General features: G+C 46.8%; 5 protein-coding genes across 8 annotated transcripts; 1 reads left to right on the forward strand and 4 right to left on the reverse strand.

The window, feature by feature from the left end:
- Positions 1 to 13921: 13921 nt before the first annotated feature.
- LOC109781245 (protein phosphatase 2C 51) lies at positions 13922 to 16484 on the reverse strand. Its single transcript, XM_020339847.4, has 3 exons — positions 15523 to 16484; positions 14842 to 14947; positions 13922 to 14491 (listed from the first exon to the last, which is right to left on the reverse strand). Exons 1-3 carry the CDS (start codon positions 16201 to 16203, stop codon positions 14148 to 14150), a joined length of 1131 nt encoding a protein of 376 aa, XP_020195436.1. The 5' UTR covers positions 16204 to 16484; the 3' UTR covers positions 13922 to 14147.
- A 10776-nt stretch (positions 16485 to 27260) lies between these two features.
- Positions 27261 to 29155, forward strand: LOC109781239 (eukaryotic translation initiation factor 2 subunit gamma-like). The gene is made up of 5 exons (XM_020339841.1): positions 27261 to 27274; positions 27570 to 27675; positions 27958 to 28179; positions 28266 to 28484; positions 29141 to 29155. Exons 1-5 carry the CDS (start codon positions 27261 to 27263, stop codon positions 29153 to 29155), a joined length of 576 nt encoding a protein of 191 aa, XP_020195430.1.
- Positions 29156 to 45741: 16586 nt separating this feature from the next.
- On the reverse strand, positions 45742 to 48781 carry LOC109781260 (uncharacterized acetyltransferase At3g50280-like). Its single transcript, XM_040396461.3, has 2 exons — positions 48179 to 48781; positions 45742 to 47418 (listed from the first exon to the last, which is right to left on the reverse strand). The coding sequence occupies exons 1-2, from the start codon at positions 48705 to 48707 to the stop codon at positions 46493 to 46495; spliced, it is 1455 nt and encodes a 484-aa protein (XP_040252395.1). The 5' UTR covers positions 48708 to 48781; the 3' UTR covers positions 45742 to 46492.
- A 2387-nt stretch (positions 48782 to 51168) lies between these two features.
- On the reverse strand, positions 51169 to 54702 carry LOC109781254 (pentatricopeptide repeat-containing protein At5g39680). Of its 3 annotated transcripts, none has more exons than XR_012188005.1 (3): positions 52549 to 54702; positions 51730 to 52008; positions 51169 to 51644 (listed from the first exon to the last, which is right to left on the reverse strand). XR_012188005.1 is itself a non-coding variant. In XM_073502286.1 (1 exon), the coding sequence occupies exon 1, from the start codon at positions 54681 to 54683 to the stop codon at positions 52635 to 52637; it is 2049 nt and encodes a 682-aa protein (XP_073358387.1). In that variant the 5' UTR covers positions 54684 to 54702; the 3' UTR covers positions 52438 to 52634. The 3 variants fall into 3 exon arrangements, 1 of the variants encoding a protein (XP_073358387.1); XR_012188003.1 differs by having other exon boundaries at positions 51171 to 51644; positions 52577 to 54702; XM_073502286.1 differs by lacking the exons at positions 51169 to 51644; positions 51730 to 52008 and having other exon boundaries at positions 52438 to 54702.
- Positions 54703 to 55545: 843 nt separating this feature from the next.
- LOC109781253 (uncharacterized) lies at positions 55546 to 58763 on the reverse strand. Of its 2 annotated transcripts, none has more exons than XM_020339856.4 (4): positions 58436 to 58763; positions 57600 to 57951; positions 56584 to 56711; positions 55546 to 56181 (listed from the first exon to the last, which is right to left on the reverse strand). In XM_020339856.4, exons 1-4 carry the CDS (start codon positions 58754 to 58756, stop codon positions 55747 to 55749), a joined length of 1236 nt encoding a protein of 411 aa, XP_020195445.2. In that variant the 5' UTR covers positions 58757 to 58763; the 3' UTR covers positions 55546 to 55746. The 2 variants fall into 2 exon arrangements, with proteins under 2 accessions (XP_020195445.2, XP_020195444.2); XM_020339855.4 differs by having other exon boundaries at positions 58430 to 58763.
- Between the last annotated feature and the right edge of the window lie 12004 nt (positions 58764 to 70767).

Here is a 70767-nt window from a genome sequence, read left to right on the forward strand (position 1 = left end):
GAGTTATTAAACGGGAGGCGAACATGTTTGCCGACACGACAGGCATGACAGGTGTGATCCTCTATCTTATGACAACTGAAACTGAAACTCTTAAGAATATGACGAAGTGTGACGGGGTTGGGATGACCCAAACGAGCGTCCCAGAGATCGACGCCGGCGAAGAGAGCAACCGGTGCGGTGGTGGAGGTGGACGGTGAATGCACCGGATAGAGCTCGTCGAGACTGTCACATCGGTGAAGTACCATCCTGGTGCGAGCGTCCTTGACACAAAACCCAAGCTCGTCAAATTCAACAGTAATAGGATTTTCACGAGTTAAACAACGAACGGAAACAAGGTTCTTAATAAAATGAGGTGACACAAGTATGTTAGACAAAGTAATAGACACGGAATTAGAAGAAAAAAGAAGTGTGCCCGACATGTGTGATAGGGAGTGTGGAACCGTCGCCGACAATGTGCGGCGGTCGATGGTGACGGGAGTGAAGGAGGCAAGATTACCAGGATGAGCAAACATGTGAGCCGTAGCCCCGGTGTCCATCTACCAATCATCACCTTCAGTGGAGTTGTTCGGCGTAGGAGCGGCGGGCAGCGCGGCGAAGAGCACCGTGTCCCAGGGCGCTGGCGGCAAGGCCGGCGAGGGGGACGGAGACACCATGGTGTAAGCAGGAATGAGACCGGTCCATGGGTGTAGCCGGAGGCCCAAGCTGTGGTTGCTGCTGCTGACGAGGTGCACCGACGTCCTGCTGCTGCGGCTGCTGGCCGCCGTGCCTGCCACCGCGCCGGCCCCCGCGGCGCCTTTCAGCCGGAAGGGCGGGAGGCGGCGCATAAAAAACCGGGGGTGAAGGACCACTCGGCACTACGGACAAAGCCACCTGCTCCGTCGATGCACCGTCGTAGGGCGCTCCGTACGAAGCGGGCGCACCGTAAGGAGACGCAGGCACCGAGGTTGGCGGGTAGGCGTAGGCCAATGGGGCAGCGTGGCCATAGGACTGCTGCAGCGCAGAGGGAGCCGGCTACTGGCTTGCCGGCACGGCGCCGTAGGAGCCGGCCACCGGCGGCTGAGCAGCGGAGTCGCCGAAGACCGGCACGGTGACGCGGCGGAGACCCGGGCAGTGGCTGCCATGGAGGCGCAGGCCAGGGAGAGCAGCGGCGGAGAAGCCAAAAAGACGGGTGTAGTAATTAGAATTAGCGCTAGCGATCCAGCAGCGTGTAGCGATCCAGCAGCGGCAGTATTTAGCGATCAGCAGCGACGCGGCTTGGCGGGCGGCCTACACATGATGGACAGCAGCAGTAGTACCACAGAGGACAAGTGATTGATTGACTTGGTTTTCACGTGGAGATGTAGCAGCGGCAATGGATATCTCGGCGGATATCTCCTCCTGAGCTGCTGCGTCGCTGATCGTCTCGGGACTGCGGCAACTCGCGGATCCGGCTGCAACCGTGATTTGTACGCTTGAACGCGTACATACAGCAGACCGACTCCCTGTCGATCTTGGACACGGGCGGCGACTTTGGCGGAAACTGCGGTTCGACGGATCGCAAGATGGCGGCGGCTGGCGCGGGAGACGCGCGGGCAGCGGCGGCTGGGTGGCGGCGGCGCGGAGGAGGTGCATGGCGGCGGCGGCGGAGTGGCGGCGGCGGCGGCGCGTGGGAGTCACGTGGCGGCGGCGGTGGCGGGGGCGGAAGCTAGGATTAAAACCCGGAAACTGATACCATGTATGTTGTGAGAATTGCACGATGTATTGCTCTTCATGCATAGGCACGTATATATGATGTACAAAAGGTGGGCCACGGACCTCAACTATACAATGAAGTAGGAGGCGGGCGCAATACACTATATGCACATAACACATATACTCAACAGTAGTTGCATGCATCGAGATGCAGAGGCCTCCTTTTCTTAAAAAAATAAAAAATCCAGAAGTAACAGAGAGAGGGTTTGGTGGGCTGTGCGCAAGATGCATCACTCTCATTTGATGCTCGTGACGCTCTCTCGTTGTAATCAACATCCCCAAAGTCGGAGTGATCAGTGAATGGAGCAGCATTGAAACGCAAAAGGCAGCCTCTACAGCAACCGCGAGAGGAGAGTCAAACGAAGGCGAAGGCGATCGGTCACGGGCCACGCACCGGCGTCCATCGGCGATCGGCATCGGTGTCCATCGGCGATCGAAGATGATCCAACGCAGGGCGGATTCTAGAAGCTTGGACACACGGCACCGATCAAGCAGCGATCACACACGAAGCAGCTACGGCAAGGCTCGTACGTACGTCCCACGAGTTCTATGCCGGAGATTAGCAGCAAGAAGAGTAGTGGTAGTTCAAGGCGGTCAAAACCGATTGACAAGGACGCAGCGCGGCGTTGCCGTCGAGACCCGCGTACGTGTCCGTCAGGAGCACCGCCCGCGGCCGCCCCCGCGCTCGCGACGCGAACAGCGAAGCAGTCGTCGCCGTCGGGCCAGCACGGCGCCGGACACGGCCAATAGAACGCTTTTTCCCTTCCCGACAACGAGTCGCCGGTCACCAGCACCCCTTCCTCACATGGCTCCCCTTGGGCCGCATTTACCAGATCGGACGAGACAGACGCGACGAGGCGATGATGGAACCACCGGCGATACAGGTCACAGGTGTCAGCCGCGCGGCCGAGAGGTCGGCTGCCGCCGCTCTGTGGCTCGGCGTACGTCGGTCTCGGAATGGTGTCTTTGGTCAAAACCGGGGGAAAACGCTGGCGCCGATGGACGCCGATGCCGATGCCGATCGCGACCGTGCCGTGCCGCGTCGCCGGGCTGCGCGATCGATCGTCCCGTCAATATGCTCTTCCGTGATTGCTAGCAGCTGTTTGTTGAGAGGAGGCCCGACAATTAAGTCAGCCATTGATGTGCACGCTGCCGCTGCGCGTCGTCTCGGCCGGGACGTACGTGGCGTCCCCGCGGGGAAGAAGTGGGAGCTGCCCGCAAGATTGATGATTGAGCTTTTTTTTTTCCTTTAGCAACTGATGATTGAGCTGTGTGTTGCTGTCTTTTTTTTTTGAGCAACTGATGATTTGAGAGTTTTTTTAAAAGACGTGACGCGAACACACGTAATATGGATATATACAGTGCTACAAGGAAAAGGATGTGCAAAAAAATCTAATGTCTGGAGAAATATCTCTAGAAAAATAGTCTCGTCAATGTTTTTTTTTTTTTGAATTGTTTGAATTGCTTGCCACATGTGTCACATGGTTAGTCAATGTTTTTTAGAAGTATACCGCGACCATTATTCATAAACTAACCAGAGCACATCACACAAACAACAAATATTACATTATAGGTAAACCTAAAACTTATTTCGCAGATCTTCAAAGTTGCCATCTTTAATTTCACCTTTTGCATCCAAATGTTAAAAAAAATGTAAGGCTTTGTTTGGATTATCACTTTCCCTCTAAATACACTTGTAAAAAATACATGTGTCCACCTGTTGTTTTAGTTTCCAGCTTGAAATAGCTCTGGACCGGTAAGTTACACCCATAAGTTAAATATACACATGTATTAAATTACATCTACACCAAGGGCGACTAAAACTGTTCTTTGTTTATTTTTTCCCGGTGATTTGGCACATGTCAAGAACATTTTTGGCACGAGCTTGTGCTGCAAGACTTTGAATTCGGCCGGGAAATAAACGGACCTTGCGAATCAAAAGTATTACCTCTGTATGCTAATACAAATTGTTTACATCACTACTTTGTTTACACAGGGAGTGCTAACGAAAAGCGAGACGGTGAGTGAGTGGGCCTGTGCGTTCTAGAAGCAGGTAGAGCAGTCAAGGAGTGTGTAGGACGATCATACGGACAGACAAGTGTGATTGTGTGAAGTCCAACTCAAAAACGAAGTCCAAGCACGCACGGAAGCATTGATTGAGGTTGAAGAGGCCGTGGGTCATTCCATTGAAAACTACTAAGGTACACGTGCAGTGCAGGCAGAAGTTTAGATGACCAAAATATGAACAAATATAGACATACCACACTATAACACATAAACATGTAGGAATGGAGTCATATATGCACATTGTAGATGTAAATTTAATTCTTGTAGTTCATCCCATTGAAAATCATAGTACAGCTATAAAATATTCAAAGATTGCATGGTATAATACTACATGAATCTCATGTGAAATATATCGAACATATTTGTCTAGGTATCTCGTATTGCAGTGTTTGGTGGCTAGTGTTGCTTCTTCAAAGAAATGAAATTTATGAAGGTGTTGGCGTAGCCTTGAAAAAACATAATATAGTAAAAGTGAATGGTAATTCTTTTTGAAGAATTGTTTTGTGGGAATTAAAGTATAAAAAAGCGTAAAACAAATAAGAAGTTCATGTGACGTGAGGTTTTTGTATAAAAGGAATGGTAATTCACTTACGAAAAAAAATGTTGGATAATTCAAGTAGGAAGATTCTAGAACAAAGGAGAAGTGCTTATATTTTGGTGCTTGTGCATTGTGCTTAAGCTCAAGCTCAAGTGCTCAACCATGGAATCTTCTAGATATGCCTATGTCTCGCTTCAAACAAGACAGTTGGATGTCCCCCTAAAGGCCTGATTGTGCCGGTCAAGCATAGACACAGGCTTTCAGTGCTTTTTTCTTTCATTTTTTCACTTTTTTGCATTCGTTTTTGTTTTATTTTATTACTTTTACTTATATTTCGAAATATTCTGAGTATGTTTTATTATAAAAATAAATATATATACAAAATTTTAAAAATGTTAGTCGTGCATTAAAAAATATTAATTGTGTATAAAAACAATATTTCTGGCGTATCCAAAAAATGTACAATGCGTATGGAAAAAAGTGGAAATATAAAAAACAGTCTTTTTTCTAAAAACGTTGATCATGCACTTAAAAATGTCAATGGTGTATAGAAAACATGTTTCCGATGTATACGAAAAATGTACAATGTGTATGCAAAAAAGTAGGCATAAAGAAATATAAGTGTTCAAAAATGTTAATCATGCAATTGGATGATGTTAAATGTGCATATACAAAATGTTCCCAATGTATACAATAAATTTAGAATGTGTATGGAAAAGGTAGACATAAAAAATATGTGTTTTAAATTATTTTAATAATGAATTGTAAAATGTTAAATGTGTATACCTAAAATGTTGCTGATGTATAAAAAATGTACAATATTTGTGGAAAAATTAGATATAAAAAATAAATGCTTTTTCTAAATCTTAAACATGTATTTTCAAAACGCTAAACTTGTATATAAAAATGTTTCTTGTGTATACCAAAAAATATACAATTTGTATGAAAAAGTAGATATCAAAAAATATAAATTGTCAAACATGTTAATCACGTATTTGAAAAAATTAAACGTGTATATGAAAATTGTTCCTGGTGTATATGAAAATGTTCAAAGAATAAAAAGGAAAACAATAAAAACTGAAAAGGACGGACAATAAAGGAAACCAAGAAAGGAAGGGAAAATACCAATAAAAATTGAAAAATAAAATAATTAAATAAAGTTACAATAAAAACCAACAAAAACTGTGAAATATACAAAGAAAAATGATAAAAAAAACTGAAGAATACCGATGAATAAGAAAAGGAAATTGAAAGAAGAAAAAATAAGTAAAAAAATGAAACCATACATAAAACGAGCGAGCGAGCGAACAGACTAATGAGAGCAAAATGGACTAACGCGCTGGCGCATATGCGCTAGCCCTTCAAGCGAGATATTTCATTTGCAGAGAGCGGCGTGCTTATGGGATATCTTGCCTTCAGCGAGACCTAAGGGACGCTCGCTGAAGGGGAGCGAGATGGACCAGCCCAGGAGCGCGGGAGGCCACATCCTCCTTTTTTATTCTTTAAACTGTTTTAATCTATATATTAGAAAAACGCTATCTAAAAACGTTTGTAAAACGGTAATGTTTATAAATAAAATGTTTATCACATATATATGAAAAGTTTATAAATATTTTGATCATTTATCTAAAAAATCTTAATCAAGCATTTGAAATTTTGTTGAACAAGTATTTCAAAAATGTTGATCAACCATTTGAAAAATGTGATATGTGTATAGTAAAAATGCTGACCATGTAAAAAATATAGACCTAGTATTTGAAAAATCTTACTCAAGCATTCGAAAAAAATGTGCATAGAAGAAAAGTTGACCATATAAAAAAATGTAGATGTGGTGTTTCAAAAAGTAACTCAAGCATTTGAAAAACATATTAAATGCGTATAGGAAAAATGTTGACCATGTATTAAAAAAATATAGATATGGTTTTTGAAAAATGATACTCGAGCATCTGAAAATTGTTAAATGCATATAGAACTATTTGGACCATATATTAAAAATATTGTAGATCTGGTATTTGAAAAAATGTTATTCAAGCATTTGAAAAAATTTAAATGTGTATAAAAAATATAGACCATGCATTAAAAAAAGTTAATCTTGTATTTGAATAATGTTAATCAAGCAATTGAAAAATTCAAAACGTATATCAAAAAAATGTTGATCGTGTATTCAATAAATGTTAATCTTCTATTTGAGAAATATTAAACCTGAATTAGAACAATGTATTAGATATATACCGAAAATGTATATAGAAAAACAATAAAAACCCAAGAGAAAACAAAAGAAAACCAATGTAAATGAGGAAAAACCAAAGAAAAATGAAGAGAAAGAAAAAGGCTAGTGTAAATTGAGAAAAGAAATAAAGATAACCAACGAGAAAGAATGTTAAAGGAAGAAAATAAAAAAAAATGTGAAAATAGAGAAAAAACGTCAAAAAACAAAAGAAAATGCGTAAACAAAAAACCCAGAAAAACCTGTGGTAAGTCGCCTTATTTTGCCTCAAGTACAAGGCGCCTGTATGGTTCATGATGAACTCAAGCCTATCTTAGTGGCTAAGAGCATCTCTAGCAGATCCCGCAAACCGGCAGTTACGGAGGTCGTTTTGCCGACCCGAAAAGATGCCCCAAATTCGGGCTTTCTGAATTTTTCTTTGTGGGATCCCGAATTCGGATGCTCATCTCCTTCATATCTACAGGATTTGAGCTCTTTTTTGCAAGTACCTGAAAACATAGAAATGGTTGGCGGGAGGGATTTACAGCTCCCGCCACGGTCTTCCCCGAGCACGACCTTGGCGAAATGCATCGACGCCGGCGACACCGGACGCTAGCTGTTGCCCCGCGAGCTGTTGCCGATGTTGGAGCTGCCCCACGAGGTGTCGCCGCTGTTCGAGCCGCGAGCTGCGGCCGCAAGAGCGCCCGAGCTGTGGCCACGGGCTACGCGAGCTAGCTACCTGTCGTCCCCGCCGCTAGTTAGCTGATGCTGCTGCTGCCTGCTCCTCACGTCAGGCCCCGCGCTCCTTGTCCTGCTCCATGACGGTGACGTCACCGACAAGACACGCGCTCCTCCTTGCGCTACGGCACCTCCGGCCCAGCCCGTGCTTCGTCTGCGGATGGGGAGACGCGGCGAGGAAGATGTACCCAATTGTAATTTAGCAGACATTTTTGTGGGGGATTGGTGCAGTTTAGTTGGGACCATGAAATATTTTTATGGGATCTGTTCTGTCGGAGCAAAATTCATATCGAAAAAATGTTTTGCGGTATCCTCACTGCCCGGTCGTTTCTATTTTCCTTTATAAGCGTGTGTGAGTGGACCGGCCTGTTACCGTATCCTCGTGCAGCGAGAGTTGATTCCGTCACTTTTTTCCGGAAAGATTCCGTCTCGTTTAATGCAAGATATAGTCGCCGCCCTCCTATAAGGCGCCTCCTGCGCCGTGAAACCAACTAGCACTCACTGCAGCGCTCAGTTCGGCCGGCCCATGAAAAGCAAGTGCGGCAAACTTACAGCGCGTGAAAAGCGCAATTATTTTTAGCTTTGTCCAGGATTCAAACTCGAATGGTTGGATTCCCGTACAAGTTCTACAAACCACTAGAGACACTGAATTGCACTGATTGAAAAGAGCGCCAATAGTATAAGAACTACTATGGTCGCACTATCTATACTGTATCGCTTAGATTTTGATATTGTTAGAAAAATGAATTTAAAAAAGTTCATCGATTTGGAAGAAGGTTCATCATTTTATAAGAAATAAGTTCATTAATTTCTAAAAATAAAAAATTGAAAAAAGTTCAGCGAATTGCAAAAAATGTTCACCGACTTTCAAAAAAAGTTTACCACTTTGAAAAAAGTTTATCAATTTTTTAAATAAGTCATCCCTTTTAAAGTAAAACTTTGACATTTTTAAAACAAGTTCATAGATTTTGACCAAAAAAATCATTCAGATTTGGAACAAAATCATAGATTTTTTAAAAAATATCATTGATTTGAAAAAAGTTCATCCATTTTGAAAAAAAGTTCACCAATTTTGAAAAACATATCATTGTTTTGAAAATATTTTGTTCAATTTTGAAAAAAAAATCATACAATTGAGGAAAAATAAAAACCAACATAACCGTTCCAATAAGAAATTAACAAGAAAAAGAAAAAAGAAGAAACGGAGGGAAAAGATGGAACTTTACACATCAGGTGTGGGTGGTGGGGTGGTTAGGGCAGTTTAAGCAAGAGCAGGAGGCTGCTCGAAACTTACCCGTCGCATAGTATTTTCATGTTAAAAATAGAAAAAGCAAGGGGAGGATGGGCCAGCCCAGCACGGAGGATAGGGTGTGCGCCCGTTTGCGAGCTAGGAAGGAATGTGCGCTTAAGGCGTCGTTTAGGATTTGCCTTCATTCGCAGAGAGCGGCCGCTTCAGGTAGTGAACTTGGCTAGCGTGGGCCGTGACCAATAGCGAGCGAATGGCCTGGGCGGCTTGCTCGCTCGACCGGTTTTTTATAGATAAACAATTGGTACATTCAAAAAATGTTTGCACATTTAAAAAAATTCATGAATTGAAAAGGTGTTTGCTAATCTGAAAACATTTTGCTGTAGGTATTTGGTTAGTCTATCCCCCCCCCCCCCTATTTTGGTTGTTAGTTTCTCCTAGGTAATTCTCCATGCGTTACAATGTGATATAAATATTCTAGTGCGTTAGACAGTGATTTGTGTACCAATTTAATGTGATTTGTTAATAAATATTTATCAAATCAACTCATGAATTACCTACCTAAATAAATTTTAGGATCTACCTAGTAACCCTTGGGTAAGAATTTATTGGCTCACTCAAGGAAAAGTATTTTTTATTTGATAATTCAATAATTTGTTGGATAGTTTATTTGATAATTAAAAGAATACTATGAAAGAAACAAAGATAGGAGAATAGGAGGAAAAAACGTCAAAACAAAGAGAGAACGAGGGAAAATAAGGTTGGACGATTTGCTTTGCCACCCAAGAAAAGGAACATACTCTCTTTTTTATGTAGTAGTATATCTAATTACTCGTAAAAAAATCGGCCATTTCGATGATTTATTGGTCGATTTGTCACTACTCGGGGGTCCGGGGGCGGCAATATTATTATGTCGATTTATCACTACTCGGGGTCACTATTAATCGGTTGGGCCAATTTATCGCTACGACAAACGGTTAATCAAGAATCTAGTGATTAATCGGTTGTACTGCTATTTGCTAACAATTTACTTTGGTTGTGATAACCTCGGATTTTAGTGATATACAAGCATTCAAATTTAAAGAATCGGGGTAATACTTCTATCCAATATTGTTTTGTGATGAATATAGTATATTTTAGTGTTGGGAACTTGGGATCTGCAAAAACAAAGACCGATTAATAGTCGACCGATAGAATCGATTAATCTCCCAATTTCTGATTAATCTCTAAGTTCCAACCGACCGGAACGCTAATGATAACTGATATGCTGAACATTTATATCTACTACTACCTATAAAAGCACGAGTTTGGTGAATCCAAATGATCCGAGACATCCAACCACCTATATCCAACGTTTCATTCTGCTTCAGTGATGTATCCATCCTATCATCAATAATTTAGAGATATATTAATTGCATTGATTCTAATATGCACAACATATTGTATTAAATGCAATTAACCTTGAAATCAACATTAATCTTGAAATCAACATTACTATAAAACGGACGTGCATGCACGTACAAAATTACCAATACCACATTTGTCCTTGTTTACTACTCCCCCTTGTATTTTGAGACATATTTTTGGTCATTGTTCTAACTAATAAAATGTAAGTTATACATTGCAAAAAAAAATTATCATTGGATACTACATTTAAATACAAATTCAACAATATAATTTTTTTTGAGATGCATTAACATTTTACTAGTCAAATATATGGTCAAATTTGATCCAAAATATGATGGGGACTAATAAACATGGGTGGAGGTAGTAGAGATAAAGAAGACACTATGGTTGTGGTTTTTGTTAGAGCAACCACTATGGTTGTGGTATTATTAGTCCCCATCGGACACTAATGTCTTCTTTATCTCTACTACCTTTGAAATTAGAGAAATTATGAAAGAAATCAAGTTGAGATCAGAGAAGCTTTGGGCAAATTATCAAAGAAATCAAGTTGAGATCAGAGAATTTCGGTTGCACCTTTTGTAATGAAGACGAGCTTCTAACTTTGAAGCTCATTCATTAGCCAAGTTCTCTTTAAAGCTTGAGGCCACCATGTATTGGCTCGTGCAACCCCACGATATCTTTTGTACTCCAAACTATGTAACATTTGAGAAATAAAGACTTGGCTTTCCTCAAAATCTAGCTGGTTTCTGGAACTTTTACTAGTTCTTTTCACCGGTTTTCTGATTTTTTTTCTTTTGTTCTTTTCATCGATTTCTTTGCCTGGTCTCTAGATTTTGAGAAGTTTTGTTTTCTTCAAACATTTTGAGCTGGTTTCTAGAATCTTCCATTTGTTTTTTTCACTGGTTTTCTTTGTCTAGTTTTCTGGTTTCTTGATCTTTTTTTATTTTCCTCTTGTATCTTCGCATAGTTGTTTTTTCATAAAATGTTTAGCTTGCATTTTAATATTATGCGTTGTGTATTAGAAAAAAGTTCATCGTGTATTAAAAATGTTCAATCATACATAGTAAATGTATATAAAAGATTGTACATCATATATTTATTTTTTTAGTTCTGTGTGTATTTGATAAAAAGTTCACCACATATTAAATTTTTTGTTCAGTGTGTATTTCAGAAAATATTCACCATATACTGAAAATATGTTGAGTGTGTATTTGAAAAAAAATTCATGGTATATTAAAAAATCGATGTGTATTTTTGGATCGATGTGTATTTTTGGAAAATGTTTCACCATATATTAGAAATATGTATGCACTACAGAAAACAATATAAAAAAATTAAGATTACCAAAGAAAACGGTACCTAGAAGAGAAATTTTAAAATATAAAAAAAGGATAAAACCCAAAAATTATACATATACTCAAGTTTGGAGACACCTCGCGTGCGGAACAAAGCCCATGTTGCCGCTTGCAATATGAGCGACGGGACACTTGTTGCTCGAGTCAAGTGATACATATCATGGCCCGAGGACGTCGCCCACAAGACCTCCTAAATTTTCAAAATAGTCATGAATTAATTCTTTTGTGAATTAAAAATATCTTCATGAATTCAAGATAATATTTGTGAATTTTAAAAAATGTAGAGTGGTGGGGTGGAGACCGAACGCACACCTGTCCCCGCGGAACGCTAAACTGGGACCGTCCAAATAAGATAGCGAGCACTTTGTCTGGTATTTTTTATCACCTTTTACAAAACAATTAATATGGGTTTCCACTCGGTTTGATTTTGATAGGTTTTCTATTATGTACTTTTAAAAAATTATGTCAACTAAAAAAATCATGAGTTCAAAAAAATGTTCACCAATTTACAAAAATGTTCCAAATTTCTCTTTTTATTTCTGATTCCAAAATATGTTTGCTCAAAAAATGGTTGTAAATATTAAAAAAAAATGAATTTGTAGAGCAACTCACAGATTCAAAAAATTTAGAAATTTATAAAATGATCTGAATTTAGAAACAATTCTTAGATTAAAGTTTTTTTGCAAAGGTTAAAAAATATTCTTGAAAACAAAATTGTTTAAGAAAAATGAAAAATGCTTGAATTTTTTTGAAAAATCTTGAGATTCAAAAAATGTTCACAAATTTTAAAAATGATAAAATACATAAAAAGGAAAAACTAAAAATGAAAGGAAACCAATAGTAAACTAGAAAAACCCGATAAAGACCAGGGAGATAAAAGGCAGAAACCCGCAAACGGGCCGGTCCATATTGCACACATAGCGTTCTTAGAGGTGTGCGTATATGTAGTGCGGTACACACGGAATAGGAATCAAGTCGCCAACTCCCTGAGTATCTTGAATCCGAAGCACTCCTACTATACAATTAATGAATCTTTTTTGGGCGAATGTATTATACATATCGTGAATCACATGCCATTGCCCAACTATCGTGAAGCTATCGAGAGCTTTCCTTTGGACAAGTATGGATAAAGTTTATGGTGGCCAATGCAAGATTAATCGGCACCTAGTTTGTAGGTCAACCAACCTTGGGTGGCAGGGAATCCTTGATCTCGACAAATACTCAACGGCACTTTGATTGAGATAGCCATGGCTCAAATGTAGAGACGCAACAAGATCGTGGGTCTTTTTAGAAAATCCATGTGGCGAGGCAGGCATAGACATTTTTCTCTCTGTTGACATCAGTAACCCTTGATGATGGTCAAATTGGCAAATTCTGGCATATTCCATGGCTCGAGAGGTGCAGGCCAAAGGACATCGCCTTGACCATTGTCGTTGTCTCAAAGGCCACCAATGGTAATGTTAAGAAGGCTCTCCCGGAGGATGTTTGGATAAGCAACATAAATACCTTTGATGATATTAGCGTGGCTCAATTGCAAGAATTCTCATCCTTTCGACGATGCTTCAGCATGTGAACCTAAATGAAGATGTAGGCTCTATCTAATGGAAGCCTACTTCTAGTGACAACTACTCGACTTCATTGGCTTACCATGCACAATTTGAAGGCACTACTTTGGTTGTCATGATGCCAGTTATTTGAAAGAACAAGGCTAGTTATAGGATCTACGATCCGGGATGTGGCTACATCTCACAAGACACAAGTTTGACCACTCACACTTGGGCAAACTACAACTCTCTCTTTGAATGGTTGTTTTCTGTGACTCCTTTGGCCGGAGTAAAGTTATGACAACTTTAGTCATGCTGGTCTGGTGGGAGATTTGGAATAAAAAAAAGTGCGGGTATTTTGGAATCACTTTACAGTGCCGCCTATGCTTGTTTCTAAGATTAAAGAAGAAGCCGGAGATTGGTCCACTGACGAGGCCAAACACATGAGTTACATTACTATCCTGCGAGAGTAGGGCCTTGTTCGATTTGGAGGAAATGAAAACGTAGGATTTAGAAATAATACAGAAAGTTGATATGATGACACTTGTCATTTTAAAGAATTGCATTGCCTCGTTCTTATGCATAAAATGACCTTTGAGTGGATGTGTAGATTCCTCAAAAAACATAGAAAATGGATAGTATTCATACGAAATATTCGCACGGCTTTCCTGCAAACCGGATGCATTATAGGAAATTAAATTTTCCTCTGGAATATTTGTTCCTATGCTTTTCCTGTAAAAAATCCTTCAAAACGAATGAGGCCCTAGGCTTTTGCTGTTTCCGCTGCCTTTGGGGTTTGGGCGTTGCTATGTTCATCAGTTCATGTCTAAACTCATTTATTAATAATCAATGAGAAGTGACAAAGCTTTTGCCCCCCAAAAAAAAGTTCTTATAATTGTTATCGTCGCCGTCATCCTCGATTCTGTAGGCGACGGCCGAAAATCTTTTCCCGGCCTCGCAGTCCTGAATAAATGTCGCCGGAGATCCCCTACTGCGCACGTGCATGCCTACAGCTTGCGAGTAGTTTTCAATTTTTGAACTCAAAACCGGGGCCAGTCGCTTCCTCTCCTCTCACCGTGAGAACATCCCTGCTGCTCCCTGAGCATCGACTACAGCTTTGTATAAATAAAACTAGCGAAAAACACTGGACAATTTTCTTTCACACCCACTCATCTTCACCGTCATCGATCCCCGGAGTTGAAGCCCCACGGTGACCGGCCGGAGATCTTTTCCCGGCCCGAATAAATGTCGCCGTAATGTACAGACTACTTACTAGCTAGTGCACGCGCGCGTGCCTACGGAATCTAAATTACTCCTACATCTGCACCTCGCTGCCGATGGCCGCACGACGCCCTACCCTGCTCTTGAGCCGCTTCAGCTCGACCACGACGACGCTGATGTTGTCCTTGCTGCCGCGGGTGATGGCGAGCTCGGCCAGCAGCGCGGCGGCGTCGGCGGCGCTGCGCCCGGACACGGACTCCGGGAAGGCGGCGGCGGCGCGGCCGGTGAGGCAGCTCCGCGCCACACGGCACGCCTCCTGGTTGGACACCACGTCCCACAGGCCGTCGCTGGCCAGCACCAGGAACTCGTCCTTGCCCGTCCTCTCCACCGCCATCACCTCCGGCTCCGCGCTCACGTACGGCTTCAGGTAGTAGTCCCCTGCAAACGAGGAATCCAGATCACAATGTCACTCATTTGATAGAGATGAAAACAGAGGCAATAAATGCTGCTAGCGCTTGAGATGATACTTCTCCCTTCGTTCCTAAATATAAGTCTTTCCGGAGATTCTAACACGAACTACGTATGAATATATATATAGACGCATTTAAGTCTTTCTAGAGATTCTAATAAGCACTACATACCAAGCAAAATGAGTGAATCTACGCTCTAAACTGCGTCTATATATATTCATATGTAGTCCGTGTTAAAATCTCTAGAAAAACTTATATCTAGAAAGACTTATATTTAGCAATGGAGGAAGTATATCGGAGTGGAAATGGAGGAAGTACCTATGGATCTGGAGGTGGATAGAACCCCTAGGACACGGGACCCGTTCCAGTTGATCACCCTGCCGCCAGCCGCTTCCACTCTCTGCAGCTCGTCCGGTCGATCTGGCTGCCATGGCAAAGTAAACTCTCATTAGAACATGATGGTAAATCTTTTGTTGAACATTGGAGTACGCTAGATCACAAACAAAACAAAAATCACTGGAGCGATGCTTGTTAATTTGCTGGGTTCAGAGCTCATAGCCAAAGTGGCACTGTACATTGCTGCAAAAGAAAATAGTATAATTTTGTTGCATTTAGCACACAGTTGCGTGCAAAAACATTTTCTTTATCAAGAAGAATAAAGTTGCATCTTTAGCACAATAAAGAACAACAAAGTTGCATCTTTAGCACTAGTCAGTCACAAAATAATGTTTGCACCCCCAAGGTGCAGCAGGCAGTTCATTTCTGGACACAAGTTTCACTGAACGACACGATCCAGAAGTTAAACGACCACGATTTCTCATGGTGTTTCACCATGATACCAGATCCGAGGACAGATAAGATCATGTGGAGTGTAGCATTTGAACACACGAGGGACACATGGCCACCGATATTATTCTGCATTGGGTAGCTAAACTAGTTTGCGTCCGAGGTAGGGGGGTCCTAGTAAAGAGATTCCGTACGTGTGGACGTGTGGTGTACCTTGTGGTCAGTGGAGAGCGGCACGGCCACGCCACCGCGGGACAGCACGGCGCGCGAGTCGCCGCAGTTGGCCACCACGATGCGGCGGCGCCCCACCACGGCCACCACGGCGGTGGACCCCACGGTGCGGGAGCGCGACTCCTCGCCGTCGTCGGCGCCCGCGCCCGCCACGACCTCGCCGTCCACCCTCGCGAAGCTGGCCTCCAGGGCCTCCTTCCAGCCGCGCGCGCCGGGGCGGCACCGCAGCCGCCCCACCTCCTCGGCCAGCACCACGTGCATCCGCTCCCGGCACGCCTCCGCCACCCGCGCCCCGCCGTGCCCGTCGTACACCGCGAAGAAGTCCTCCTCCCCGCCGCCGCCCTCGTCGCCTCCCTCGCACGAGGACGGCGAGGCCAGGAAGGTGCGCTCGACGGCCACGGCGTCCTCCATCTCCCGGCGCCGGCCGATCACGGACACCGCGCCGTGCGACAGGGACGCCGGCAGCCAGATCCCGCGGCCCACGTCCGCGGAGGACTCGGACTCGGACCCGTCCGTCGCCTTCCTCGCCGGCTCGACCTCGCCCGACGCCACCTTCCTCCCGTGCCGGCGGCGACGGCGCGCGGCCGTCGCCCCGTCGGCGTCCCCAGCCGCCACGACGACCTTCCGCGACAGCTCCTCACCGGCGCCCACCGCCTGCCTCATAGCAGCATGCCCCTGGCTCGCTCGACCGACCGGACCGGAGATGAGTAGCCTAGGCGGCCACGGAGGAGGGCTCGGCGGCTTTAATACGGCGAGGGGTGATGGGAGGTGAAAGCTCGGAGACGCCGGTGGATGGGGAACGGACGGGCGGATGCGCGACAGCGCCGCGCGGGTGGTACCGGGACGTGGACGGGGGAGATCGTCGGTGGCGCGTGGCGTGGAGCCCCGGATGCGCTGCTTCAGATACCGGGGACCGAGGGGGCGCGCCCCTGCGCCCGGTCCATGCACCCGAATGCCATGGCACGGTCGCTTCGGAGACGCGGGCGTTGGTGGGGAGGGTGCAGGGCGGGTTGAAAGGGTTGTTTGGACCGTTCGGTAGGCGTGGGGCCCGGGGGGCGTGGGGCAGGGGGGTTACGTGGAGGGGGCGAGGGGACGGGTGGGGCATGGCCTGCGGTGCCGTGCGATTTGACTGCTCCCGGGCGCACAAACCTTACGTGCAACTGCAAGGAAGCACGTAGTACTACTCCATAGCCAGAGAGAGAGATTGTGGCGAAACTCTACAAGTTGTCCGTGTAATATTTTTCAAGCTATGGTGAGACAGATGTGACACGGCGGCGCGTGCGAGCGTGCGTGATTTTATTCGCGCTCAAAGGTAACCGGGGCGACGCCGCAACCATCTGGTCCATGGAAAAGAGAGAGAGAGATGAATAGAGAATGCCACGCGTAGGTGCCGGTGGTGACCCCCTTCCATGCCCATGTCCATGTCCATGGCCGAGAAAAGATCTCCGTGTGACACACCAGAGTGCGCGCAGAGCGCCGGGGCGGGCTGGCCACCGGGGCATGGGAGCCGGCGGGCGGAGGGGGGCGCGTGGCGCGGCACCAGTAGTCGGCGCTGTCCGAGTGGAAGAGCCGCCTCGGGGCGCGGGCTGGCTCTGCGTCCGGCCACTTCATGGGTCACTGACTGACTGCTCTGCTCTGCCTCTGCGCGGCGTGCGCTACGAACGTCGACGTGGAGCGCTGCGCCGTGATCGCGGAGGCATGTCCCTGTCAAAAACCGAGAGCTAATAGCACTCCAGGTACCCTAACTTGCACACAATGTGATGATTTAGTTTTAAAGTTGCAAAACTTAACTCCACCATATCCCAACTTGTTGCATCTCATGTGATGATTTAGTCCCAGGCCAATCATAGCTCGCCAATTGGCTGGACCAGTCAGCGCACGCAGTTTTGCACAAAACCTCCTGCCGTTTCCTTTTCTAAAACCACACCGCCACTTGAGAAGATACTACCACACCCCTGTCCTCTGCCTCAAATGGATCACGGCGGAGGAGGTCGTGGGATGGCAGGGTACGAGGCGGCTGCGGCGGCGGCTTCCACCAACCAGAGGACCGAAAGCTTCGGAGGCTGATGTGGGGTAGCTGCGCAAGGTTAGGCAGAATTTGTGTTACGGTGGATAATACTGCAACACAAATAGGTTGGAGTTAAGCCGGCGTACACTGAAAGCAAGCGGTTAGCATTCCCTATTGAATGGCCAGCTGATAAGGTTTTCCCTTTCTGGATGTTAGTTACACTACTTTCTCTGTCTCTTTCATCTCGCTTCACTGGAAAGAGATGGCAGTTGACATTTCGTAGCAGATAGCACCTCCAACTTTATTTCTAAGGTGCTGCGTGCATGTAAATAGGCCTATACTAGGTTGGTCATACACAAGGTTACACCGGAGAAAGTCAATTTGGTAACTGGGATTAATCGTTCATGGTCTAGATGACATATTACAACATTGAGAGGTTAACCAAAATATCTTGCGGTATAAGATGTTGGATAGAAATTCATGTAAATATGTAGAGATGTTGAGGTACATGAACCTGGCGCATGTAGCAACCTGAAATTGTATTCGATAGATATATGGATTTATTTTTTTCTTTTCGAAAAGGGGATTGCCCGGTCTCTGCATCATAGGATGCACACAGCCATATACTAGATATGGAGTTGTATGCATGTGAAATTGGCAAGGTGTAGTTCCGATGCCTGCCATTCAGTTTTTCCATATCTCAAACATGCATAAAACTTATTTAGCCAAAAGGTAAATAGCCCAAAACTGGTTGAAAAGCTGGAATATCATAATAATACACCGCAATGCCGGATGCGGCCTTACCTTGATCAGAATTATTGGACATGTTCGGAAATTGGATCATTAAAAGAGACTGAAAAGCTAGTGTGGTGGCTGAACGAAATGAGAAAATCATTTGTCAAGTAGGAAAACTAGTGCATTTAAGTCTGGGCCTCCACCTCACATTGTGAGTTTCATATTGGTTCTGTAAAACTGGTTTCCAGTTTTGCTTGGTAGGAATATTTTTAGAACTCTTAAATAAAGTACCGACCAAAATGGGAGAGTGGGAGTGATGAATCACACTTGTTTTACTTGTAAGTGCTGATAGATACTCTTGCTTCTCACAGATAGAGAATATTTTGTGTTGGCTATTTGATCGGTTAATGCTCTGTTATGTGCAAATAAAATTTAGGTTTGTAATATCTCATACTATAATGCTATTGTTTAGTTCCAGCTCCAACAGCGTGAAGAAAATTTACCCCATTGACAGTCCAATTAAGAAAAAGAAAGTCACAGTATGACCTCAGTGACACAAGGCTGTTATCGCTGAAATACAAGTTTCAGGACCGACGAACTTCACAGGAGGATGAGACTGCAAGAGCAGAAAGCTTAGGAGGTGATGACATTTTCATCAACAAGAACTGTAATGTGGACATGGCCAATGTTTACAAGGAATTGGACTCGTGTGAGAATACTCAAAGCCTTTTAGGTGGTTGCATCGAAGTTGACTCCATAAATGCCAGGTAACGAGAGCGCCTTGGTGGCCTCGCCGGGGTGGCGGAGCACGGACTGCGAGAGGTAGGCCTCGGCGCGCGCGGCCAGGTTGTCCTCGGAGTGCTCCTCCGTCATCTCCAGGTACTCGGCCGCGCACCGCAGCGGGGCGACGTTCCAGGGCGTGAGCTCGACGCGGACGCCGTAGCAGAACTTGGCCGCCGCCTCGAAGGTGCCCGGCCCGCCGGGAAAGTCCGAGAAGGTGATGCGGTACGACTTGCCGTCATGCATCCTAACATGCTGCTGCTCCTCGTCCCCGTCCTCCTCCTCTGCTTCCTCAATCTCTGTTTCCGCCGCAGCATGCTCTTCGACATTGCCTTCAGAACTCCCACGCCGACGCCGCCGCTGGCCCGCTGGACGCTGCTCGTCCTGCTTGGCAAGCATACGGCTGATCTTGCGGCTCTTGGACATGAGCGGGAACTGCGCGCGCAAGCGCCAACTTCTCAGCGGAATTTCGTCGAGCACAGATTTAATTCAAGTGTGCTATACTGCGGGTTGATTCAGGGAAACAACAGGGGGTTTTGTGCAAAACTGCGTGCGCTGACCGGTCCAGCCAATTGGCGAGCTGTGATTGGCCTGTGACTAAATCATCACATGAGATGCAAGTTGAGCTATGATGGAGTCAAGTTTTGCAACTTTGGGACCAAATCATCACATTGTGTGCAAGTTAGGATACCTGGGTGCTATTACCTCAAAACCCCATAGCTCCGGCCCATCCCGTCTCCATCTCTCGCTCGCTCCTAGGACTAGGTGGTCTGCGGTGGCCACGACTGGTCCGCTGTACGCACCCGCGCCGGCGAGACGCGTGCCACCGCGTGTCCCGGCTCTGAACTCCAAGCCGGGGCCGACCTGCCCCGGTCACGGCGGAGCGATCGAGAGGCTCATCCGCTCGCAACACGACGTTGCACATCTTTTACTCTACCGGCGACGGAGGACGTGACTGCATCGTTTCGCACATGTTCTGACTGTGAGCCGCTCGCGTCGAAACACCGGCGACCGCGTGTCCGTCCTCCGGTCCTCCCCGGCGCGCGGCCCGGCTCTGACGTTTCGACCGGGGACCGGGCTGTGTGTGTTGCTGGTGGCTTGCCGCGATTGGTGTGTGTGTCGACTGGTCCACCGAACGTGGTGCAAGTGCAACAACCGGCAGCGTACGTGCATGGGGTGCGTGGCCTGCAGTGCAGCACAGTAGTGAGTAGTTCATTGCCCTGCAGAAGATCGGTCACGGCAGAGGGACGGACTGACCCACTGAACTTGGTGCGTGGCAAGTGTTGCCCCCCTCCATTCCGGGAACGGACCCCCTGCCACGGGGGAGAGAAGTTACGTAAGCTACAGTGCAACCTAGTGCAAAACAGAGAAGGAAATTCAGAGTTACTGTAGAAAGCAGGTATAGTAGGCAGTTACTGTTGACAGGAATAAATCTGAAATTTTTATTGCACCACAATTTTATTTGTATGTAGTTTTAGTAAATGTATACAGTAGATTTGTAATTTGCAAATTAATTCAAGTCATTTTAGCATTAATCATATGGATGTGAAGGAGGGAAGTCAGGGTTAGTGTAGCTTATCTGACTTCTCTTCTTCATGTTAGAGGATCCGGTTCCCTTCATTTCATAATCATAATGTAGTGCGCCCACGTTTTTCGAGATTTAACTTTGATCATAAATTTAACTAATATGGATGACTGCGACGGGAGCACGACAGATACCTTTAAATTCTTATTCGAAAGAAGTTTTCAAAGGTATAATTTTTCAGTGAAATGATTTATATATTATTGGCCAAATTTATGTTCAAAGTTGAATCTCAAAAAGTATTGGCGCACTACATTATGGAATGGAGGAAGTACTAAACAAATTATGTTGAAAATGTGGTTTTTAGACTACAAGCAGGGGTGTTACTCAAATGAAATCAGAGTGACTTCCCATTTACGATACTACTCAGGCCCTGTTTGGTTAAAAAGTCCTAGGACTTTTTCTAGTTCCAACTAAAAAGTCCCTAGTCCCTACCTGTTTGGTTCCAGGGACTAAACATGGACTAGAGGTTATTAAATAACATGCTAAAAGACCATGTTCCCCCTAGTAATGAACTAGAGGTTATTAATTTAGCAAGTGGGCAGGGGCAACTGTTGAAAAAAGTCTCCAAAAGACTCTCCCTCAGGGTCTTCTTTCTTTAGTCCCAAATGCCCACTTTTAGTCCCTAAAAATCTCTCATATTTGCTTTAGATGGGACTAAAAGGGACTTTTTTTAGTCCCTACACCAAAAAGTCCTTGTAAACAAACACCCTCTCACTCACGTAAGGTATAGCATTGTAGATTCCTTTATTTATTGCCATGCATGTAGTACACCATTTAATACGATATCACATTTTTTCCTCATTTAATTATATGCCACATCATAAAAAAAACTAGTTGACATGCATCCACTTAGGATATTCTCATTACGGTAGCCTTACTTATTCCCAGCCACGGAGCCATTTGTTAGTAACTTTTTTTTTTCTTAAAACACGGTGCAAGGATACATACAGTCATCTCAATTAACACGTACTAGTACGCCCTACCTCTACTTAATTTGGTATAGTGATTTGATACGTACGGTACTGGAGTACGGTGGACTTGGATTGTCTTGCGACGCATGTGCTCCACAAACACAAAGATATTAATACCAAATTAATAATACGCTCCTATACGGCTAGCTGCACTTGTGTGGTCGTGATGGAGTAGAGAAGAGGAGGATAATGTATAAAGCTCCCAATCGATCCACGTAGAAATGCCCATGCCTAAACAACCTGGTTGTGCAATTACCTATGCTCCTCATAGTGCGTACCTTTTATTTGAGTAGACATATATAGAGTGCGTGCGTGCATGAAAGGAAAGTCCGGGCGCTCATGCATGGGCGTGTACGTCTCGATCGCATCTTTTTCCTCTGCTCATGCATAGCTAGCACCAGCAAACATAGCATGCAGTGCACGTTCGGTCGACCGCGCGCATGCACACGCGTCTTTTCACATTGTGTTCGCGCATCATCATCCTAGTCGTGTCGTAGCGCCAAATAGGTGGGCATCCACTATGGATCATGCCTCTTTCTTTCTTTTTTAGCGAAATCGCTATGCTTTCTTCTTCTTTTTTTTGCGAAATCACTATGGATCATGCATGGAGCTCTTTTCATCGGTTCAAGGATACTTCCATGCTTCTTTTTTTGAGGGGAGGATACTTCCATGCCTAGAGTTAGAGACGAACTTAAGACATGCTCAATGGAGATTTACTGCATAAAACTCACTACTCTTTCTTTTACGGGGTTAAAAGGGATTTCATTGCTCAAGCTGGAGGGAGATCCTCCGAACATAGTTGTGGTACATTATCAAGGCTAGACTGAAGCCAAACTGCCATCTTAGCTTCTACATGACCAAAAGAGGCTAATCTATGACTGGCAACATTTTGGTGCCTACTAACATGAGCAATAGGGCTATCCCTTTCACCCAGAAGTAACTTGACTTCATTGATCATCATCGCGTTTTGTGATCTATGAAGGGATAGCTAAATTGGACCGTGCCTCAGCTTGTCGAATGAGAACATCTGGAGATGATACGTTTGCTTGTAGTACCCGATGATTAACACTTTGAAGGAAGTCGTGTATTCTGGCAAGGGTAGTCTCTCCTGCCCCTTCTTGCAGCAGTCCGCAGCGGTTAGAATGGCATAGCAGGTCACGATATACCCTGCAGCCGGCCACGAGAACGGGGGAGCATGTCGCACGTGGCGGCGAGCGGATTGCACACGGCCCACTGGGCGCCATCGTGTTGGGCACGCAGGAGGAGGAGGCCGCGGCGTGAGGGAAAAACGAGCGGAGGAGGCGACGGTCGGTGCCAAGCGGCGATCGTGGCGTCGGAACCAAGACGGGGGCAAGAGAGTACAGTCGCCGACAGATGAATCCGGCTAGAAAGGAGTTGGGTGCACCCTCCGGCCAGCGCACTTGCATGCATGTGTTCGACCCGCCCGTGTTGGCTAATCAGCCCCCGCTTTTGCATGGCCTGGTGGTCAATCGATCGGGGCAGTCAAACGCCCGCAGGATCGTGTGGTTGACGTTCCCGCGGATACGTAAGTGTCGGCCGGGGTGCATGGTGATTTCTTCGATGCAAGCGCGCTCACATGCATGTGTCCGACCCGCTTGTGTTGGTTAATCGCCTCCGGTTTTGCATGGCCTGGCAGTCGATCGGTCGGTGCAGTCAAAGGTCCGCTGGACTATGGAACAGTGTACATGTGATCAGACCGTAGGCACATGCATGCAGCTGCTGCGAAAGGCCCATCCCTGAACGATACATGCCGCCTAGACGCTAGGCGCTACACTGTATAGAGTGGGCGTTGCATACTGACTTAGCAATTTTTCGACAGACTGAGGTGCGATGCTTACCAGGTGTGTAGCGCCTTTCAGTCAGGCGCTGCACAGTGTTATGTGACGCCTGGATGTCGGGCGCTATACGAAAGGGTCAGCGGAGTGAAATTCTTTTAAGAACAGTTCACTCTGTGAATTCATTTCAGCCACAGGTCAAATTTGTCGTTTTTGCCCACGTCGTGGCACAACGGAAAATTGTGGCGGCATCGTCGACGCGGCCGAGGTGTTAAATAATTAGGCATAATTTCCATGATTAATTCATGGGTATTAAGCATGACGAAAACTGCTATTAACATGTGAATCTCAAGCATAGTAGAAGCACTAAGCAACATGAACAGCGGCAGCACAACATCGCAAAACATGACACTGACAAACATGTTTAACCAAGGAGAGGAACACTGCAGTTATACCGATCGTTTGCAGATGAGGTAGTCGTTGGAGCAGCGATGTTGTTGATGACGACGTTGGCGACGACCGGTTGCAGAAGACGACGAGCAAGATCGCCCGACCTGGACGGTAGGCGAGCCGTACTTGAACCGACTAGGCTGTGACGCGTCCGTCACGACTCAATTTTCCTAAGCAGCAAAAATAAAGATAGAATTTGTCTCGTGCCGTGCGAGAGGAGGAGGAGGAGGAGGAGTGCGCGAGAGACTCTCTTATTCTCACTCACTTACAAGTGCTACAACATTCCACCTTATAAGGTGGTGTGCAACTCCTTCAACTTTCGGGGTGGGACTAAACTTCCCACTCCCACCCCTTGCTCGCACACATGGGTTTTTGAGATTTCAGAAATTGCTTATTGGGCTGCCCCATAAATGAGCCTAATATTCTAACACGAGGATCTCCAGGACGATGTCGATCGGGAGCGCGGCGGCGAGATTGACCGATTCGGGAGAGTAACTAGTTAACGAGCGCTCATTCGGGAGCCTCGCAACGATCAGCGTCACTTGGCGAGCTCTCAGCCATTCGCCACATGTCGCGCTCTGAACGCTCCCTCCGGATTTTTTTTATTTTTCCGCACGCGTTTTCGGCTTTTTAAACGGGGTTTCCCGGGTTTTTTCGACGTTTTGGTTTTTCCCCTGTCTTTCTTAGCTTTTCGATAAAAAATAAAATTGAAAATATTTTTTGCGCGAAAAAACGCGTTTTCTTTTCTTTTTCTTTCGCAAAAGTCACGGTTTTTTCTTCCGCGAGAGGCACTGTTGTGCTTTAGCGAGAGTCACGGCCGTGCCTTTCAGAAACGGAAAAACAAAACATGTTTTCTGTTTTTTTTCTTTCACGGGAGTCACGGTTTTGCTTCCGCGAGAGGCACGGTTGTGTTTTCGCGAGGGTCACGTCCGTGCCTCTTGGAAAGGGAAAAACAAAACGCGTTTTCTGTTTTTTTCCTTTCGTGAGAGTCACGGTTTTGCTTCCGTGAGAGGCACGGTTGTGCTTTCGCGAGAGTCACGGCCGTGTCTCTTAGAAAGGGAAAAAATACGCGTTTTCTGTTTTTTTTCTTTCGCGAGAGTCACGGTTTTGCTTTCGCGAGAGGCACGGTTGTGTTTTCGCGAGAGGCATGGGCGTGCCTCTTTCGGAAAGGAAAAAAAACGTGCTCTAGTTCGGTTTTTTCGCCCGATTTTTTTGTCCGGTTTTTTCGTGAAAAAAAAGTTCGTCAAAACCTAACAACATGGGATCTAGTTTTGAAGATCTCGACGCGAGAAATCAAATGGTGAAAACGGTTCGAGATTTGGACGCACGGTTTAAGAGATAAAACATTTTGAATAAACGAATCTACGAAAAAAAGGAAAAACTCTCAGGTTGCGACAAGTGGCGCGCTGCATGTGCGCCACTTGTCGCGAACTAGAAAAGTGAAGTATTCTTTGCAACGAGTACTCTTTAATTAGTGATTTCGCCGATTCGGCCATGCAGGTTTCCATCCTCCCTCCGGGGCGATTGATCTGAGCGTACGTGTTAATTCGTTGGGCCCGATGGACGTAGGTGCGCGCGTCCGTTTTGTGTTGGAGTCGCGGAAGTGGACTTTGCTACTTTAGTATGAGCCGATCGAGCAACGACGCACCTAATTAAACATAGGCGACTCCGTCAAAAACTAAAACTACGCGAACTCATCTGTGGTTGAATGGTTAGAGGGACAATGGTAATCCTAGTCCACCAGGGTTCAAGTCCTGATGCTCGCACTATTCCTGAATTTATTTCAGGATTTCTGGCGATGCGTTTTCAGTTGGGGGAGACGTTCCCATCGACAACGAGACGTCTACGGTGACTTCGTAAATCTCAAGATGATATATCGGCTCAGTCTTTTCAAAGGTGCTCATAGGAGTAGGGTGTGCGTGTGTGCGTTCATAGGAATGGATGTATGTGCGTGTATATGAGCGGTTGTGTCTGTACTGATGTTAAAAAAGAAACTAAAACTATGTTACATCATTGATTTCTTGCACAAGAAAAGAGTCACGAAATAATTCTCGACAATCAAACTGCTCCCAATTGATACTTTCTCCATCTTGCCCTGCTTTGAAAAAGTGTTCACAACTTTGAAAAAGTTTGCAAAATCAAAAAAATGTTCCATGATTTGAAAGATGACCATGATTTTTCATTTTTTGGGAATTTGAAAAAAGTTAAAGAATCCATAAAAACAAGCTCGTGGATTCAAAAAACACTGTTCACAAATTTGGGAAAATTTTCCCAATTAAAGAAAATGTTGACTAATTCTATAAAATGTTCATGAATTTTAAATAAGTCCATGAATTTGACGTACACTATTTGACTTCTGTTCAATTATGTAAAGGGCTTAGAGCATCTCCAGCCGTTGCCCCCCCCCCCCCCCCCCAGGACGTATAAAAATCGCCCCCTGGGGGCGAGCCGGTGATTCGTTCGGCGCTGGGGGCGGTTTTGCGCCCAGTCGTCGCCCCCAGTCGCCGATTTTGGCCCACTTTTGAAGCCCCATTTCGGCGAAAAAGGCCCATATGGGCGAGAATAGGCCCATATTCGGCGTGGTTCGCCGTGGCTCGGCGTTCAATTATCAACATAAATATTTCCAATGCATGCAGTCGATGCTTCCAAGCATCCCAGGAAATCCTCTTGCTGCATTCTGTGCTAGGATCCGAGCAGTGTCTTCCGCATTGGGTGTTCTCAAGTATTGCGGTCCAAACACTGCCACCACTGCCCGACAGAACTTGTAGAAACACTCTATGCTGGTGGACTCGGCCATGCGCCCATAGTCGTCCTGTCAGTCACCGGGAGCTCCGTATGCAAGCATCCTCATCGCCGTCGTGCATTTCTGGATGGAGGTGAATCCAAGTTTGCCGGTGCAATCCATCTTGCATTTGAAGTAGTTGTCGAACTCCCGGATGGAATTCACAATCCTGAGGAAAAGCTTTCTGCTCATCCGATAACGGCGCCGAAATGTTCTGTCGCCGTGAAGTGGAGCATCGGCGAAGTAGTCGGAGTAGAGCATGCAGTAGCCTTCGAGACGAGGTTCGCCGGTTCTTTGCTTTCACCCGCCCCGGCACCGAGCCACCCCGCCGCGGCTTTTCATTGCTCGCCAGCAGCTGGGCGAGGGCGGCGAGCACCATCAGATGCTCTTCTTCCTGGACGTCGGCCTCGGCTTCGTCCTCCAGCAGCGCGGCGAGCACTTGCTCGTCATCCGAGTCCATCGCCGAGGCAGGCAAATCGCCGAACACCTTGCGCGCGGTGGACGTGCACCCGCCGCTAAACTGCCCCTCCGCGGCCGGAAACGGCGGCCGGAAACGCCCAGCTGGTGTCGGAGGGGCTGCCGCGGCGAACCTCTGCTATTTTTCCGGCGGGGAATGGCTATCTACCGGTGAAGGGCGGCGGGGCGGCGCCGGGATATACCCAGTGGCGGCCGAGAGCGCGGGGGGTGGGAGGCGAGTCGGGGAAGAAAATCTTGACTTTTCACCTGACGGCGTGGGCCAGCCGCGCTTTTCCCTTGTGCCGGAGCCCCAAGCGCCCCCCAGCGCGCCGGGTTCGGCCTGCGGCCGCCGGACGGAAAAAAGGGCCGAACCGGCGCTTTTCGTCGTCCTGGGGCGCGACTGAGCCTTTTTTTGACACCGGCGCCGAAAAAGTCGCTTGGGGGACCTGTTGGGGCGCGGTTGGAGATGCTCTAATGGAAGCAGAAAAAAAGATTCTCCTGCCTGTGATGTCCCTGGGTTTGAAAACACTAGGATGAAGCTTCTGAGACATGTTTTCTTTGTTGATTGTCCAGTATTATGAAGCCTCCCCTGCCCTGTTACTGTTATGAATGTTCTCTTGTACTTCCTCCATTCGAAAAAACTTGTCCCAAGTTTGTTTCTCAAATGGATGTATCTATCACTAATTTGGTGCTAGATACATCCATTTGAGGGACAAGCTTTCTCGGATGGAGGGAGTACAGTTCTAGTACACTAACATTGTCCTACCCGGGTGATTAGCAACATTGTCGATCAGCTTGTTTGCTGTCAATTATATGTATTTATGATCATAAAGTTTCTCCATCTCTTTGAACAGGGACACGACATTCTCATGGCCACAATGCTTAATGGGGCAGCTATCATGGATGGAGCCTTGCTTTTGATAGCAGCAAATGAGAGCTGCCCACAACCCCAGACATCCGAGCATCTGGCGGCTCTTGCGGGTCTCAAACACCTCATAATTCTGCAGAATAAGATTGATGTTATCCAGGAGAGTGCAGCAATGAACCAGCATGAAGCAATCCAAAAATTCATCCAGGTAACTAATGTTCGCCATTTCTCTTGTTATAATTAGTACATGTCATATCTTTATTGTTTGATCTTTACTCCCATTTGTGTATGTAGGGCACGAAAGCTGAAGGTGCTCCTGTGGTGCCGATATCTGCCCAGCTCAAGTACAACATTGATGTCATCTGTGAATATATTGTGAAGAAAATCCCCATTCCAGAGAGGAACTTCACATCACCTCCCAACATGATTGTCGTTCGCTCCTTCGATGTCAACAAGCCCGGTTCAGAGGTTAATGAGATCAGGGGTGGGGTGGCAGGTGGCACCATCCTCAGGGTATGTAGATGTAGATGCTCAGTCTCAAGATTGTAGGTGCTGTTGTTTTTTTCTCCTGTGGTGAATAATGTTGATCCAAGCTGGCGCAATGCTTGAAATCCCGCTCTGAATGAAACTGCTTTTTGCACAACAAGAGAAGAAATGTGGAAGGATAGAGAGCTCCTCCTAGGTGTTGTTTTTGTACATGAGTTTGAATGTCTTCTAGTCTTTGCGGGTCATCGTCCCAGATTTGTCTATGCAACTAGATTGTAACTAGATTGCTTTTTTTTTGTACGAATTGAGGATCTGTTACTTGCCATGTTATCATGCTCGTGGTCTCGTGGTTGGTTCAGATTTACATAATCTCTCACTGTCTCCATTATCCATTATGCCTTGCGTTGAAAATATTTCAATTGGTTTGAAGTATTTTTTTCGGATAAAAGGGGCCACATGGCCCCCATTTTCATTATGGAAATGGTGTCAAACAACATCCAGGCCGAGCCATTACACCCATCTAACAACGCACCAGCCAAAGCAACAACATAGACAACCTACATCCTCAAAAATCTAAACTATACCTACAGGACTGACAACAAGAGCACCAAAAGCTAACCAGCTCTGAATATTACGGGCACATCAAATCTTTTTGATAATTTTGATGAGTTTTAATGCTACAGGGATGCCAGTGGTAAAATCAAATGCTCCCCGATCTACAGTGAATCGGTGTCTATTGCAAACTGCAAACTTCAATATTCACTAAGAACTTATCTAAATTGATGCAACTTTTATTGGGTACAACTCATCACTCATCACTAGGTTACTACCTCAAGACTAGTTTACAGGGCCCATCGTATTCCGGGCCTAACTTTGACCACATCTTTAACCAACAAAATATAAGATTTTTTTCTTCTGAAAAGGGGGGTTCGCCCCGGCCTCTGCATCAGAATGATGCATACGGCCAAGATTATTAATAAGCAAAAGGTCTTACACAAGTCTTGTTGTCTCAATCAAGGAACAAAAGGCTCACAAAGAGCTAAAAGGAAAAGAGAAGCCACAACCGGCTGGCAAAAACGATAGGAACTAAATGCCTATTCTATTACATGACCGCCATCCAAACCAGTTGAAAATATCCCGAGCTACCATCTCCCATCTCCCATCGGATAGATCCTGTAACCAAACGCTCCCTGGCCTCCGTCGGAGCGAGTAGCGACCACATACGGACCAACTCAGTGGCTCGGAAAATAACCTGCAAAAAATGAATATTTGTTGTTCTGCTAAAGACCAAATCATTTCTGCAGTTCCAGACTGCCCATAATAAAGCACATACTCCTACACGAATGTGTCTCGCTGTTGCAAAATCTATCCCATCAAGCCACGTCCCAAATAACGTGTTGATAGAGTTCGGAGGAGTGATGTTGAAAGCTATGTGAACCGACCACCACAGTATTTTTGCCAGAGGGCAATCTAGAAAAAGGTGTTTGATTGACTCATGTTGGTCGCAAAAGCTACATCTTGAAGATCCCGTCCAATTGCGTTTTGCCAAATTATCCTTAGTTAAAATAACTTGTTTATGCACAAACCACATAAACACTTTGATTTTCAAAGGTACTTTGACTTTCCAAACATGCTTTGAACGAGGAATCACGCTAGAGTTGATTGCATCCAAGTACATGGATTTGACTGAAAACTCTCCATTCTTAGTTAGCTTCCAGCATAACCGATCGGGTTGTTGAGACAATTGAACATCCATCAATCTTCTCAAAAGATTGAGTCAGGCTTCCCAACGGTTTCCCACTAGCGTCCTCCTAAATTGAATATTGAGCGGAATGGACTGGAGTACTGAAGCCACATACGCGTCTCTACGCTGAACAATACTATACAGAGACGGATATTGGAGTGCAAGGGGCGTGTCCCCTAGCCATGTATCCTCCCAGAATCTCGTAGTGGTACCGTTTCCAATTATGAACCTTGTCATGTTGAAAAAGAGTGATTTGACTCATCAATCCCTTCCAAAAAGGCGAATCAGTCGGCCTCACTGTCACCTGAGACAAGGTCTTGGAGTGAAGGTACTTATTACGCAGCAGTTGAGCCCATGTGGCCTCCGTCTCAATCGAAAGTTTGAACAACCACTTGCTAAGAAGACATCTGTTCTTCACCTCCAAAATTTCAATGCCTAGACCTCCTTGGTCTTTTGGCCGACAAATGATATCCCACTTAGCATGTCTGTACTTTCTTTTTAGTTCATCGCTCTGCCAAAAGAATCGTGATCGATAAAAGTCTAGCCTTTTCCGGACCCCAATAGATACCTCGAAAAAGGAAAGAAGAAACATGGGCATACTCGTGAGGACCGAATTAATGAGAATTAACCGGCCTCCGTATGACATCAGCTTGCCCTTCCAGCAGCTCAGCTTCTTTTCAAATCGATCCTCAATGCACTTCCATTCTCTGTTTGTCAGCTTACGATGGTGGATTGGTATACCCTAAACAAAATATAAGATACATGCACTAGTAGGAAAAGGGGCTTTTACCCCGGTTTGTAAGGGCCTTTTGTCCCGGTTCTCGAACCGGGACTAAAGGGTCGTTACTAAAGCCCTAACCCTTTAGTCCCGGTTCTTACACGAACCGGGACAGAAGGTCCTCCACGTGGCCGCTGCTGCCAGCCCAGGCAGGGGGGCCTTTGGTCCCGGTTGGTGCCACCAACCGGGACCAATAGGCAGGGCCTTTTGTCCCGGTTGGTGTCACCAACCGGGACCAATAGGCATCCACGCGTCAGCAGCTGGCAGGAGCTGAGGTTTTTGTTTTTTTTGAAAGGCGGTGGTTTAGGGGTTTTGGGGGGTTAATTTAGGTGTTTCATATATTGTGTTAGCTAGCTAATTAATAGAGAGAAGTGTCCTCTCTTATCTCCGTGCTTGGTCGACGCTACGTACTATATACGTATGGAGAGGAGTAGACACGCTAGCTAGTAATCAAATGAAGGAAACAGAAGATCGTCATGAACATATGCATACAGAGAGAAGTGATATCGACCACCTCTCCTTCTCCGAGATATTGGTTGAACAACAAGTTCTCGTATATCTATCCGACACTACCGGCTACATATATACAATAATTATCTCTTACAATACAATCTCCTAATTAAATTGTAGGAACACAGGGTCCACATAGTATTCTCCGTTTTCAGCGATCACGTGGTCAAGGAAGAATGCCGCCAATTCCTCTTGAATTCCTCGCATACGATCTGGTGCTAGGAGTTCATCCCGCTTCCGAAACATCTAATTTGAAGAAGGGGGTCAATACATATATATATGAATAAATGAAACTCAACACAAATGATGGTAATAAAATAAAATTGTGAATATTATTGCTTACGCACTTCATATTGTTCTTCGGTGTAGCCCCGCTCACAGGTCGTGTAGCGGATGGACTCGCAAACGTAGTATCCACAGTAATTATTCCCGGGTTCCTGCCACAACCACTTTACAAGAAATAGAGGTCAATCAAACTGATAAGCAAGCATGCTAAATGGTATTGATGAAACTAGCGCTTGAATCACTAGGAGATGCGCGGAACATGCTACTATAGTACTTACTTTCGGGTGATTAAATTGCAGCTTCTTCGGCAGTCCCGGAGCTTTTGAGGTGAATTTTCTCCAAACCCTGCCAGACAAAGAAAACAATTACTTGATATCAGGAAATAAACAAAGTTGCTGATATGGTGGATAATGATCGATTTAACTTACTTCTGGAGCATTTGAGTCATGTTCGCATAGTCCTGGGGATCTTTTCGTCTCGAGTCTAAGACGGTTACTACTCCCTGCTCAAGCTTAATCTCTAGGAGAATATAGTGGAAGCTGCGCATGCATGCATAAGTCATCAATTACATTACCATAACCTGGACTAATAAGGGAAACCGAATATGCACAAGACAGTAACACTCACTTGAAGTTGTAAGGAAAGAGTATTATATCTTTGTTTTGATTTAATACCAACGATTGTAGCAAGTTGGCCTCGGCTTCTTTGGGATGTTTTTCAACCGTATATGCATCTATGAGATTTGTGTTAATGAACACAATATCACCGATTTGTCTTTTCTTCAATTCGGCGATCTTCAATCTGCATAATATAGTGAGGATAATTATAAATACATGCAATGAAAGAGCTGACCTATATAGAGAGACTTAATGACAGAAGTAGTACTACTTACAGACAGTAGCAAGTGATCGTTGTTTTATCGAGGGCCTTTTGATTGTAAAACTGGAAGAAATCCTCAAATGGAACATTCAGCAGATCAATTCCAACGAGGTCATGCTCCGGTTTAACTCTCAGCGTCAAAGTATCCATCCCATCAGACTCTCTACAGGTTTTCATGTACCAATCATGTAGTCTTCGCATCATCGTTGTTAGAGATCTTTCATCTTTGACGAGAGGCTTCCCGTAATGGTATTTGTGTTCGTCCACCTCCATGATTTCATAATGTACATCGTCGGGCAGGTAATCTCCAAGATTGCTATAACCGGGCACCATACTCGGATCATTAGCGACGATGTCTTTTGACACCTTGAGCGGGGGGCACGATTGGTTCGCTTGTTCGCCGAGCTGGGCAATTTTTTTCCCAGCTCGTCGTTCTTTTAACCTTTGATCACTGACAGTACTTCCCGACCGCTCCACTTCGGCATATGTCTTTGCAAGAATGCGCTCATAGTTGCCTCTCGGCGGAGACTTTGGTGGTTTTGTCAGGGCAGCCAGAGTGCGCTTTGCTTTCACCGGATCTACCTTCTCCTTCGCAGGTGGATGTTTCTTTGCTTTCACCCCTTCAAAGAAGTTTGTCACTTCGGCTCGCACGATCTTCCTGGTTTCCTCCTCGGTCCTCTCGTATGGTAACTTCTCTGGAGTCTTCAGAGAAGGACCGAATCTGTATTGCCTCCCGCCTCTGGCAGCTGTACTGCTAGACGCCGGCAGAGCAGACGGAGCGGCTGCGGCTGTCTTCTTTCCTTTCTTACGAGGCGGAGGAGAAGGACTACGACGCGCCGGAGCAGCCGCAGCGGCGGCGGGTCTCTTCCGCCCTTGCTGACGAGGCGGAGAAGGAGGAGGCTGGCTGCTCTGGCGCGCCGGCGCTGGCGGAGAAGGAGGCTGAGTGCCGCCACGCACCGGAGAAGGAGGCTGAGTGCCCTGATCACTCGCCGGAGGAGGAGGCGGAGGAGGAGGCGGAGTGCCCTTACTCGCCGGAGCCGTCCAGTTCGGAAGCTTGATGAGCTCCTTCTGCCATAGGCATGGAGTCTTCAGAGCAGAACCCAGCCGAGTCTCCCCTTCACCCGTAGGGTGGTCAAGCTGGAGCTCCTCAAATCCCTCGGTTATTTCATCCACCATCACCCTAGCATATCCTTCTGGAATCGGCCGGCAGTGGTAGGTTGCGCCGGGTTCAGGAGGTAAAACAGAGCCAACAGCCGCCTTGACTTTAAAGTTCTGCCATTCCGCCATAAGGTGGCAATGTTGAGACTCCGTGATAGCATCCACGGGGTAGCTAGCAGGAGCCGCATGCTCCAGCTGAAGCAGCTCGGTGGAAGCCACGCTGCTTCTCCGCTGAGATGGCGGTGTAGCTTCGGGGGCAGTTTCGGCATGTCGATTGCCGTCTCGTTCCTCTAGCGCTTGAACCCTTTCATGCAGCTTCTGAATTTGGATCTGCTCCACTTTTTTCCTCCTCTCCTGGCTTTTGTAACAGCCCGCGTCCGGAAAACCAGCCTTCCACGGAACGGAGCCTGGCGTGCCTCATGTCCGTCCAGGGTGCTCAGGATTCCCGAGGGCCATTGTGAGCTCGTCGTTCTCTCTGTCTGGAACGAACGTCCCTTGCTGCGCTGCATCGATATATTGCTGAATCTTCTTGACTGGTATTCTCAAAAGCTCGTTCGTCCAAACGCACCTCCCTGATACAGGGTCCAAGGTTCCGCCAGCCCTGAAGAACCAAGTCCGGCAACGGTCTGTCCAGTTCATTGTCTGTGGTTCGATCCCTTTTTCAAGCAGATCATTCTCAGCCTTGGCCCACTTAGGCCGGGCTTTGAGGTAGCCACCTGACCCCGTGCGATGGTGAAGCTTCTTCTTTGCAGCATTCTTCTTGTTTGTCGCTGACATCTTCTTACTCTTTTCCGATGTCTTGTGGGCCACAAATGCGGGCCAGTGATCTCTGATCTTCTCATACCGGCCGATGAATTCTGGTGTCTCTTCTTTGTCGACAAACGTTTTCAGCTCATTCTTCCACCTCCTAAATAGGTCTGCCATCTTCTTAAGAGCATGAGACTTGATTAATTGCTCTATAACTGGCTTCTCCGGATCCTCCTCTGGCGGTAGGGTGAAATTTGCCTTCAGCTCAGTCCAAAGATCATCTTTCTGCATATCATTGACATAAGACACCTCAGGGTCTTCCTTCTTAGGCTTATACCATTGCTGGATGCTGATCGGGATCTTGTCCCTAACTAGAACCCCGCACTGAGCAGCAAATGCATCCTTTGTCCGGATGGGTTCAATCGGTTGGCCGTCGCGCGCGATTGCTGTGATCTCAAACCTTTCATCCGAGCGCAACTTTCTCTTCGGGCCTCGTCTCTTTACCGAAGTTGTGCTCGATCCGGAGGGCTAGAAAAAAGAAGAAAGACGAGTGTTAATTAATATGTGTACATACCAAAACAATGAATGCATCAATTAGCTAGTCAGCACAGGCTTAACTAATATATTTACCTGGCCGGACTCTGTTCGGTCACCGGAGCCGTCACCACGGGCTCCTTCTTGCACCAGCATTGGGTCACCGGAGCCATCATAATCATGTCTTTCCTCCTCCACTCTTCGATCACCGTAGCCTGCTTCTTCACCCTGTTCTTCGAGACCATCATTGTCGTTAAGATACGACAAGATATCACCTCCGGCTAAGATTATGTCCCCCAACACCTCTTCTGCTTGCTCGTCTCGTCCGTGCTCCATTGTTTCTGCAAATATTACAACATGGCAATTATTACACAAACATGACAGCAGGTGGATATATTAGTGCAAACGTAGACCTATCTTATTCCGGGTTTGGGGTGGCCTCGGCAACGCTTCAAGGGTAGGGGCGCGGCGGGAGGGGGTAGGAGACCGACATCGTTTTTTCTAGGGTTTGGGTGTCCTCGAGAGTTTTGGTTGAGCGAGAGGGCCGGGGGGTGCTCCCGTGGTATAAGTTATCACGGTCGAGAGGGGGTATAAATATCGACCGTCCATCATGTCGAAGTTATCTGGGAGGGAGTTATATATATCGACAACGACGACATACATACATGGGAAAATAATCTTATCGGGGAGGGGGTATATCGACCCCCCCCACGTGTTGAAGTTATCGGGAGGGGGTTATATCGACAACGACGACATACGTACATGGGAAAATAATATTATCGGGGAGGGGGTATATCGACCCCCCCTCGTGTTGAAGTTATCGGGAGAGGGGTATATCGACGACGACAGACCCAATAAAACATAAGAAAACGAAGAAGAAACAAAAAGAGGAGAAGAAGAAAAGGAATAGAGGAGAAGATCGAAGAAAAAAAAGAAGAAAAAAAAAGAGGAGAAGAAGAAAGGAATAGAGGAGAGAAGAAGAAAAAATAGAATTTTTCTATTTTTTCTTCTTCTCTTCTATTCCTTTCTTCTTCTCCTCTTCTTTCTCTTCTTTTTTCCTCTTCTTATTTATTTCTCCTCTTCTTCCTCTCCTCTTCTTCTCCTTTCTTCCTCTTCTTATTTTCCTTTTTATATGAACATATCATCATATATATGAACATACATTTTCTTTGCATATGCATATGAACATACATACTACATTTTTCTTTCATATGAACATACATACATACATTTTCTTTGCATATGACCATACATACATTTTTCTTTGCATATGACCATTCATACATTTTCTTTGCATATGCTTTGCATATAAACATACATACATACATATAAACATAACATACATACACAAAAAATTCTAAAAATCTGCCTAAAAAAATTATATGAAAAAAAAGCATACATCATCCATCCATCCATATAATGAACATATACATCATCCATCCATCCATCCATATAATCAACATATGCATATGAAAAAAAATCATATGAAGAGGATCGAGGGGACGGGGAGGAAAGGGGGTCGCCGGAGCCGGACCGAACGGGGAGGAGGGGCGGCGTCGAGGCAGGGGCGGCAGTGGGGGCGGGCGCCGGCGACGACGACAATGGTGGGGGCGGGGCGGGCGCCGGCGACGACGACAATGGTGGGGGCGGGCCGGGGCGCAGGGGCGTGGCCGTGCGTGCTCGGGGACGGGGCAGGGGCGGCGGCCGGCGTGGGCTCGGGCGCGGGGCAGGGGCACGGGGAGACGGGGATGGCGGCCGGCGGCGGCGACGGCGACGAGGAGCGCGCGAGCGATTTGGGCAGCCTGGCGGCGGGGGCAACTGGCGAGGGAGGCGATGGAGATGTGAAATTTTCACAAGTCCTGGTTATATAGCAAGGGCATTGGTCCCGGTTCGTGGCACCAACCGGGACCAATGCCACCCTTTAGTCCCGGTTGGTGCCACCAACCGGGACTAAAGGGGGGCATTGGTCCGAGTTGGTGGCACGAACCGGTACCAATGCACCCCTTTAGTCCCGGTTGGTGGCACCAACCGGGACCAAAGGCCTCTTGCTGCCCGCGTCGCGGCCAAAAATTTAGTCCCACCTCGCTAGTTGAGAGGGGCTCGGAGTGGTTTATAAGCCCCGCTGCGGCTGCTGTCTCGAACTCCTCTCTATAGCAGGCTTCTGGACCTAACTTTGGCGCGCTGCCCGTTGAGCCCTCTAGCCCTTCTGGGCCTGTATTTACAAACCCGAGGGTTGGAGGGCCCAGCGGGCAGCGCCCCCAACAATTTTTTTTGCTGTCCGCATCGCGGCCAAAAGTTTAGTCCCACCTCGCTAGCCGAGGGGCGCCCGCACCAGTTTAAATGCCGCGGCGTGGCTGCTGTTTCGAACTCCTCTCTATAGCAGGCTTCTGGGCCTAATTTTGGCGCGCTGCCCGTTTAACCTCCTAGCCCTTCTGGGCCTGTATTTGCAAACCTGAGGGTTGGAAGGCTAAGCGGGCAGCGCCCCAACAAATTTTTTTGCTGTATTTAGTTTTTTTGTTTTCTTTTTTGCTTTATTTATTTTGTTTTGTTTCTACTTACAACAAAAAAACTTATTTATTTTATTTTATTTTGTTTCTAATTAATTATTTATTTTACTTTATGATAATTCTTTTTGCTATTAAAGTTTCTATCAAAAAAAGTTCTTTATGAATTTTTTTGCTGTATTTAGTTTTTTTGTTTTCTTTTTTGCTTTATTTATTTTGTTTTGTTTCTACTTACAACAAAAAACTTATTTATTTTATTTTATTTTGTTTCTAATTACTTATTTATTTTACTTTATGATAATTCTTTTTGCTATTAAAGTTTCTATCAAAAAAAGTTCTTTATGAAAATTCTTTTTGCTTTTAATGATTTTGAACAGAAAATACTTCGATAATTTTAGTTGCATGAATTTTATATGATTTTAGTTTCAATAATAATAGAGGTTTCTTATAATGTTTTGAACAGAAAATACTTTGTTAATTTTAGTTTCATAAATTTTATTAAAGTTTATTTTATTTTGTCGGAACATAAGAAGTCCGGAGTTGTAATAAGTTATTAAAAATAAAAAAGAGGCGCAATGCTCGTTGATTTGCTTCAAGCCTTTCGGAATAGTGTAGACTGCACTGCACATAGCTCCATGCAGTCTACCTTATTCCTCAAGGCTTGAAGCTAAGCAACGTGAGCATTGCGCCTCTTCTTCATCGTCTCTGCACTCAGGGCTTATAAACCGCTCGTAGTGCCTCTCAGCTAGCGAGGTGGGACTAAAAAACTACTTAGTAAGAAACTCTAGTACCGGTTCGTGCCACGAACCGGTACTAAAGGTGCTCGTGGGGCCACAGCCTCATTAGTACTGGTTCGTGGCACCAACAGGACCAAAGGGTGGAATTGGTCCCGGTTCGTGCCACCAACCGGGACCAATGGCCTTGCACAGCGGCGTGGTGGTGGGAGTTTAGTCCCACCTCGCTAGCTGAGAGAGAGCCGCACCTGTTTATAAGGTGCGGTGCGCCTGAGCTGTCGAGCTCCTCTCTAAAGCAGGCTTACGGGCCTAACCTCTCTGTACATGCCTGTGGGCCTACTGGGCCTTCTGCGGGCCTGAATCCTGGCCCATGGATGGGTTTCTAATCGTATTCAGGCCGTGGTGGCCCAGTAGGTGGCATAATTTTTAATTTTTGGCCTGTTATTTTTCATGCATTTACTAATTATTTTGAGCTATAAGACCCTAAAATTGAAAAGCATTTCAAATGAACTCTGAGAAGGTTGAAAGTTGGCATGGTATCATCATTTCATCCACATAGCATGTGCAAGAAAGTTGAGAGGGTTACGGCAAAAACTAGATGCACTTCTTGTACAAAACGAACAATGGTATCATACTCGTCTATTACAAAGTTGGCATGGTATCATCATAATAGTTGCGGGAGAAAGTCTTCACTTTTTCTTCGCTTGTGTCATTTGCTTATTGCGCCGTAACCATGGATAATCTTCATCATTTATCAGGATGCTTGGGTCAGCCTTGACTTTGAAGGGAGGAATTTCATGAAACATTTCATAATCTTCAGACATGTCTGTCTTGCCCTCCACTCCCACAATGTCCCTTTTTCCTGAAAGAACTATGTGGCGCTTTGGCTCATCGTATGATGTATTCGCTTCCTTATCTTTTCTTTTCCTCGTTCTGGTAGACATGTCCTTCACATAGATAACCTGTGCCACATCATTGGCTAGGACGAACGGTTCGTCAGTGTATCCAAGATTGTTCAGATCCACTGTTGTCATTCCGTACTGTGGGTCTACCTGTACCCCGCCTCCTGACAGATTGACCCATTTGCACTTAAACAAAGGGACCTTAAAATCATGTCCGTAGTCAAGTTCCCATATGTCCATTATGTAACCATAATATGTGTCCTTTCCCCTCTCGGTTGCTGCATCAAAGCGGACACCGCTGTTTTGGTTGGTGCTCTTTTGATCTTGGGCGATCGTGTAAAATGTATTCCCATTTATCTCGTATCCTTTGTAAGTCAATACAGTCGAAGATGGTTCCCTGGACAACGAGTACAACTCATCACAAACAGTGGTGTCACCTATGAGACGTGTTTCCAACCAACTGCTGAAAGTCCTGATGTGTTCACATGTAATCCAGTCGTCACACTGCTCCGGGTGTTTGGAGCGCAGACTGTTCTTGTGTTCATCGACATACGGGGTCACCAAGGTAGAGTTCTGTAGAACTGTGTAGTGTGCTTGAGACCAAGAATGCCCGTCCCTGCATATTATTGAGTCCGCTCCTAGCGTGCCTTTTCCAGCCAGTCTCCCCTCATACCGCGATTTAGGGAGACCTATCTTCTTAAGGCCAGGAATGAAGTCAACACAAAACCCAATGACATCCTCTGTTTGATGGCCCATGGAGATGCTTCCTTCTGGCCTAGCGCGGTTACGGACATATTTCTTTAGGACTCCCATGAACCTCTCAAAGGGGAACATATTGTGTAGAAATACGGGCCCCAGAATGACAATCTCGTCGACTAGATGAACTAGGATGTGCGTCATGATATTGAAGAAGGATGGTGGGAACACCAGCTCGAAACTGACAAGACATTGCGCCACATCACTCCTTAGCCTTGGTATGATTTTTGGATCGATCACCTTCCGAGAGATTGCATTGAGGAATGCACATAGCTTCACAATGGCTAATCGGACATTTTCCGATAGAAGCCCCCTCAATGCAACCGGAAGCAGTTGCGTCATAATCACGTGGCAGTCGTGAGACTTTAGGTTCTGGAACTTTTTCTCTGGCATATTTATTATTCCCTTTATATTCGACGAGAAGCCAGTCGGGACCTTCATACTGAGCAGGCATTCAAAGAAGATTTCTTTCTCTTCTTTCGTAAGAGCGTAGCTGGCAGGGCCTTCATACTGCTTCGGAGGCATGCCGTCTTTTTCGTGCAAACGTTGCAGGTCCTCCCGTGCCTCAGGTGTATCTTTTGTCTTCCCATACACGCCCAAGAAGCCTAGCAGGTTCACGCAAAGGTTCTTCGTCACGTGTATCACGTCGATAGAAGAGCGGACCTCTAGCTCTTTCCAGTAGGGTAGGTCCCAAAATATAGATTTCTTCTTCCACATGGGTGCGTGTCCCTCAACGTCATTCGGAACAGCTAGTCCGCCGGGACCCTTTTCAAAGATTACGTGTAAATCATTGACCATAGCAAGTACGTGATCACCGGTATGCATGGCGGGCTTCTTCCGGTGATCTGCCTCGCCTTTGAAATGCTTGCCTTTCTTTCGACATTGATGGTTGGTCGGAAGAAATCGACGATGGCCCAGGTACACATTCTTCCTGCTTTTGTCCAGGTATATACTTTCAGTGTCATCTAAACAGTGCGTGCATGCGTGGTATCCCTTGTTTGTCTGTCCTGAAAGGTTACTGAGAGCGGGCCAATCGTTGATGGTTACAAACAGCAACGCGTGCAGGTTAAATTCCTCCTGTTTGTGCTCATCCCACGTACGTACACCGTTTCCATTCCACAGCTGTAAAAGTTCTTCAACTAATGGCCTTAGGTACACATCAATGTCGTTGCCGGGTTGCTTAGGGCCTTGGATGAGAACTGGCATCATAATGAACTTCCGCTTCATGCACATCCAAGGAGGAAGGTTATACATACATAGAGTCACGGGCCAGGTGCTGTGATTGCTGCTCTGCTCCCCGAAAGGATTAATGCCATCCGCGCTTAAACCAAACCATACGTTCCTTGGGTCAGCTGCAAACTCAGCCCAGTACTTTCTCTCGATTTTTCTCCACTGTGACCCGTCAGCGGGTGCTCTCAACTTCCCGTCTTTCTTACGGTCCTCACTGTGCCATCGCATCAACTTGGCATGCTCTTCGTTGCTGAACAGACATTTCAACCGTGGTATTATAGGAGCATACCACATCACCTTCGCAGGAACCCTCTTCCTGGGGGGCTCGCCGTCAACATCACCAGGGTCATCTCGTCTGATCTTATACCGCAATGCACCGCATACCGGGCATGCGTTCAGATCCTTGTACGCACCGCGGTAGAGGATGTAGTCATTAGGGCATGCATGTATCTTCTGCACCTCCAATCCTAGAGGGCATACGACCTTCTTTGCTGCGTATGTACTGTCGGGCAATTCGTTATCCTTTGGAAGCTTCTTCTTCAATATTTTCAATAGCTTCTCAAATCCTTTGTCAGGCACAACATTCTCTGCCTTCCACTGCAGCAATTCCAATACGGTACCGAGCTTTGTGTTGCCATCTTCGCAATTGGGGTACAACCCTTTTTTGTGATCCTCTAACATGCGATCGAACTTCAGCTTCTCCTTTTGACTTTCGCATTGCGTTCTTGCATCGACTATGACCCGGCGGAGATCATCATCATCGGGCACTGGTTCCTCTTGATCTTCAGCAGCTTCCCCCCTTGCAGCATCATTGGGCACATCGTCTGATTCCTCTTGATCTTCAACAGCTTCCCCCGTTGCAGCATCTCCGTATTCAGGGGGCACATAGTTGTCATCGTCCTCTTCTTCTTCGCCGTCTTCCATCATAACCCCTATTTCTCCGTGCCTCGTCCAAACATTATAGTGTGGCATGAAACCCTTGTAAAGCAGGTGGGTGTGAAGGATTTTCCGGTCAGAGTAAGACTTCGTATTCCCACATATAGGGCATGGACAACACATAAAACCATTCTGCTTGTTTGCCTCAGCCACTTCGAGAAAATCATGCACGCCCTTAATGTACTCGGAGGTGTGTCTGTCACCGTACATCCATTGCCGGTTCATCTGCGTGCATTATATATAATTAAGTGTGTCAAAAACCATTACAGAACATCATGAATAGATAATTAAGTGACCAAATTAATAGAAGTTCATCATCACATTAGAACCAAAGTACATACATAGTTCTCATCTAACAACATATATATAGCTCTCCAGAGCATCTAATTAATTAAACCATACATTGAAACTATGTAAAACATTTCAATGCGAAAACAAATGCGATCATAATCGCAACCAAGGTAACAATTGATCCAACGGCATAATGATACCAAGCCTCGGTATGAATGGCATATTTTCTAATCTTTCTAATCTTCAAGCGCATTGCATCCATCTTGATCTTGTGATCATCGACGACATCCGCAACATGCAACTCCAATATCATCTTCTCCTCCTCAATTTTTTTTATTTTTTCCTTCAAGTAATTGTTTTCTTCTTCAACTAAATTTAACCTCTCGACAATAGGGTCGGTTAGAATTTCCGGTTCAACCACCTCCTGAACAGGTACTGAGCTAGAATGTTATACAAGGAAGCCAATCAAAGAGGTAAAAATGTTGGAGTGGGCCAAACATATAAATTTAGAGCATTTTGAGCTAAGAATCTAGGGGTGCTTTTAGGGGAAAAGAGCATCGGGGACCATGACTACGCGTTCAGGTACTGTTGAGGATATAACCCTTAGAGTCACCCGCCCGGCGGGGCCGGGTTACACATAAGGATCATCACCTGAAGCCTGGCACCAAGCTTGAAGACGGTGGGCCAAAGATGGGCTTAAGACCCGGAGATGGCTTAAGGCCCGTGGTTACAACCGTCATTATGATAGAACTTGTACTGTAAGGCAAGAATAGTTGAGAGTCCGAGCCGGACACTCTTATGAGCCGGCCGGGACTCTCAGAAGCTGCTGGGCGTCAACCTCTCTATATAAAGGGACGACCCGGCAGCGGTTTAGGGACAAGAAAGATCTCGCCGAGAGCCAGGCATAGCAATTAAGCTCCCTGGTCATCGAAACCCTAATCAATACCACGTCAACTGGACGTAGGCTTTTACCTTCACCGTAAGGGGCCGAACCAGTATAAACCTTCGTGTTCCTTGTCCCGTTTAACCCCTTCAAGCTTCCTAGCGGCGATGGCTCCACGACTAAGTCCTAGATTGAGGACATCTGCCGTGACAATTCCACGACAGGTACGGACCAAAATTAGAAAAGTAGGGGAGCATACTTTTGCAATATTCAAAGGTTTAGGGAAGCAAGTTAGCATAGTGGATGAGAGTATAAAAATGTTACAAGAACAATTGAATCTTGTTGAATCATCTCAGTCAAAAATGGATGACACACAAGCTATGTTGTTAGGAAGAATTTCAGCTGAAAAAGAAATACCGAGGCACAACAAAAAAGCCCACATCCTCCTCATCCTCCTTTATTTATTGGGGATTGGTTAGAAATGCCCTAACCGATCCTCTAAACTTAACTCCCTAAAAAATCATGTGCATCCGAAATCGCCGGCGAAGATACTTCTCCAGATAGGTTGCATCAGGGTTGAAGTAATCTCTCATAATCTTGACATGGCCCTCCGCTCTATCTCGATTGATGTGCATATGGCCGAATTGTGATCTTCCTCTTGGCCACCGCAAATCCTCGTTGAAGATCATGGCAACGACCATTTCCAAGTTGTCATCGTCTTTTTTCTCCTCCTCCGACGAAGAGTCGTCGAAGATCATCTCCCCCAACCTCTTCATCTACGCTACAAATGACTAGGTTCAATTCAATTGCCAAAAGGAAAAATGAGATAAGAAAGCACAAAAGCTCACCTAGGCAATCCATCAAATACTTCAACCCTGATTCGGTGTGTGCTTCTGGCGACGGGATCGACGCGGCGATGGCAGCGATAGAGCTTGATTTCGATAACGATAACAACCGGCGGGCGTCTCGGAATGGGGCAGGAGGGCAACCGAGACATCGGGGTGTTGACGGAGGCAAAGGGTGGTCGCCAGAGGCAACGCCAATGACAATACGGCGTGGGGTGGGGAGGACACATGCGCGGGGTGGGAGGGCAAAACTTTTACTCCAGTGGTGGACAGCCGAGTATATTTGAGAGTCGGGGCGGCTCCAGAGTAAAAGTTCTATTCCTCTACCAGTGATAACGGGTCAGTTAGGTGTGATTTAGAGGAGGAAACCCGATTTTTTTACTGCTCTAACATGTTTCAGGGATTAGAGAACCTATACTTATTAACTACGGTTGCATAACTGTGGCATTTAAAAATTAATACTAGTACACAGCCGGCCGTGAGTGATGGGAAGTGAATGGGAAGTGAATGCTTCTCACACTCAGTCTGTCTGGTGCTTTGTTTATATTACGAGGCCTTGAAAGCAACCTGTCTTATTGAACTTTAAGCTCAAATATTGTACTGTATTGTTTTATTGTAAATCAATTCTTCGTCTGGTTGTTGATGAAACATGTTGAAAGTTCAGGTCTGTTTCTCGAACTTTGAAATGGTGTGGATGCTACATGATTTTAAGAGCTGCCTCGACTTGTTTAGCTGGAGTAGGCAGCTTGATGTGGGTAATGACGGGTTCACATGCCAAGTTTATTTTATTGGGTTGACCCATCAATCTGAGAAGCAATCTCTGTGCAAGAACCTGCAGACTACTTGGCTCCTAAAACTGTCAGGGTGTCACCTGCATGTTTTGACAATAATCCATGATCTGTTGCTTATCAAGGCGCTGTTTCTAGACTTCATTTCAGAAATGATTCTGATCCAACTTATGGACTTCTACTCGGCATTCTTTTAGTTTGAGCATTGTAGGAATGATTCATTTCTTATTATGTGAAGTATAAGCATGAATAGCTTTGCATCAGCACTATATTGAAAAACAGAGCCCAGAGGTGAGATGGCTTAACCTGATATGGTGGCTAACTGTTCGAGAGGCTGGGAGAGGACCTAGCTGCTAGGGCTCGCCAATCATTTGTTGATTCATCCATTCAGGGGAGGCCGTGCCATGGGAGCTGGCCTTCCAGATCCAAGAACAAATATGTATGAGCTTTCGTGCTGAATATGCATACAGTTATGCAGTATGTGCAGTTTGCATGCTCCAAGTTCCGTTCTGTAGTAGTGGTATTTTTCTCTGGTCCAATTATTGGATCTCTTATCTCTATTTGGTCTCTGAACATTCAGGCAGAACATTTGTTGTCCTTCGGAGGTACCAGGAGGTGATTGATGTCGTCTATCTTAGTTCACTCATTTGTTTTTGTTCCTTGGTTTGAAATACTGACATGAATAGCATGCATATTTGTTTGGTGCGTAAAAGATATCTAGGTTCTCAGCATTCATATAATTATATTCTCTTGGCACAGATCATGCGATTTCCCATCATATTCTTCACATCAAGATACAAACATCAAACCAAAATTGATGATATTGTGATCCCTTCTCTATCCGTGTATACTAATAGAAAGGTGATTATGATGCAATGCATCCCTTTATTTAAATTCCTTACCCAACCTACAATATTTCCTTCAGTCTTACAGTCTGTTAAATTTGTATCCTAATAAAAATCTTAACACTGTGGAAAACTTTCTTTTATATTTGTTTGAGAAATTATGTGTCAATTGGTAATCGATCGAGCGTTGAAAATGTCCATTGTCTGCACCTAAACCATTGTGTGTATCTGACACTGGAGCATTCACGCCAATATCAGTTTCGAGTCTGCAAGGTTTGAAAGTACAGTTGCAAAGTAAAAGCCAGCCGAAGCTATAACCGAGCGTGGCAAAGCGCGCCTGTTCTTCTAGTAGTTAATACTCCCTCCGTACTTAAATATAAGTCTTTGGAAAGATTTCACTATGAACCACATACAGATGTATGTAGATGCATTTTAGAGTGTAGATTCACTCATTTTGCTTCGTATGTAGTCCATAATGAAATCTCTATAAAGACTTATATTTAAGAACGGAGGGAGTAGTACACAGCCGGCCGTGAGGCACGAGCAATGCAGTTCATCTCTCCAAATAGTTCCATGGACGATCTAGCTGACCTTGTCGTGTGCACGTACGCAGGAACAGAGGGAAACACAGCCGGCCGTCAGACCGCTCGGATGCCAAGGCTGGTGATCCGGAGAGCGACACGTCCTTACGTCACCATGGCTAAGTAACCCGGGGTGGCCACCGCGCTCATGAACTCCTCGTCGGCGACCAGCCTCGCGAGCGCCTCCGGGGCGAGGCACACCTCCAGCGCCATGCTCCCTTGGCCGCCTCGCCCCTCGTACACCGTCGCCTTCCCGTCCAGCTTGTTGGCCGGGCCGCTGCGGACGGCCACCGGCGCGCCCCAGCCGAAGTCGTTCCCGTACACGTCGAACCTCGGCGAGCTCCCCGTCAGCACCATGGCGCGCGCGGTGGCCACCAGAGCGGGCAGGGACGAGAAGCTGGGTTCCAGGGGCCAGCGCGCGAGCTTCTCCCTCGCGCTCGCCTCCGCAAACGACGCCACGGCCCTGTTAAGGAGCCACGCCGCCCAGGCCAGCCCCCTGCCGAGGATCTCGCCGGCGGGCGATGCCGTGCTCGCGTGCGCCACCACGGCGTTGCCCGCGTACGACGCGCGTATGCCGTCGACGCGGCCACGGCATCCGACGAGGAGGTAGTACGCCATCTTCTGCTCCGGCGCGAGCCGCCGGGCTCGGCACACCGCGCGCCACAGGTGCGCGAGCAGGGCCTGCAGCGAGGAGATTGTGGTGGTGGCGGTGCCGGCCATCTCCGCGTTCGCCTTCGCCTTGAGCTCCTTTACTCTCTCCGCCGGGAAATGGAGAAAGCACTCATGCACCGGCGGGAACTGGGGTACGCGCTTGCCGACCATGTCCTCCACCGTGCCGAAGGGCAGAGGGATGGGGACGGGGACGGGGCAGCTGTCCAGGAACCACTGCCTGTCGAAAACCGGCGACGGCGCCGAGATTACTACATCATCATCAGAGGAGCCACCGACACTCCGGCGGCTTAGCTCGGACCAGGTGTTGATGAAGTGCCAGAAGGTGGTTCCGTCGGCGACGCCGTGGTTGTTGGCGCCGCCTCTCCTCGCAGCGCCGCTCTTCTTCTTCCTGTCGTTGCCTCACACAACTCTCTTGTGGTTTCTCTCTATCTTCTTCTCTCAAGAACACAAGAACACACACACATGGAAGAAACTCAAACACACACACACGCATGGACCAAGAAGGAGCACAAATGCTTTGCCATAGGCTCTTCTCCTTGGCGAACACACAGGCTACATATTTTCCTCAGCCCTCTTTTTCATTCACCAATGCAACATATATATACACAAAGGTTAGGCACTCATGTCATACAGCCCACGGCTCTACCTAGATCCACTACTCCACTAAACTCTTCATGCACTAACCACTAGCTAACACACCGGCCTCTAACTTGACTCGGCTACTCATCCAACATGCACGGCTCAATTAACTAGCCCACTAACCAACTAACTCCATGCATGCCCGCGTACACCGCTCGAGTAGCTCCTTCTCAGCAGCGCACGCCGCGCTTATACGCGCACAACGCGGCCGGCGTCCAACAGATCACCAACGGCCTCTGACTCAACCTTCACCTACACGACGGACACGAGCACGAACTCATGGACCTAGACCTACACGGTGAACGCCAACGCGAGAACAGACTCACGCGTCACCAACACGAATGCTCGCCACGGCGCTGCGTCCCGCATGTCCCGCACGCATCCGAAGAGCCCGACCGCACCAGTGCGCCCCGCACGTCCCACACGCATCCGACGTGCCCGACGAGCCCGACTGCACCAGACGCCGTGGCTTATTCCAACAGTGGTTGAGCGACATGGCGATGAAGACGCCGTCGGCGAGCTCGGTGACCTGCGCGGCCAGCACCGGGCGGGAGCCCGCGACGGCGTCCGCCCCGAGCAGCCCATCGAGCGGGAAGAAGGACCAGACCACGCGCGGGATGTAGAGCGAGGCGGCGACGTCCGCGGCGGTGACGCCGGGCGCCACGGCGTGGACGAACTCGGCGCCTTCGCCGCTGCAGCGGAGCGAGATGGCGAGGCTCTGAGGCTGAGGCGACGTGGCGGCGAGGCGGCCGGCGAAGGGGTAGAAGCGTCCCAGAGCGCGCGCCAAGGACGACGCTACGCGCTCCACGACTCCTCCGGCGGCGATGGCGTTGGGCAGCAGGACGCCCTTCTGGATGTACTCCAGGGTGATCATCCGAAGGTCCCATGGCGTCAGGTGGATGCTCTCCGGCTCCGGCTCAGGCTCAGGCCTCTGCTCTGGCGGCAGCGACGGCCGTATCATGCGCCGGGACACGATCCGGACATCGCCCGTCGATCTTGGTTCAGACATTATAGAGTGTGGCTAACTTGCAGACGGGCAGAGCACATGAGCGCATGCATGGTTGCACGCCCACCTTATCTTCCTTGCAGGCACGTCGTATACGAGCAAGGCTGCCCCTTGCCCACCTTATCTTGTTTTGAAGCAATTGAGCTGATGGTAGAACCAGGGATCCTACCGGACCTGCTCCGTAGGTTGTAGGGGAAGGATGAAGCGGGGCGAGGCGATGAGCGGGCGCGCCGGCGGCTGGGCGCCGTCGCGTCGGAGGGAGATGGCGGCGGCGGCTAGGGTTAGAGACGGCTAGGGTTCCGGCTCCTCTGGGAGCCGGGCAATAGGGATAATAATATTTTTATTGCTTAACTCCAAAAAGAGTCTTGCAGCCTATATTTATAACCTAGATAACTTGCATAAGAATTAACCTAAGATAGAATTAACCTAAGATAACTTGTGGGTTAAGATTGCCCGGTGGGCCTAGCTAAACCGGCCATAACACTTCTCCCCGCCTGCACAAACAACTCGTCCTCGAGCTGTAAGGTGGGGAAGCGCTTGCGGAACTCCTCGAGGCGATCAACCAGCGTCAAACACCTTCTCGACGGCTGGGGCGGCCAGGTCGGCGGCGACGGCGTCCTCCGGAATGTAGTATGCAACCTCCAGGTAGAAGAGCCGCGGGCAGGCATGGCCGGGTGTGTAGGGCTCGTCGCAGTTGAAGCACAACCCTTGGCGGCGACGCTCGAGTAGCTCGGCTGAGGTGAGCCGGCGGAACGGGCGCGCCGCGGTCGCGGCGAGGGGTGCCGCAGAAGCCTGCGCAGGCCGACCCTGCGTGGAATCCGGCCCGGGTAGCGACCCAGCGGTCCGGAACGGTGATTCCTGCTGGATGGCCACTGCGCGGCGCTCGAACGTGCGGGCGTAGTACATGGCCGACTGGAGATCCTGGGGTCCCCGAAGCTCCACGTCCACGCGGATGTGATCCGGAAGTCCATCGACAAAGAGGTCGGCCCGCTGCTGCGCCGTCACGCCCGACGCATGGCATGCCAGGGCCTGGAAACGGTCGGCGAAGTCCTGCACCGTGGAGGTGAAGGGAAGGCGGCCGAGCTCCGCCAGGCGGCTCCCGCGAACCGGAGGCTCAAAGCGAAGGAGGCAGAGCTCGCGGAAGCGCTCCCAAGGGGGCATGCTGCCCTCGTCCTGCTCGAGGTCGTAGTACCAGGTCTGGGCTGCACCGCGGAGGTGGTAGGATGCCAGCCAAGTGCGCTCCGACGCGAGCGTGCGCTGGCCATGGAAAAACTGCTCACATTGGTTGAGCCAGTTAAGCGGGTCCTCCGTGCCGTCATAAGTGGCGAAATCGATCTTGGCGAACCGTGGCGGCGTCTGGGTCGGCGCGCCATGGTCGACCGGCTCGGCGGTGCAGAGCAGTGATGATGACGGCGCCCAGTGAACGGTGGGGAGGCCGTCATAGGCCCCCGCGGAGCCGGACGAGGCCCCAGACTGCAGCGTGGGTACCGGTGGGTCCCCGGCCTCTGTGTAAACTGGCGGTGGCGACGTCCCGGTTAGCAAGGCCGGGATCGGGGATGGTGACAGCGGAAACCGGACCTGCTGGATCGGAAGTCCTCCCGGTGTGGACTGGCCCAGTCCGGAGCTGGGCGGCGGCGGTGGGAGCTGGACCGGCGCGGGCGGCGCGGTTGGCGCGGCTGGGGCCGGCGCGGGCCAGTGCGGCCACTGCGGCGCTGGGGCGGGCGCGGGAGGCGCCGCGAGAACCGGCGCGGGCCACTGCGGCCAGGACGGCGTTGAGGCGGGCGGCGGCTGGAGCGACGGATGGGCCCCGGCAATCGCCGCGGGTACCAAGTACCAGGGCAGGTGTAGCAGCGGTGGGGGCCCGCCGGTGTAACCCGCCTGGAACGGCAGCAGGGGCGTCCCGCTTGGGCCCGACGCGTTCTGGATCGGCCAGTGCGTCACCGGGTGGCTGTAGGCGGGGGGCGCAGCCGACGGGGTGGTGTGCGGGCCGGCCAAGTACAGGGAGATGCCCTGGACGGCCGTCACGAGGTCCCGCAGGGTGCTGGTCATCTCCTCCGGCGTGAAGACAGAGGTTGTCAGCGGCGCGGAAGTGACGGGGGCCGGCGGCGCGGAGGTGATCAGGGCCGGCGGCCTAGGGGACCCGGCATTGGTCATCGGGGCGGTGGTGATGATGGGCAGCGGCTGCGTGGGTGTTGATGACGACATGATCGAACCCGAGTCTCTACCAAATTGGTAGAACCAGGGATCCTACCGGACCTGCTCCGTAGGTTGTAGGGGAAGGATGAAGCGGGGCAAGGCGATGAGCGGGCGCGCCGGCGGCTGGGCGCCGTCGCGTCGGAGGGAGATGGCGGCGGCGGCTAGGGTTAGAGACGGCTAGGGTTCCGGCTCCTCTGGGAGCCGGGCAATAGGGATAATAATATTTTTATTGCTTAACTCCAAAAAGAGTCTTACAGCCTATATTTATAACCTAGATAACTTGCATAAGAATTAACCTAAGATAACTTGCATAAGAATTAACCTAAGATAACTTGTGGGTTAAGATTGCCCGGTGGGCCTAGCTAAACCGGCCATAACAGCTGAAGATGACATGTACAGTTGAGAATTTTTGCAACAAAATGCGTGTCTTGTTGGATCGCAAGAAAATTTGTGATGCGGAAACTTTGAGCTAGGATTGATTTACATTCCATACGAATCTCCATTTCTAGACGATTCGTAGTAGAGGAGCATTTTCTCTTCTCTCTGCATCCTCACTTCTAATAACACTTTTTACAACCCGCTCGGCCAGAGGATTTAACCGATTTTTTGTAGGAAAAAAAGTACCCAGCAATGATATCATGTGTAGGCTCACATGTCAATGTGTGGTTTGGTCAAACCAAAAGCTCTCAAGAATCGGGAACCTGATATATAAAAATTATTCCCTCTGGATATATGGGGGGAGACCTGAAAGAAGGAACATCACAACAGTTCAGACAAAAGGAGCGACGAAGAAATGAAGTTGCAAAGAGCAAAGGGAAAACCAGCAAACCTGGGATGATCAACGGCGGGAATGTAGGCTTGAGCGACACCGCCAGCAAGGGGATCTGCTGCAAGATGGGAGCAGGGCGACGGGCAGAGCTCGTGCGGAGGAAGAGGAAAACCATGTTTGCTAGTAGAAAACCTCCAGAGAGAAAAGGGGTTGTTGCTGTTGAAAAACAACATGCAGAAGCAATAAGCCGTGCACTGTGTATGCTTGAGCAGATATCCTTGTGGTGTTTTTTTACTTGAACCTAGGCGACAACTTCTGCCAGTAGGAAACAGAACTCACCTGGAGCATCATGCAGCAGGCAACAAATGAGTTGCTGTCGCTAACTTTTTAGATTACTGGTCCAAACGATGAGCAATATAAATGATATTGGCAAGTTAAGGAAAAACATTATTTGCAAAAAAACAAGTTAACTTCTCCAGATCAAAATGAACAGCTCTACAAATTCTGTAGAAATAGACATCTAGCCAGACACATCTATTGACAAAGTTCATCATCCAGTTAATGTCCAGTGTGTAGGAAAAATGCTAATTGTAGAACATTATAGGTGTATGTATGTAAAACTAAACGTTATATATATAGTGCAAAGAAATATAAGATCGTTTAGATCACTACTTTAGTGATCTAAATGATCCTATATTTCTTTACAGAGGGAGTATATCTGATCAACTACATGATCAAAGATAGTGAACAGAGACATTGTTGCAGTGGTAACATTCACACAATTTACAGGCGAATTCCTGATGTGTTTCCGTCTCTATTCGGTCAAGCAAATTGACTTTTTCAGTTACAAAAATCCTTAAAATATTTACAGATTCTAACCTTGGCTCTAGAAAATAAGATGACATACCATGTTGATGTCCATAACAACACATATGCTCTGGAGCTTCTGACAACCAAGGTGTGGATCACCAATAGTCATCACATGAACATACTCCATCCTCTATACAATGAAACCGAACAGTATCTCTTATAACTATTCTTCTTCTTGTTACAAGAGAGATGAGTTTGATAGCAACATGGCAATCATCGCATATCCTGAGATTTTTCATTATGCGGATAGTTGCTCCTTCGGGGCTGTGAATAAGGCCAAACGCAAGGGCCATTTTCTCACTGTGATACATAAGATGCTCTTCCTTTTGTTCATCCTCAACATCATGTAGGACAACCGCAAAATTCGGAGCATATCCGATCACTTTGATCTGGTCTATCAACTCTTTGAGCTTTATGGTGATCTGGTTTATCCATTGGTGATTCTTGTCGTCTGATGTGAAAACCTGGACCTCACTTCCTACTTGAATCCAACTAACACCAGGCTCTTTCCTAACACCCCTCTCTCTCATCAGCTTCCGGACCTTCACGACGCCATCCCATCGGTTTGCTTTTGCATACATGTTAGAAAGCAAAACATAGGTTCCAACATCATTGGGTTTCAACTCAAGGATCTGCTCAGCTACTCGATGACCCAGGCCATAGTTTTTATATACCTGGCAAGAACCTAAAAGCGATTTCCACGCAACAACGTCAGTGCCAATACAGTTGCTCAATATGAACTGTTCCGCCTCATCTAGCCGTCCAGCTCTGCAGAGCAAACCAACCATGCAGGTGTAATGTTCTCTTCCAGGTTTTATACCCATTTCCTTCATCATAATGTTCAAGTAGTACAATCCTTCATCGACAAGACCCAACTGTGCACAAGCTGACAGCACCCCAACAAATGTCACATAGGATGGGGCTTCTTCAGCAGACAACATATCATGAAATACACGCATGGCTTCTCTTGCAAGGCCATGATGAGCATAGCCTATTATGATCGAATTCCACGAGACCACGTCGCGACATGGCATAGAAAGGAAGACTCTCCATGCATCACTAATGCTGCCACTTTTTGCATACATATTAATGAGGGCATTACAGACAGACAGAGCGCCCCAATGCCCAGTTTTCACAGCAGAGGCACTGAGTGCATTGCCATTTTTCAAGGCTGCAAGACCAGCACAACTGTTGAGAGCCACGGCATAAGTGAACTCATTTGGCCGAATTCCTTCCATTTCCAAATCTAAGAACAACTGCAATGCCTCTTCAAACAGCTCATTCTGGGTATAGGCAGTCATAACAGCTGTCCAAGAAACAACATTCTTTTCTGGCAAAACCTCAAATGCGGAATGAGCATCACAGGCGCACTCACATTTCCCGTACATATCAACCAGAGCGCTGCCCACATACACATTCAGCTCGAGCCTCCTCTTCAACGCCTGGGAATGCACTTGACGACCAAGCAGCAGCTCTTTGGTGCTAGCACAATGCCCAAGAACTGCGACATACGACACATGGTCCCATTGCTCAACTTGTCCGACCATGCTTCTGACAACCCTGACCGAACCATCAAACTTGCCCTTGTCAAGAAACCCATTGATCATCGAGTTGAACGCGAACGCGTCGAAACCAGGCACCATCTCAAACACCTTGACCGCATCCTCCACATGAGCACACTGGCAGTACATATGCAGCAAAGCGTTGCAGACATAGTGGTGCTCCGCCAGCCCAGACTTGACGGCATGCCCATGGCACTGCCTCCCCATGTCGTAGCTACGGACCTGGGCCGTGGCGGACACGGCGGTGGACAGAACGTACTCGTTGAGGTCGAAGTCGGCCGCCCTGAGCAGCGCAAGCGCGTCCCCGTGGCGACCGGAGGAGGCGTAGCCGGACATGAGGAGGCTCCCGGAGACCGGGTTGCGGGAGGGCATTGCGTCGAACACCCGGCGGGCAAGGCCGAGGCAGCCGCACTTGGCGTAGAAGGCGATGAGGTGGTTGTGCAGGACGACGTGGAAATGGGACGCTCTGAGCATATGCGCGTGGACTGCCTTGCCTGCGGACAGCTTGCCGGCGGCCGCCGCAGTGCGAAGCACGGCCACGGCCGCGTGCAGCTGGAGAGCGGCGCCGCCGAGGCCAGCCATGGGAATACTACCAGTTTTGGACAGCTCGGGTCAAGGGACGGTCGACCTAATGCCCAGTTTTCTTTCACTCGATGGACCATTTGGGGGCCCACTTCGGCCCATGAGACGGCAGGTGCAGCCCGTACCTCCAAAGAGGCCGAAATAACTGTTTTAACCTTTTTCTAAAAAAACCTTTTTTGTCTCAAAAACAAAAAAATGTTTTAACCTTTTAAACGAAGTTTGGCACGATTGGATCCCTATTTGAAAGTTTTGCACAATCTGATCCTCGGACCGGTACACAGCATATGGGCTACCACTATAGTCAATGGCAGTAGCATAGGGTCCACACTCACCCCTAAAAAAAAAAATCTCCGGTGCATCGCAGTAAAGTATTGATGCAGTCTGGGTGTCCACATAAGTATTATTTTTTGTTTTGTCTTTAACAAAAAAGAACAATTTGTCCAAATAATTGTAGAATGGAGTTTAAAAAAATAATCATGTTTACTTATCTGTAACTGTAACTATCTTTAGAAATTCCCCAAAAAATACAAACACTTATGATGCCTAGGTTAAGAGGCATATAGTCTATTAACCATCTCAATTTATTTATGCACTTCAGTTCGATGTAAAAAAAGGTGATAAAGTTAATAAGTACCTTAAGGTTAAAAAAATATGTAATAAAATATTTAAAGGTAAGTAAAAAATATGTTTTCTTGAAAATAATCCATTTGGACAATTTGTTTTCTTGTTGGGCAAAAAGAAATGAACTAAAAACATAATATTACTCCCTCCGTCCCGTAATATAAGAACGTTTTTAACACTAGTATTGTCAAAAACGTTCTTGCATTATGGGACGGAGGGAGCATAAACAAGTACAGAACCGTGCCACTAAAATACTGCATTCATTCACTAGTAACATAAAACTAGCAAAAAATAGCATTCATATTTCTTCTAGTGTTACCAGCGTATTACATTCTCTAGTGGTCTCCTCAGCAAAATCTATCCGAAAAGCTAAGCGAGAAAAAAACTCTTCAAGAAAGACATGAGAAAAATATAGACGTTGATATAGACATCCGACCGGCGGCTAATCTTTCCAGCCATCCTTGGTCGACCTCCTCGAAGCCAGACCTTTCGACGACAGGTTGGGCATGGAGTTCGACGGTGTTGACGGCGCCTCCTCGTCGTCCCAGTCATCTCCCCAGTTGTCATCCCACTGGTCAGGCTGATCAGCTTCTTTCTTCCCTCCAATGGAGACTGGTAGCTCTGGTGCGTCGAGCTTCTGGTATGCTGGCCCACCATCTTGCTTCCGCGCCCTACGGAGTTTGACACATAGTCCCACCAGCCCAAGGAGAACAAATACGGGCACCAGCATGTAGGTTGGAGTAAGCCGCATTGGTATCACCCGGCCTGTGTTCCTTGTGACTGCGGTCTCAAGATTGATTTTACAGGTTTCTTCTGCGACTTTGAGAACTATCGCCATGTCATTCACGGTATCGCTGACAGAAACACTCACCTGCGTCTGAATTAATAATGACAGAAGAAGAGAAGATCAGTATAACATTCAGATAGCACTAAAATCAGAATGCCAAGGGCCCAGTTTCCGTATTGAAGTTGATAAGAGCAAAGATAGTGTATTAAACATTAGGCAAACATGATAGTATATCACATTAACACCCGTAATCAATCATGTAACAGCAGACAAATATTTTGAATTTTGCATTCATGGGCATGGGAAGTCCAAGAGGACACCCATATGCTTGTTCAAACAAACTTTCACAGCAAAAGGGAAAATAAATGGCATTTTCTTCAGAACACTCCACGCAAAAGCAAAATACTGAGACATTTTACATGAAACAATTAAGACATAAAAACCAACAATATAATTATCTTCAAAGATTAATTATCATGCACAGTAGCATACCTCATTGTGACCGTTTGCTTCAACATGAACTGTATCTTCTGCTAAGATGACATAATCTGGAGCCGTTATGCTAACATCAAGTGGGTTTGTGCCTTTGTTGTCCATCAAAAGGGATAGAGCTGACGAATCTGGTTTTAATTGTAACAGGTCACTTATGTGCAAAAATGTGGAAAGGGCTGGAAAGAACTAAGATGAGTACATGAAAAAACTTCAGAGAGATCACAGGAAGAATATCTTGGCGAATATTCCATTCGAGAAGAAATAATGGATAGTAGGTGTTCTTGAGGCAACACTCAAAAAGTTCTACAGGGACTCCATTTGCACTTTAGCAAAAATAAATTATATCTGATATAGCACTAGTTGTAAGTATGCTAGTCTTTGTTTGTGGCCCCACCTAGACCAAAACTGTAGCCAGGGTATATCATATCATGACCAAAACCAAGGTCTACAACTGATAGCACTAGTTTTGGCGGCACACTGATAGAGAAACTAACTATGATTGGCAACTTATTAATGTCATGTCAGTTGTGCCAACCGTCCAATTCCATCATTGGCATATTATGGTAGCAGCAATTGATAGCACTAGTTTTGGCTACACGTTGACAGAGAACTTAACTATAATTGGCAACTTATTAATGTCACAAGGCCAAACCATAAATTGCATCATGTGCTTTGGTATATCTAAATTTTTGCTTGATGGCGCCAATTACATCCAACCGTTATTTGACAGACAACAAAAGAGATGTGGGAAACATCTTAGTGGCATGGTTGACCAAGTTTCAGATTCCCAACATGGGTGAGCCCGTCAGTTTTATCTTCCAACTTTTGAATACTACATTGATACTTGATGAGAAAAACATCAGTTTAGCTGCCATAAGACCATGGCAAGCATTCAAAAGGAATGAAATAATGTTTGATCTAGCAGGTTTATATGCATGATAGAAGCAAAGCATATAATATCGTAAGCAACTAGACACAACCAGAGAGTAAGGAAGAACAAATGACTAGAAAATCACCTCCGGAAACTTTCAAGCAGGCGATGAACTTCTGTTTTTCAATGAGACATCTATGGGATGGATCACATTCGCCGATCAGTGGATCCTGCAAGAAGTCCGTCGAGGATGTTGTTGTGTTGCCATCTTTGTCATTTGGTTTCTGTACTGGCTCATCTTTCCCGGTGCTAGTTCCTTTGACGGAATTATCCGTGTTAGTGTTCTCAGTAATGACGTTCTTGAGCTCCCCCTCCCCGTGTACTTTCTGTTGCGTGTTAGGATCTGCCTCGCCGTTCTGCCCTGTCCTCCCAACACCTGGATCCGCTATATCAGTACCATTGTTTCCTCCTGCTGGTAGGATACCAGTGGTACTATCCTGAATTCAAAAGAAAACGTGTCAATCAAAGACAAAAAGGGAAAAACATCGCCTTGTATGTTAGTCGTTTGATTTTTTTTGAAAAAGTGTTAGTCGTTCGATTGCTGCTGTATTGATTTAGCTGTCTGAACTTAAGTTTGCATGGCAAGTGCCTCACTGGATCACTGCTGCAGTGCTTTAAGCTGTCTGAAATTGAGCTTGCATGGGAGTGCTTCAGCAGCCCCCCAATCTGACCCAGCACTACTGATGCGGAATTCATACCATCGGAGGTAACGCAACGCCGAATCTCACAACCTAAATACAGAGGAGTGAATAGTGGTATGTAGTACGAAATTTAAATCAAGCTCTCTGCGTCGTCTCATCGCGGAAGCAGAGCTCCCCAGATCGCACCAACTCTAGCGCACGGTGCGGCCGGGGGCAACCGGGCAGACGACTCTCTGGAGGTTCAGCGAGGGAGGGGGGCAGGGAGGGAGGGGACCTTCACCTCGGCTGCTGCTGCGACGGCGGCGGCGGCCGAGAAGGCGAGCAGGAGGAGGAGCGCCGCTGCCCGCCGCATCACCGCCGACCGAGTGAGCCCGGAGCGGGGCGGTTCCGGCCGAATGGCGCCGGACTGGGGCCTCCGCGTCGCCGGGCGGAGATCTGGAGGCGAGGCGATTTGGTGGGAGACGGCGAGGATCCCCGGGAGCGGAGGAGACCCGAGGGGAACTAGACGGCAACTCGAGGAGGCGTGGTGGAATAAAAATAAGGGGAAGAAGCATAAAAAAACATGCGAAAAGAAAACGAAGGCGGCCGGCACATGCGACATCACCGATCCTGCTGCTCGGCGAGTATGCCATTTGGGCTTCAAGCGGCCGCACTCAAAAGTCTGAAATATTCTGCGCCTCCGCAGGCTGCAGCAAGAGCATCTACAATCGGACCTACCAAAATCCGGCCTCAAAACGTTCATGTGTGTCTGTAAAGAGTGACCGATAAAGAGACGAATATTCCATTGCACAAGGAGTACCTCATTTTAAATCATCAAATTCATATAATTTCATGCAACGTAGAACTAGTTTAAATCTTAGCCGGCGATCGTCCTTGTTGTTCTCTCCGTTCCCCACGTCTGGTCGCCAGCGAGGTAGAGCAGGACATGGGGACACAGACTGGCCCAATGGGACACGAGGCGCCGCCGTCTCCCATGCCTTACTCTTTCTCGTCGGAGCCCGTTGCCTGGACATCGACGTGAGATCGATGATGGACATGCATGAGTTGTCCTCGTGGTTGCGACGACAAAGGGGTGCCGCCCACCCGTTGTGACTCCGCCTCCGCGGCATCAGCCATGAGGGCTGTCGCGGCTGATGCACCACGTGCCTTGTATGGCGGGCACACCTTGTGTCTGCAGCGTATTGGTCATAAATCATGTGGGTGTTTAACTTCGACTCGAAGCCCGACGCAGCGGGGACAAGCGCGCCACCCAAGGGGTTAGGGCGCCAGATGGACCGCACCTCATCCGGCGAGGCCGTGGGCACGATCCTGGCACCAGATCCAAGCGTCATTTGTGCGGACACAATGGGTTCCCGCGGAGAGAGTCTAACTCCGATCGGGCACACTCGTCCCGGGAGCAGTAGAGAGCCAAGTGGACGGCCATCTCCTCCTCGTCCCCACATGGAATGAGGTCCCAGTCAACAGATCGGGAGATCTTGAAGTCGGATCCATTGCCCGCCATGCCGGAGAAGACCGGAGTTCGCCGGGTAGGAGCTAGGGGCGGAGGGAACTAGAGGGGAGTGGAGTGGTTAGGGTTTGGCTCGGAGTGCGAATAGGGATAAATCTATGTGGGATTGGAGTGCGAATAGGGGAGTTGTCGGCATTGAAGCCACTTTCCACAATCTCCCACATATCATTGGAGGAACTCTTCATATGAACATGCATCTCAATTTTCCCTTTGTATCATATAGAGGGGTTTGCCTTGAAAGTTAAATTTAGATTCTCTAGGTGGTGGTATTGGGTAGTTCCAAGCATACTCAGTGGGATTGCTCCTCGACGATAGGGTGAGAGGGTCACGGGACATGACCACCAGTGGGTGCAACCACTGTTGCATTAATTCTAGAGGCACCACTGAGGTTTCCCAATGTCACTCTCCCTCCATCGCTTTATCAACTAGAGCTTGGAGGTTGATTGGTTGAGGTTTTGTGTGGATAATAATCTAGTTAAATTCGCGGAGCTATAAATCTTCTCATCTTATCCTGAGGCATCCACCTCTCTATTATCTTGCTTCATGGGGTTTAGCTAAATCTTTCTCCCCATCTTGGGACATCTCTCTTTAGGATGATTAAGCCGCAAAATAGAGCATGCGACTCGGATATTAATTGAAACGATCGAGATGGATCTTGTTCGCACACGAACACGTCACCGTGTACCTCCAACGCCGAGGGTGATGCACCGCAGCTCACGTCGAAGGAGACCCGCCGGAAGTGCGGTACGCAAGACAATCCGGCGGGCGCTTTTGTAGACCCGAAACCCCACACGCCCGGGAGGGACCCCGTCAGGGCGCGCGGCGGCTATGGGCTGCCCTAGGTCGGCCTGACCACCCCTAGGGCCTTGAGGTTCGCCGCCCTGCAACAAGAAGAACGAACGAATAACGAGGAAGAAGAAGAACTAGGGTTAAGGAGAAAGATAAAAAGATAAAAAGTGGTAGATGATTTGATCGATTGTGTGTTGTTCAATCGGCCGTCACTTCTCATCTATTTATGAGGCGGCTGGACTTACCGTACAAGAAAAGGACTAAAAAGTCCATCCAAAACATCAAAAACCCTAACCTAACTCGGACATGAATTTTTGGCAATTTTCCGGATCAACTCGGTCTCACCGATTCGTTTGCTTCGGTCCCACCGAGTGAACATGGCCAACTCTCTGTAACTTTCTGTAATTTCCCGGATCAACTCGGTCTCACCGATTAGTTTGCTTCGGTCCCACCGAGTGAACGTTGCCAACTTTCTGTAATTTTCCGAATCAACTCGGTCTCACCGAGTCAATCAATTTGGGCGAAATCTTCTCAACTTCATTAACAATCCGGTGATAAAATTCCATAGATATGTATCTCAAAACCATCCTCTGAACTATATTATTCACCCTTTTGCTAGGATTTTGCAGATAATCAAGAATGAACTTCCTCCAATCGTTGCTTTGCCTGCATAAAAGTTTCATTAGTGTCCGAGGTGGTGAGCTCCAATTCGTCCTTACCTATGTTGGCAAGAATAAGCATCGGCTATTGATAGATGTGCAATACACCATGACGGACATGGTAGCCGGATGCTTGCTATGCCAACTCTCTCCAATTGTCATGTCTAAATATATGAACAATTTTAATGCAACCCAAGGTAAATTTTGCATCTAGACATACCCCAAGATAAACTATAAGTGATTCGTCAAAACATTGATAACCCTTGGATATTTGTTGCACTACTCATAACGAATCACCGAAAGCCTCAATATGTATAGCACCTATAGCAAGTAAAAGAGTCAATCCAAATAACAATGCATATTCGACCTTGATTAATCATGCATAAAATTATTCTAAGCGGCATGAGTCTTCAAAAATAGTACCATAAAGAGATATATAAACAACACCAACACTTTGGCCATTGCTATGAATTGAACCATCAAAACATAATCTCCATAGTACTAGAGAGACAAGGCTAATATTAATATTATGCATGTCATTAATCCGATGTTCAGTAATAAAATCAGCTATTATTTGGCCTCTTATAGATCTCAAAGATGCATAAGCCAAATCATATCCAAACAAAGTATAAGCCCACTAGCCAATTCTGCAGCTATGAATTGGTCTATGCAGCATATATTCAATGACATCGGTCATGATGTCTCAACTCTATTCAATCATAATATAGGCATACATATAAATTTCCATGAGCACGTACCTTGTCTCGCTCCAATCAAACTAAGGACGATGTTAGAATACTACACCGGCCATGCATTGACATATTATTAGGACGATAGATAAATATCGACCATTACCATGTAAACTTCATTCAAAGCACATATAGCTGAAATAAACAAATGAAATGACAAATCAAGTATTTCGGCCCTTTGGATCAGCAACAAACTTGTAGCTAATCAAATGTATAGTGACTTGGTAATACCCTTTTATGACGTAAGAAATTATATTACATCCATGGATTAAAATAAGCCCATTGAGGGTTACCAATCATACTTGATAACGAATTCCATGGCATAGGCGTTAATGGCATAGTTGAAGAATATGGATAATGTGTAGACCAAAGATGTTAAAACCTTCGGCTTGGTCCTTCATAGTTTTCACTCTTTTCCTTCTTCACCTTTGCCGCACTTCTTGTAATGGAAGCTTGCACATAATTCTTATTTTGAGCACTTCCTTTGGGAACCCATGCCATGTTCCTTTCTTCAAGTTCTTGTGCACTAAGTTTTTGTAATTTCTTCTTTTGCCAATACGATTAGCCGAGCGGGCATCTCGGCTGTGATTCTGTTTTGACCAATGGTAATTCCTTTTTGGCCTTGTGCACTCTCGACTTCTTTTCTTCAGATTTGGAACTTCAGCTCTCAATAATTGGTTGCTTTGTCTCATTGCCTTTAGTAGCCAATGTCAACACTTTAATTGGCTCTTTTTCATTTGAGATCAAATATGAAGTTGCACTCTTACGACCATCTCTTTTAACACGGTAAACTTGCTTGACCACCTCTTTCTTCTTCCTTGAGCTCTGGACCGATTCCTTCTGATTGAAACGGTCTTTAACATGTGATTGTTCAAATGTTGATCTTCTCGGAGCTGCATAATATTGGTGAGATGGTCTAAAATCAGATGGAGAATGTGCCCTTGTATCATACCTGTCACATGATGGATATGTATCTATAGGAGCATAGGGAGGCATCCACGGCATTGGCATTGGCGGCCCAAAATAAGGATATGAATATGTTGCATTAAAATTCTCACTTTGCCAGTACCAATCCTCATATTTGCGCCTTGGGGGTGATCGTGGTTTCTTTGCATGATTTGGCCGATAAGTATTCTTCTCTTCACTCTTCTTTTGATATTTATCCAATAGTTCAACGAAGGTGATTTTTTATCTCTTACACTTGCGCTTATTTCGGCCTTTGTTTTCTTTTGGTTTGCTTTCGTCGATCATTGGATCTGCTTGATGCCCCCCAGTCCTTGGCGTCTCCATTGTAGCTTCGATGGAATTCTCGCCCTCAAGATTATGTTCATTATGCTCTTCAGCAACTTCTTTACTTGAAAGCTTGATCTCATCACCTGCAGTTTTTACCTTCTCTTTAAGTGGATCGGCTTGAAGCAGCCGATGCAAAAACTTTCTGCCATCGGGACCAATCGGAATAGACTGGTCATCTCTTGGTGTCTCAACAAATTTTAATCGTCCTTTATCTGTTGGGGAACGTAGCAGAAATTCAAAATTTTCTACGCATCACCAAGATCAATCTATGGAGTAATCTAGCAACGAGGGGAAGGGGAGTGCATCTACATACCCTTGTAGATCGCGAGCGGAAGCGTTCAAGAGAACGGGGTTGATGGAGTCGTACTCTTCGTGATCCAAATCACCGATGATCCTAGCGCCGAACGGACGGCACCTCCGCGTTCAACACACGTACAGAGCAGCGACGTCTCCTCCTTCTTGATCCAGCAAGGGGGGAGGAGAGGTTGATGGAGATCCAGCAGCACGACGGCGTGGTGGTGGAAGTAGCGGGATCCCGGCAGGGCTTCGCCAAGCGCAAGCGGGGAGGAAGAGGTGTCACGGGAGGGAGAGGGAGGCGCCAGGGCTTAGATGTTGCTGCCCTCCCTCCCCCCCACTATATATAGGGCCAAGGGAGAGGGGGGGCGCAGCCTTGGTCCTTCCTCCAAGGAAGGGTGCGGCCAGGGAGGAGTCCTTCCTCCCCAAGGCACCTCGGAGGTGCCTTCCCCCTTTAGGACTCTCCATTTATCTTATCTCTTGGCGCATGGGCCTCTTGGGGCTGGTTCCCTTGGCCCATATGGGCCAAGGCGCACCCCCTACAGCCCATGTGGCCCCCCGGGGCTGGTGGACCCCCTTGGTGGACCCCCGGACCCCTTTCGGCACTCTCGGTACAATACCGATAAAGTGCGAAACTTTTCCGGCGACCAAAATAAGACTTCCCATATATAAATCTTTACCTCCGGACAATTTCGGAACTCCTCGTGACGTCCGGGATCTCATCCGGGAATCCGAACAACTTTCAGGTTACCGCATACTAATATCTCTATAACCCTAGCGTCACCGAACCTTAAGTGTGTAGACCCTACGGGTTCGGGAGACATGCAGACATGACCGAGACGACTCTCCGGTCAATAACCAACAGCGGGATCTGGATACCCATGTTGGCTCCCACATGCTCCTTGATGATCTCATCGGATGAACCACGATGTCGAGGATTCAATCAACCCCGTATACAATTCCCTTTGTCTATCGGTATGTTACTTGCCCGAGATTCGATCGTCGGTATCCCTATACCTTGTTCAATCTCATTACCGGCAAGTCTCTTTACTCGTTCCGTAACTCACATCATCCCGTGATCAACTCCTTGGTCACATTGTGCACATTATGATGATGTCCTACCGAGTGGGCCCAGAGATACCTCTCCGTTTACACGGAGTGACAAATCCCAGTCTCGATTCGTGCCAACCCAACAGACACTTTCAGAGATACCTGTAGTGCACCTTTATAGCCACCCAGTTACGTTGTGACGTTTGGTACACCCAAAGCATTCCTACGGTATCCGGGAGTTGCACAATCTCATGGTCTAAGGAACTGATACTTGACATTAGAAAAGCTCTAAGCAAACGAACTACACGATCTTGTGCTAGGCTTAGGATTGGGTCTTGTCCATCACATCATTCTCCTAATGATGTGATCCCGTTATCAACGACATCCCATGTCCATGGTCAGGAAACCGTAACCATCTATTGATCAACGAGCTAGTCAACTAGAGGCTTACTAGGGACATGGTGTTGTCTATGTCTCCACACATGTATCTGAGTTTCCTATCAATACAATTCTAGCATGGATAATAAACGATTATCATGAACAAGGAAATATAATAATAACCTATTTATTATTGCCTCTAGGGCATATTTCCAACAGTCTCCCACTTGCACTAGAGTCAATAATCTAGTTCACATCGCCATGTGATTAACACTCATAGGTCACATCACCATGTGACCAACATCAAAGAGTTTACTAGAGTCAACAATCTAGTTCACATCACTATGTGATTAACACTCAATGTGTTCTGGTTTGATCATGTTATGCTTGTGAGAGAGGTTATTAGTCAACGGGTCTGAACCTTTCAGATCCATGTGTGCTTTACGAATATCTATGTCATCTTGTGGATGCTACCACACGCTATTTGGAGCCATTTCAAATAATTGCTCTACAATACGAATCCGGTTTACTACTCAGAGTCATCCGGATTAGTGTCAAAGTTCGCATCGACGTAACCCTTTACGACGAACTCCCTTTCACCTCCATAATCGAGAAAATTCCTTAGTCCACTAGGTACTAAGGATAAGTTCGACCGCTGTCATGTGATCCATTCCCGGATCACTATTGTACCCCTTGACCAACTCATGGCAAGGCACACTCCATGTGCGGTACACAGCATAGCATACTGTAGAGCCTATGTCTGAAGCATAGGGGACGACCTTCGTCCTTTCTCTCTCTTCTGCTGTGGTCAGGTCTTGAGTCTTACTCAATACTCACACCTTGTAACACAGCCAAGAACTCCTTCTTTGCTGATCTATTTTGAACTCTTTCAAAAACATGTCAAGGTGTGCGTTCTTTGAAAGTATCATCGGGCGTCTTGATCTATCTCTATAGATCTTGATGCCCAATATGTAAGCAGCTTTTATCCAGGTCTTCCTTTGAAAAACTCTTTCAAACAACCCTTTATGCTTTCCAGAAATTTTACATCATTTCGGATCAACAATATGTCATTCACATATACTTATCAGAAATGTTGTAGCGCTCCCACTCACTTTATTATAAATACAAGTTTCTAACAAACTTTGTATAAACCCAAAAACTTTGATCACTCCATCAAAGCGTATATTCTGACTCTGAGATGCTTGCTCTAGTCCATGGAAGGATCGCTGGAGCTAGCATACCTTTTAGCATCCTTAGGATCGACAAAACCTTTCTGATTGTATCACATACAACCTTTCCTTACGAAAACTGGTAAGGAAACTTGTTTTGACATCCATCTGCCAGATTTCATAAATGCAGCTAATGCTAACATGATTCCGACGGACTTAAGCATCGCCACGGATGAGAAAATCTCATCGTAGTCAACTCCTTGAACTTGTGAAAATACCTTTTTTTCACAAGTCGAGCTTCATAGACGGTAACATTACCGTCCACGTCCGTCTTCTTCTCAAAGATCCATTTATCTCGGATTTCATGGCTTCTAACCATTTGTCGGAATATGGGCCCACCATCGCTTCTCCATAGCTCGTAGGTTCATTGTTGTCTAGCAACATGACTTCCAAGACAGGATCACGTGCCACTCTGAAGTAGCACGCATCCTCGTCGTCCTACGAGGTTTTTGGTAGTGACTTGATCCGAAGTTTCATGATCACTATCATGAGCTTCCACTTCAATTGGTGTAGGTGCCACAGGAACAACTTCCTGTGCCCTGCTACACACTAGTTGAAGTGTCGGTTCAATAACCTTATCAAGTCTCCACCATCCTCCCACTCAATTCTTTCGAGAGAAACTTTTGCCTCGAGAAAGGAACTGTTTCTAGAAGCAATTACCTTTGCTTCCAGATCTGAAATAGGAGGTATACCCAACTGTTTTTTGGGTATTCTATGAAGACGCATTTATCCGCTTTGGGTTCGAGCTTATCAGCCTGAAACTTTTTCACATAAGCATCGCAGCCCCAAACTTTTAAGAAACGACAACTTAGGTTTCTCTAAACGGTGTCGTCTCAACGGAATTGCGTGGTGCCCCTTTTAAAGTGAATGCGGTTATCCCTAATGCCTAACCCATAAACGATAGTGGTAATTCGATAAGAGACATCATGGTATGCACCATATCCAATAGGGTGCAGTTATGATGTTCGGACACACCATCACACTTATGGTGTTCCAGGCGGTATTAATTGTGAAACACTTTCCACAATGTCTCAATTGTGTGCCAAACTCATAACTCAGATACTCATCTCTATGATTATATCACAGACATTTTATCCTCTTGTCACGACGATCTTCAACTTCACTCTGATATTACTTGAACCTTTCAATAATTCAGACTTGTGTTTCATCAAGTAAATACACTCAGCATCTACTCAAATCATCTGTGAAGTAAGAACATAACGATATCCACTGCATGCCTCAGCACTCATTGGACTGCATACATCAAAAATGTATTACTTCCAACAAGTTGCTCTCTTGTTCCATCTTACTGAAAACAAGGCCTTTCAGTCATCTTGCCCATGTGGTATGATTTGCATGTCTCAAGTGATTCAAAAACAAGTGAGTCCAAACGATCCATCTGCATGGAGTTTCTTCATGCATATATACCAATAGACATGGTTCGCATGTCTCAATCTTTTCAAAAATGAGTGAGTCCAAAGATCCATCTACATGGAGCTTCTTCATGCGTTCTATACCAATATGACTCAAATGGCAGTGCCACAAGTATGTGGAACTATCATTACTATTTTATATCTTTTGGCACGAACATGTGTATCACTACGATCGAGATTCATTTTAGGTGCAAGACCATTGAAGGTATTATTCAAATAAACAGAGTAACCATTATTCTCCTTAAATGAATAACCGTATTGCGATAAACATAATCCAATCATGCTCAACGCAAACACCAAATAACAATTATTTAGGGTTAACACCAATCTCGATGGTAGAGGGAGCATGCGATGCTTGATCACATCAACCTTGGAAACACTTCCAACACATATCGTCATCTCACCTTTAGCTAGTCTCCGTTTATTCCGCAGCTTTTATTTCGAGTTACTAACACTTAGCAACCGAACCGGTATCTAATACCCTGGTGCTGCTAGGAGTACTAGTAAAGTACACATTCATATAATGTATATCCAATATACTTCTGTCGACCTTGCCTGCCTTCTCATCTACCAAGTATCTAGGGTAGTACTGCTTCAGTGACTGTTCCCTCATTACAGAAGCACTTAGTCTCGGGTTTGGGTTCATCCTTGGGATTCTTCACTAGAGCAGCAAACGACTTGCTGTTTCATGAAGTATCCCTTTTGCCCTTGCCCTTCTTAAACTAGTGGTTTTTACTAACCATCAACAATTGATGCTCCTTCTTGATTTCTACTTTCGCGGTGTCAAACATCACGAGTTGCTCAAGGATCATCATAACTGTCCCTGATATGTTATAGTTCATCACGAAGCTCTAATAGCTTGGTGGCAGTGACTATGGAGAACCATCACTATCTCATCTGGAAGATTAACTCCCACTCGATTCAAGTGATTGTGGCACTCAGACAATCTGAGCACATGCTCAACGATTGAGCTTTTCTCCCTTAGTCTGCAGGCTTAAGAAACTTGTCAGAGGTCTCATACCTCTTGACGTGGGCACTAGTCTGAAATCCCAATTTCAGTCTTCGAAACATCTCATATGTTCTGCGACGTTTCAAAAACGTCTCTGGTGCCACAATTCTAAACAGTTAGCATTACGCACTGAACTATCACGTAGTCATCAAAACGTGTATGTCAGATGTTTCGCAACATCTACAGACGACGCTGAGGTTCAGCACACTGAGCGGTGCATTAAGGACATAAGCCTTCTGTGCAGCAATGAGGACAATCCTCAGTTTACGGACCCAGTCCGCATAATTGCTACTACCAACTTTCAACTAAATTTTCTCTAGGAACATTCCTTAAACAGTAGAACTAAAGCGCAAGCTATGACATAATTTGCAAAGACTTTTTGACTATGTTCATGATAATGAAGTTCATCTGATTATTGAATGAACTCCCACTCAGATAGACATCCCTCTAGTCATCTAAGTGATACATGATCCGAGTCAAACTAGGCCGTGTCCGATCATCACGTGAGACGGACTAGTCATCATCGGTGAACATCTCCATGTTGATCGTATCTTCTATACGACTCATGCTCTACCTTTCGGTCTCGTGTGTTCCGAGGCCATGTCTGTACATGCTAGGCTCGTCAAGTCAACCTAAGTGTTTCGCATGTGTTCCGAGGCCATGTCTGTACATGCTAGGCTCGTCAACACCCGTTGTATTCGAACGTTAGAATCTATCACACCCGATCATCACGTGGTGCTTCGAAACAACGAACCTTCGCAACGGTGCACAGTTAGGGGGAACACGTCTCTTGAAATTTTAGTGAGGGATCATCTTATTTATGCTACCGTCGTTCTAAGCAAATAAGATGTAAACATGATAAACATCACATGCAAATCATAAAGTGACGTGATATGGCCAATATCATCTTGCGCCTTTTGATCTCCATCTTCGAGGCGCGGCATGATCACCTTCGTCACCGGCATGACACCATGATCTCCATCATCATGATCTCCATCATCGTGTCTTCATGAAGTTGTCTCGCCAACTATTACTTCTACTACTATGGCTAACGGTTAGCAATAAAGTAAAGTAATTACATGGCGTTATTCATTGACACGCGGGTCATACAATAAATTAAGACAACTCCTATGGCTCCTGCCGGTTGTCATACTCATCGACATGCAAGTCGTGATTCCTATTACAAGAACATGATCAATCTCATACATCACATATATCATTCATCACATCCTTTTGGCCATATCACATCACATAGCATACCCTGCAAAAACAAGTTAGACGTCCTCTAATTGTTGTTGCATGTTTTACGTGGCTGCTATGGGATTCTAGCAAGAACGTTTCTTACCTACGCAAAAGCCACAACGTGATATGCCAATTTCTATTTACCCTTCATACGGACCCTTTTCATCGAATCCGATCCGACTAAAGTGGGAGAGACAGACACTCGCTAGCCACCTTATGCAACTAGTGCATGTCAGTCGGTGGAACCTGTCTCACGTAAGAGTACGTGTAAGGTCGGTCCGGGCCGCTTCATCCCACAATGCCGCCGAATCAAGATAAGACTAGTAACGGCAAGTAAATTGACAAAATCGACGCCCACAACTACTTTGTGTTCTACTCGTGCATAGAAACTACGCATAAACCTGGCTCTGATACCACTGTTGGGGAACGTAGCAGAAATTCAAAATTTTCTACGCATCACCAAGATCAATCTATGGAGTAATCTAGCAACGAGGGGAAGGGGAGTGCATCTACATACCCTTGTAGATCGCGAGCGGAAGCGTTCAAGAGAACGGGGTTGATGGAGTCGTACTCGTCGTGATCCAAATCACCGATGATCCTAGCGTCGAACGGACGGCACCTCCGCGTTCAACACACGTACAGAGCAGCGACGTCTCCTCCTTCTTGATCCAGCAAGGGGGGAGGAGAGGTTGATGGAGATCCAGCAGCACGACGACGTGGTGGTGGAAGTAGCGGGATCCCGGCAGGGCTTCGCCAAGCGCAAGCGGGGAGGAAGAGGTGTCACGGGAGGGAGAGGGAGGCGCCAGGGCTTAGATGTTGCTGCCCTCCCTCCCCCCACTATATATAGGGCCAAGGGAGAGGGGGGGGGGCGCAGCCTTGGTCCTTCCTCCAAGGAAGGGTGCGGCCAGGGAGGAGTCCTTCCTCCCCAAGGCACCTCGGAGGTGCCTTCCCCCTTTAGGACTCTCCATTTATCTTATCTC

This window comes from Aegilops tauschii, chromosome 1 (assembly GCF_002575655.3).
Source record: "Aegilops tauschii subsp. strangulata cultivar AL8/78 chromosome 1, Aet v6.0, whole genome shotgun sequence".
NCBI classification, from domain to species: domain Eukaryota; kingdom Viridiplantae; phylum Streptophyta; class Magnoliopsida; order Poales; family Poaceae; genus Aegilops; species Aegilops tauschii.

Bases quoted from the DNA above. Each gene is read 5' to 3' on its own strand.
- LOC109781253 (XM_020339855.4), bottom strand. From the start codon at position 58,756: ATGTCGCATGTGCCGGCCGCCTTCGTTTTCTTTTCGCATGTTTTTTTA. The intron at 56,712-57,599 runs GTGATTTTCTAG...AATTAAAACCAG, and splicing joins CTGCTTGAAAGTTTCCGGAG to ATTCGTCAGCTCTATCCCTT. The intron at 56,182-56,583 runs GTATGCTACTGT...TTATTAATTCAG, and splicing joins AAGCAAACGGTCACAATGAG to ACGCAGGTGAGTGTTTCTGT.
- LOC109781239 (XM_020339841.1), top strand. The intron at 27,676-27,957 runs GTATTATGAAGC...CTCTTTGAACAG, and splicing joins TTTTCTTTGTTGATTGTCCA to GGACACGACATTCTCATGGC. The intron at 28,180-28,265 runs GTAACTAATGTT...TTGTGTATGTAG, and splicing joins CAATCCAAAAATTCATCCAG to GGCACGAAAGCTGAAGGTGC.
- LOC109781254 (XM_073502286.1), bottom strand. From the start codon at position 54,683: ATGGCTGGCCTCGGCGGCGCCGCTCTCCAGCTGCACGCGGCCGTGGCC.
- LOC109781245 (XM_020339847.4), bottom strand. From the start codon at position 16,203: ATGAGGCAGGCGGTGGGCGCCGGTGAGGAGCTGTCGCGGAAGGTCGTC. The intron at 14,948-15,522 runs GTACACCACACG...TTGCCATGGCAG, and splicing joins CGCTCTCCACTGACCACAAG to CCAGATCGACCGGACGAGCT. The intron at 14,492-14,841 runs GTACTTCCTCCA...CCTCGTTTGCAG, and splicing joins ATCCACCTCCAGATCCATAG to GGGACTACTACCTGAAGCCG.
- LOC109781260 (XM_040396461.3), bottom strand. From the start codon at position 48,707: ATGTCTGAACCAAGATCGACGGGCGATGTCCGGATCGTGTCCCGGCGC. The intron at 47,419-48,178 runs GTTGGAATAAGC...CTGCGAGGAGAG, and splicing joins CGCCATGTCGCTCAACCACT to GCGGCGCCAACAACCACGGC.